The sequence below is a fragment of the Helianthus annuus genome, chromosome 7, assembly GCF_002127325.2.
Source record: "Helianthus annuus cultivar XRQ/B chromosome 7, HanXRQr2.0-SUNRISE, whole genome shotgun sequence".
Classification (NCBI taxonomy): Eukaryota; Viridiplantae; Streptophyta; class Magnoliopsida; order Asterales; family Asteraceae; genus Helianthus; species Helianthus annuus.
The window spans coordinates 146,732,335-146,804,423 of NC_035439.2; the positions used below are offsets into that span (position 1 = coordinate 146,732,335).

The window sequence follows — 72,089 nt, forward strand, 5'->3', positions numbered from 1 at the left end:
AGGATCATATACGCCATGTACCTCGACGTTTTGGAATATTACTACAAGTTCAAGTCAGTCCAGGAGGAAGTCCATGTAAAGGAAATGATGAACGATGAAACAGAAATCAATGGGGGTCATCACCGGAGAACAAAAAGTGCAGAAGTTGCAGCAGTTCATGATCAAAGAAATGGTGATGTAACACATTTTGCACTATTCACTCGGAAGGGCAGCGAAGATGATTGGAATGTACACAAGAAAAGGAAACGTTTCAATTTTGAACACGCAAAGAAGGCTGTGGATGATGCAAATCGCAGTGTTATGCAGCATAATTTCAACATAACCAAAGTTTAAGGGGGTTGTGTTAGAAATATTATTATTATCATTGTTAAACTTTAGTTATGTAATTTAATTATTAGAACCGATAAGTTATGTACTCGTATTAGAATTGTTAAGATAGGTTGATATGCGGATCGATGATAAGCGGGTGTTCAAACCTTCATGGCAGTTACCCGCCCAAAAGAAACCGCCAAAATTGTATGTTTAAATAATGTCTTGCCGGGAATTATTTCGGTTATCAAGACAATTTGTATCTAACAAACTTGTCCGCTCAATCCTTCGTCTCTCTATACTCTGCAAGTTCAATACTTGTTTGTTGTTTAGATATTTCAATATGTCTGTTTTCCGTTCATGTTCTTCCGCTGTTAATAATGTTGTTGATCCGATTAGTCATCATCTTCAAGATGTTAATCCGGATTTCCAACAGTTGTTAAAAAGATATAGCTCTTGTAAGCTAAAGAGACGTCCGATTTCGGGTGGAATCCCGCCTTGTAGAATGTTGCTGGGAAGGGCGAGGATGCTTAGCATGGACAATGAACCAATCGCATCTGGGATCTTACCAACCAGATTATTGTTACCCAAGTTAAGGACTTGGAGGTTGGAGCAATTCATTATGGTGGCTGGAATGTTTCCCGTGAAAGAGTTGTAAGCGAGACGTAGTTGTCGTAATCTAAAGAGACGCCCAATTTCAGGTGGAATTTCACTTGAAAATGAGTTGTTAAAAAGCTGAATGACCCTGAGAAAGCTTAGATTTCCGACGGAAGGAGACAGCGTACCAATTAGGCCTCCAGATGAGAGGTTCAAGTCGGTGACTCTTTGGTGGCGAGGGCTGCATGTAACGCCCTGCCATTGGCAGAAATCAGTGCTGGAATGATTCCATGAGGTCAAGATACCTTGTGGGTCACCTTTAATCATGGATTTAATAGCAAGCAATGCTAGACGATCAACGTTGGTGCCGTTCAGTGCTGGTGCCTTGTGAATGGGTGTGGAAAATGCTGCAAGGTGTGTCAGGAAGAGAAATGATCGAAAGAAAAGCAACCATTTGGCACTCATTTTGGTAATGAATTTTGTGGTATCTTTATAAGTTTTTGCGACCATATACTTATACAGAAGAGGAGTGTCAATAGTTAACTTGACCAAGAAAAAGGCTGGAACTTTCTTTTCAGAGGGTTAACAAAGTTCAGTGCGCCATAAAGGAACTTTGTCTGTAACTTTTTCAATGGGTTAACAATTTCCATGTGTCTCACACGATAAAGGTAATAACCAAAGACTTGTTGACTTGGCTTTTCCTGGGGAATAGTAGCACTCAAATTATGCGTCTCACGCGATAAAGGTAAATATTATTCACAACGCCAAACCCGAAAAGGGAGGCTGAAACAGAAAACTACATCAAATCAAATTTACACCAAATTTCCCAACTTAACGACCTATTTATAGACCGGTTCCTATACCATAAAACTCGAGAGACTTAATATTTTGAATAATCACCTCCGGACAAACATTGAGATTCGAGAAGTGCTTGTTATTCCTAGCAAGCCATATGCACCAACTAGTGACAACTATAACACCTTGAATAACCTCCTTGCACATAGTTTAAAGATGACTAATACCATTCACAATCAATTATTTATCCTTATCCATCCATGTAATTACAATAAAAATCACTATTTTTTCTCTATCATTTTCAATTAAATAATATTTTTATACCTATATCATTTTCAATTAAAAAAATATTAAAAAACAATAGGGGGGGGGGTGTTCCCGTATATTTATAGATAAAGAGTAACATTTTCTCTGTTTCACTCACAAGCACTCAAAACTACTCACAACCATTCCTTATAACATAACTAACTCACTCACTCACATAAATTTAACAACTTTTGTTAAAATAAGTAGGGGTGTTCAAGGTCTAGTTTTAACGGTTATCAAACCTTTAGTAACGATTTTTTGTTATCGAAAATAGAAACTGGACCGTTGAGACTTAAAACTGAACCAATCCAAAAAAGTTACTAACATTGAAAATGAAAAATAAATGGGAACATTGTATAAAAAATTATATACAAGATAAAATGAAAAATAAAATTACTAAACAATGTATAGATTTTCCTTACCCTCTCAATTTCAGAAATTAGAAAACTCATCTAATAGTTAGCAATGCAAAAAAGGTAAAATAGGTGTGTAATTGGGATTTAGTTATTAAACCAAGATATATTAATAACTAGAAGTACTAATTTATTCTAAAGTTTTCAATCAACATAAAGGGAGAGGATCAAATAAGAAGATTAGTTTGGATATGAAATGTGAGAAACAATAATAGAAGGACATGTGACAAATAATAAAAAATACAGGGAGGGACATTTTAGTCAATCTCAGCTCATCTTCTATCTTTCTTTTTCTCTATATATTCAAAACCCACAATCTTCAAAAATCCATCATCTTCAAGCTTTTCTTTACTTTCTCTCTCTATAAGCGATTTTCTTCATCAATCAATGATTTAAACACTAAATCAACGTGTTCTTCAACTTTTTTTTAAGAAAACCTAATTCAATTGCACACAATTTTCTCATTTTTTCCTCGTGTTTTTTAAATGAATCAATCAACTCATTCGATCGTTAGTGTTTCTAGCATTCAAATTTCATCAATCGTTGATGAAATCATAAGAAATAGGCTTCAAGATGTGTAAGAAATCTGAAGAATTTCGCCAATCATTGCGTTTTACGATCTGGGTTTTTGAATTGCGCTTCACGTTCTGGGTTTTCAAATTACGTTTTACAATATGGGTTTTTGAAAACCACATCAAATCAAATTTACACCAACTTTCCCAACTTAACGACCTATTTATAGACCGGTTCCTATACCATAAAACTCGAGAGACTTAATATTTTGAATAATCACCTCCAGACAAATATCGTGATTCGAGAAGTACTTGTTATTCCTAGCAAGCCATATGCACCAACTAGTGACAACCATAACACCTTGAATAACCTCCTTGCACATAGTTTAAAGATGACTAATACCATTCACAATCAATTCTTTATCCTCATCCATCCATGTAATTACAATAAAAATCACTATTTTTCTCTGTCATTTTCAATTAAATAATATTTTTAAACATTTATCGTTACATTTTCTCTCTCATTAACTCACAATCACTTTAAAAAAATATTAAAAAAACTATAAGGGGGTGGGCGGTGTTCCCATATATTTACAGATAAACAGTAACATTTTCTTGCACTTACAAGCACTCAAAACTACTCACAACCATTCCTTATAACATAACTAACTCACTCACATAAATTTAACAACTTTTGTTAAAATAAGTAGGGGTGTTCAAGGTCTAGTTTTAACGGTTATCAAACCGTTAGTAACGATTTTTTGTTATCAAAAATAGAAACTAGACCGTTGAGACTTAAAACCGAACCAAGCCAAAAAAGTTACTAACATTGAAAATGAAAAATAAATGGGAACATTGTATAAAAAATTATATACAAGATAAAATGAAAAATAAAATTACTAAACAATGTATAATTTGATTTTCCATACCCTCTCAATTTCATAAATTAGAAAACTAATCTAATAGTTAGCAATGCAAAAAATGTAAAATAGGTGTGTAATCGGGATTTAGTTATTAAACCAATATATATATATATATATATATATATATATATATATATATATATATATATATATATATATATATATATATATATATATATATATAGGGGATGGTTTAAATGAAAAGCACTTTTACTGTGAAAACTCGAAAACTACCAAAAAAAGCCTAAAAAACACACAATTTTTTTTTTCAATTTTTTTTATAAAAATCGCTAGTTTTTATATATAAAAAAAACTTTTTTTCAAAAAAAAAAAAAAAAAATTTGTGTAGTGCACATGTGTAATAATACACATGTGTAGTACACATACACATGTGCAGTATTACACATGTGCACTACACAAATTTTTTTTTTTTTTTGAAATTTTTTTTATATTAAAAAACCTGCGAAAATTTGTTTGCAAAAAAAAAATTAAAAAAAAAAATTTGTATGTTTTTTTTTTTTTGGCTTTTTTTAATTAGTTTTCGAGTTTTCACAATAACTAGTGGTTTTCATTTGAACCTTCCCCTATATATATATATATATATGTATATATATATATATATATATATATATATATATTAATAACTAGAAGTACTAAACTTATTCTAAAGTTTTCAATCAACATAAAGGGAGAGGATCAAATAAGAAGATTAGTTGGGTAAGAAATGTAGGAAACAATAATAGAAGGACATGTGACAAATAATAAAAACTTCAAGGAGGGACATTTTAGTCAATCTCAGCTCATCTTCTGTCTTTCTTTTTCTCTACATATTCAAAACCCACAATCTTCAAAAATCCATCATCTTGAACCTTTTTCTCTACGTAAATAAATAAAATTTATAAAATTAAAAAGTACAACCAACTTATAATCAATAATCTCCAAACCAAATGACCCAAGGTAAAAAAATGACGATGAAAACAAATAGCTTCATGGTTATATAATAATACAAGTAGTAGTTATAAATAATTAAATTTAAATAAAGTAGGTCCGCTAAGTAAATTACTATGATATTACTATCATTAGAACGACAAATGAAACCAAATATGATACTTGGAGACTATATCAATAAATTTAAAGCGTAGGAACTAAATCCATAATTTGACCACTTGCACTCTCTTTTTAATTATATAAGCCATTCATCCTTTAAAAAGTAATCATGCAACCAACCCATATGAGACTATGAGATGTGAAGGGGCTTGAGTTGAGGGTATTGCTTGACACATGTCAGGTGTGGGCTTCATCAGGTCACATCCGAAAAAGTGAGGTATGGAAGGGGCGTGGCTAGGTGGCGTTAGGGGTGCCATATAACACCTAAATTTCTTTTTTTTTTATATATATTAATCATAGACTTAGTATTATGTTAAATAACTACATTAAAAAAATACATTACATGACCAAAAAAAATCAATCATCTTCATCTTTTTGGAGTCGAATCTAGGAAGTGTCAAAACATGTTTTACCATCGGCACTGCTGATAATAATAATTCTGCCCTGTCGTCGGATGAGGATGACAAAACAAATTTATCATACGAATCGCTTGAACTTGAAGAATCCATTTTATATATTTTTTTGAAGTTTGATAATGGTTTTTGAATTTATAGATGGCAAAAATTAGTAAGAAATGTTTGGTTTAACAGCAAGCAATGTCAGACTCAATCCCCACGCCAGCGGGGTAACGCCATGGCCAACGCTAGCCGGGTGTGGTCTAGCCAGCGTTAAATGCATTCCGCCGCCCAACCCACGCCACACACCCCGTGGTCTACAAAAGTTTCAATTATACTGTGTTGATGAAATAACTTAGAAATATTCAAAACATGAATTACCACATATTTGCAAAAAAATACTATCATAAAAGAAACTTTTGACTGGTCAAAATATACTATCACAAAAGAAACTTTTGACTTTGAGAAAGTTGACTTGAGAGGGCCAAAAGCCCAAAATAAACTACCACAAAAGAAACTTTTGACTTGAGAGGGCCAAGATAGACTATCACAAAAGAAAAAATAACCACAATGTTTTTCTTCTCAAAGATGCTCAGGTTCGAATCCTCTTCAGGAACTTTATTTACTTTTCTTTTCTTTTTCATCTTCAACTCAAACCCTACCTCTTCTCCGACCGTCGACTAATTTCTCACATTCTTTCATCATTCAGTATTTTACAGCCAAAATTCACCCCCAAACCACCAGTTCAGAGGAGACGAACTCTTGTCTTGCCTAAAAGGTACGTTTGCCTAAAAGATCTGTATTTGTTTGTGATTTTCATTTTGTACAGTCACAGTACTGATGTTGATTCTGCAATCGAGCAGGAATTACTCCGCACAGTCGTTGTAAATATTTCTCTCTTTTTTTTGTGGTGTTATGATTACAATTTTTGTGATATCTATACATATAATAAAGTAAAATGCGTGACACGTGTCATTCATTGGATGCACCTATTTTTTGGTTTTCCCGCCTTTCTTTCATATTTATTTTCTAATAATTTATCTTCTAATTTGTAGATAATATTAAATAGAAAAATATTTATCTAATAATTATAACCCTTTTATTGAAATTTGAAAAGGGTTTCACGCTTTTTTTGATTTTATTAAAATTCATGACTACATTATATAATTATAAGTTTGAATATATATGTCAAAATTAAAAATTATTCTTCAAAAATTCAGTAACATCCATACTCTATATATACATTTAGAAAAATGTTAATAATTGCAAATAATACTAAATAGAAAAATGTTAATTGAATACCAAAAAAATATAGGATATCATCAAATGTATATCGGTACTTAAATGAGTATACACATGCATGGGCGGTGATAAGGGTGTGCGGGGAGGACCACCACACAGGGTCTGTGATTTCGAGGGGCACGTGTTTTTTATAAAAAAAAAAATAAAACCCGATATCAATGTTAATTTTTTTTAAAATAGCATACCAAACATGCTCTTAGTGAGCCCAATACCCATTGGCATTAGCTTTAGGGCATGTTTGGCTAAGCTTTCTGAAAATATTTATTGACTTATTGAAAGCTTTTTGAAAAGTCATAATCTACAAAATGATGTTTGACAATATGGGTGTATGTGAGAGGAAAAAACCAATAAGTCAATAAGACACCCCATACTTACTTTTCCAAAACCCCAATAAGTCTATAAGTTGTTTCAAAAAACATAACCAAACATGCTCTTACCAAGCCCAATACCCATTTTATTTTAAAATTAAATAGTAATATTAAAACAATACGAAAGAACATATTTTTTCGAGCTCAAACAGGGTACATGAATTCTTACAGACGACTCTGTATACATGTATGAGATTTTTTTACTACTATTATTATTAGTTTCATTATTTATCAAATATATATAAATGTCTCCGTCTTTGATTTGCATTTACAAGAAATATTTATTATATAGTTTAAATTGTTCAATCCGTGTAACACACGGGGAACTAACCTAGTTTTATAATATATTGATAGATCTGTCGCTTGATTGCCTAAATTTTAACAAATTTCTTGTTTCTGACTATAATTTTTGATGAAATATAACCATGTCTTAAGACTGGTGTCTCTTAAGACTGGTGTCTCTGAATACATACGGTTTAGGTTAACCGGGCGGTTTTCATGGTTTTACTATTCGGATTTCTGAAAAAAAAAGTTAATTTTTAAAGAGTAAATTACGTTTTTGGCCTCTGTGGTTATGCCGGTTTTACTATATTAGCCCAACATAAGAATTTTTAACGTATCTGCCCCCATGGTCCCTATATCTAACCATTTTGGCCCCTAATTCTAACTAAACCCTAACTCTGGTTAATTTCTTGGTCACATGGGTTGCACATGATGGGTAAAATTGTAATTTCCCATCCCCTTTACTTTTAATGACTTTATAAAAAATAAAGAAACAATAATTATCATCTGCACATTGGATCTTCAAACCACTTTCAAACCCAGAACTTCAAACCCTGATCTTCAAACCCACTTTCCGATCTTCAAACCCAGAACTGCAATTGAAAGCTACCGATTCAGCAACTTTTGAAGTATTTAAACGAAAACTCTGGACCATAATCACTAGCCTTATCAAGAATTCAAGAAATGCAATCAAAAGTTATTCAAAATTGCTTTTAACATCCAAAAAAACCACAATTTTCTATACATCTCACAAAAGAAATTCAATCTTTATATTTCGATACCAGTGTACCACCCCATTATTCCTGAAAAAATCTGAGTTATTTCCCTTTTAATTTAATATATATATATATATATATATATATATATATATATATAGGAGAATGCTATGCAAAAAACCCCATTTACTTAGAAAACTTAGGAAACCTTACTTGTGGCCTATATTAATCCACGTTGCCATAGTCCCTTGTTAATCCTTTTTGCTCTCAAGGTTATATCAGTAATTTCCCAACCCAAGTTATTTTCCCAATTTATCTGACATGATCATTTAATGCCAATCAACTCATGTGTTCAAATCAGCCACCCCATATTTCTTTTACCCTATTTCATTTTATTTTAATTTATATCTTCTTTTAACAGAAAGAGAAAGTGCATATTTCATCTTCTCCTCCAAATTATCATTTCTCCATTAATGGTCATGGAGACAAATCCACCAACCTCCGAGTTAATGTCACCGGTCCATAGTTTCCCCAACAGGTTCATTGACAACGATGAAGAACGAAGTGAAGAACGAAAATCAGATCGATCAATCCCTGATGAAGAACGTGGTTTTGTGATGAAGATGTTATATATGAAGTCAGATCCACGTGGAAACCCCTTCCAGATCTTGTTCCGTTCCTTTTAGATCTCCTTTGTCCACATGTTTCATAATGTTGTTACAGATTTGGATATTTGTGAGTTTTTTACACTTTTTTTGTTTATATAAAATATGATTTGTATATGTTGTTTCAGATCTTGATATTTGTGAGTTTTTTACACTCTTTTAGTTTTATGCAACATATGTTTTCATATATGTTTGATTCTGGGTATCTCGTATGGATTTTTCTGATTTTGTGGAGTTTATGTTAGTTGATAACTTGAGCATGTTGGTATGAACTTTGAAAGATGATTATAATTTACGGTTCTACTATTTTACACTTAAATATTGAACCAATAAAATATTGAATTTAAAATTGATATTGGTATGGACTTTATAAGATGATATTCAACGTCTGGCTCCATTTTTTACACTTAAAATATCAAAAATTATTCATAAAACCTGGTTGTTAATAGGTTTTTGTGTAATGGCTGTTTTAGAGATGAAACATGATTTTTTTTTTGTTAAAATGGTTCTTAAAAGGGGTAAATGTTTATGTAATTTACAGGTTTTTATTTTTGTGTTACAGCACAACACAAATAACACGTGTTATAGCAAACGTTGGTTTCGTCAAACGTGGATCAGATGCTCAAGGATCATGACCATGTTTATGTTACAGCACAACACAACTAACACGTGTTATAGTTTGAACTTCTCGGACATGCATGTGTTACAAGTGACATGGAACCCATGTACAACATAACACGTGTTACGTGAGACATGAAAACACATTTTTTAACTTCCATGGCATACGCACACCCACATGTTTACAAACCGTTTCAAGACCGACCCAAACAATAAAGCAAGGGTAGTCGCTGAAAAGCTAAGGCAGCAAAGGTAGCCGCTGAAAAGCTAAGGCAGACTGTCAAAGGAAACTCCACCATTTTTCTTAGTGCTATGTATTTTCGTTTACTAGTAATATGTATTTTGAGACTCTTATTGTTTTGTCTAGTACATGATGTTAAAACGGTATGGACTTAACACATTATGGAAGCCTTAACACACGTTATAAAAGAGACTTAACATACGTTATATGAGGTATACTATGTTGTTATTAAGTTACTATTGGAGTTTATGCATCGATTCTAGAAGTTTTAACACATATTACTATTGGAGTTTACTATTGGACTTAACACATTCTGGAAGTCTTAACACACTATTGGAGTTTATGCATCCATTCCGGAAGTCTTAAAACATGTTATAATAGAGGCTTAACACACGTTATATCAGGTTTACTCTGTTGTTATTAAGTTACTATTGGAGTTTATGCATCTATTATGGAAGTCTTAACACATGTTATAATAGATGCTTAACACATGTTATATATTTCAGTCGCTTAATACATGTTACAGTATGTATATACACATCATGGTGTTTTGGAAACCACTAGCTTATACATGACACCATGTTAGGTTAAACCAAGATTATAACAGAGGCTTAACACATTTTATCCCAGGTATACATGACACCATGTTAGGTTAAACCAAGATTATAACAGAGGCTTAACACATTGTAAACCACTAGCTTATACATGAATACATGTCAGGTTACAAAAAGATTATAACAGTGGCTTAACACATATTATACATTCCAAAATGTGCAAAACAAATGACCCGTTTCATATTATACCGTTACATGTGTTACCATAAATGGCTCGTTTCATATTACACGTTACATACTAACTTGTACATTTGTTACTTGTACAAGTTTTACGCTCAGTATCCACATTATCGGATATTTTAAACATCAACAAAAATAAAATAGATATTACTTTTTTTTAATTAACAAAAGGTTAATACATGTTATGTATCATTCTAACAGGCGCTTAACACATGTTATACATGAACACATGTCAGGTTTACATCATGGTGTTCTGTTACAGCATGAACCACTAACACATGTTATAAATGAACGAAGACTTCTTTCCCAAAGGATGTGACTTATTCAATGTCCCCGCCATTAACGTCGCCTACATCCATCCAGCTTGTCAATTGAATATCTTTTATGGATCTGTTTCTGTAAACCAACACACGTTATATATCATTCTAACAGGTGCTTAACACATGTTACAGGTCTGTCTCTATAAATCAAGCAACCCAACAAAAAAAAAATATTGTTAAGATCAAAAGCCCCAAACAAAGCAACCAAACCAACAAAAAAAAAAAAACCCGTTCAAAATCTTATCCTAAAGTTTTGGATTTATTTAAAATACATTAACATTAACCATTACTAGAACACACATTAACTTCTCCTACATCCATCCAGCTTCTCAATTGAATATCTTTATGGGTTTGTTTCTGTAAATCAAAACACGTTATATAACAATATAACAGGGGGGCTTAACACGTGTTATGGGCCTGAGTCTGTGAATCAAGTAACCAAACAAAAAAAACACTTACTGTTCAGATCAAAAACCCAAACAAGCAACTCAAACCAACAAAAAAACAGCTATTTTTAAGATCAAAAGCCCCTAACAAGCAACTAAACCAACAAAAAAAACCCGTTCAAAATCTCATCCTAAAGTTTTTGATTTATTTAAAATACATTAACATTAACCATGGATACCCCATTAACCAATACTAAAACACTTTCAGCACACAAAAACATATTAACAACCATTTCAACAAAAAATCAAGTGTGAAATGATATTTCAAGAACACTTACCGGATCTATACCCGTCCGATGAACACGAAGAAGATCTTCAAACCTTCTTCTCACACACACACACTCGTGCGTGTGTCTTTGTAATAAAGATTGTTGTTTCTCTATCTAAAACATCAACTTTCTCTCTCTAAAAACATTCATCTTGTCATCGCTCTTCTCACACACACACTCGTGCGTGTGTCTTTGTGATTTTTTCAGACCACATGACGCTAAAATTATCTTCAAATGAAGATCACCATTGAAGGATCACCATTGAAGACCATGAAGCTTTCTTCTTTTCAATGATGAAGAAAGAGGAGAGAGATAATAGTTAATTGAAAGATTTGACTAGAAGAAAGAGGAGAGAGATGATGACACAAGTGAGTTTTGTCATTTTCAATGCTAAAAGGTGGGTTTTGTTCTACCGAAAATGCCCTCACAGACTTTCAAATGTGCATTATACTATTTCTTTTAATTATAATTGTTACTAAAATGATGAGAGCCATTGATCAAGTTGGATGAAAGAGAATCAATGGATGAGGTTGGGTTTCCAAGGTTTTTTAAAAAAGATGGGGTTTCTTATAGAGCCCAACCCTATATATATATATATATATATATTGATCATCTATTCATCTTCTTCATACTGTGCACTCTCTCATCTTCATAATTTTCTGCAAATTTTTATTTCAGAAACAGTCTTGTTCTTACCTCTTTGATCTCTCTTCCATGAAAAATTTCCCAGATTTTTGTTTGGTCTAAAAATCTTTTCAGTTTTCAACTTTTCCAATAATTGAGCCCAGCACCACAAGATCTATCCATAGCATCATCTCCTGCGTACACGGCGGCCGGAGTAACACCGATGACAGAAAAGAAAAAAAGAGGCAGACCCAGAAAGTACGGTAAAGATTAGTCAACTGTTGTCAGAAAGGCTTTATCTCCAAAACCCATCTCACCGAATCCGTGTCAATCTGCGACTGTTGATTTGTTAAGCTCGATAGGGTGAACGGTGGAGGAGAAACCAGCAGTAGATGTTGTTGATGGGGGTTTCAGGTGAACGGTGGTGGTGAATCAGAGGGAGGTGACGAATAGTGGTGGTTGATGGTGGTGTTGTGCGATGATGGTAGGTGAAAATCGAAGGTGGAGGATGGTTGTCGGTGGTGTGCGACAGAGGTTTATGGTGTAATGGCGTCAGAGGAGGTGATGAATAGTGGCGGAATCGGAGAGAGGTGATTGGAGGACTCAGACGGCAGTTGTTGAAGGTGTCTGGGTAGAAAGGGGGTGATCGGAGTAGTGCACATATGGCTAGGTTTTTTTCTTTATAAACTAATTAAAATAGGATGAGAAATTACAATTTTACCCGTCATGTGCAACCCATGTGACCAAGAAATCAACCAGAGTTGGGGTTTGGTTAGAATTAGGGGCCAAAATGGTTAGATATAGGGACCATGGGGGCAGATACGTTAAAAATTCTTATTTTGGGCTAATATAGTAAAACTGACATAACCACAGGGGCCAAAAACGTAATTTATATTTCTAAAATAAAAAAATATAAATAATAAATGCAAGAATTTTGTATTAAATTCTTTAAACAAATGATAAGATTGTTAAAAATTCTTATTTTGGGCTAATAGAGCAGAATTTTGTATTAAATTCTTTAAACAAATGATAAGATTGTTGATGAGTATGATATAGGTAGATAACTTTATATTTCTAAAATAAAAAATTTAAATAATAAATGCAAAATTGTATGTTCAGCTTAGACAACCGGTTTCAACTTTCAAACGATAAACCGAACCGTAAACTAGCAATTCGTTAGAACTATATCGTGAACCGGACCGTACATACTTCAAACTGGTTGACTATCTTCGGTTTCGGCAGTTTGGTGGTTTGGGATGTTTATGAACATGTGATACGATTCTCGAAACGATATGTGATGTTGATACATAAAGTATGATTTGCAGGGACAGAGGCAGCAGTTGTGGTGACAGCCATTGGGACAGGGGTGTGTGATTTGAAAATTGGGGATGTTGTTTATCATCATTTCGGGAGTGCCATGGGAACCTATACAGCAGGTTGTTTTGGGCTTTTGGCAGACAAAGCAATGTTTCTTCCTCTTATCAATCATTTGGTAGTTGCTTCGGTCATGGTAATTTGCACTTTCGCTTAGAAAACGATAATGACCTTCACGGGTTTATGTGTCTTGCAAATGATAGTTAAAATACAATACACTTTCTAGAGAGAAAAATGATAATTCTAATGATATCCTGGCCATTGATCCTTGTAGGGGATGGTGTTTAGTGTATTTGGAAACTTGGCAGGTTGACCAGGTCAGGTATCTGGCCAACACGGGTTCGGTTTATGTCATTTTAGTATGTGTCAGGTTGCCTTTACTGTGAGAAAGTGTTTTGTTAATTTTTAATGCATTTGTTAAGTATGATCTGGAAACAATTGTAGGCAGTAACCTAAAGCTTTAAATAACAGTGATTTAAGGAGGTTGTATGCGTTAAATATAGACTTTGGGCGGCTTTCTACCCGTTTGACTCGTTATGTTTTAACTAAGTTTGTTTTGTTTGACATGTTGTCCTGCTTTAGTTGTTGTGTCTAAAATATGCGTAGAGGGAAAATTGGTTTCCTCTGTTCTACAAATATACTATCAATTGTTTTATCTATTTCGTATTACAACTAATATAAGAACATTTACATGGGTCAGCTAATGTAAACCATCTTCATACATCAGAAGAGCACTTTATCCAACCGAATCGCAGTGTAATAACTGTGGGTCTGTATTTAATTTACCTGAAAGCAGCAAGTGTTAATACAGGTAGAACAAGGACACAAGGTGTTGGTTCATGCAGCAGCAGGCGGGGTTGGTTCTGTGTTTTGCCAGTGGTCAAATATGCTTGGTGCCACTGTCATTGGAACTGTATCAACCAAATAGAAGGCTTTGCAAGCAAATGAAGATGGATGTCATCATGTTATTATCTACAAAGAAGAGGATATTATTACCCGTGTTGCTGAGATGGTGAAGGAGTTGATGTTGTGTTCGATTCTGTGGGAAAAGACACCTTTCAGGTAACTGTGAATTTGTGATCCCCTTTTCCATCCACCTATTTCGCATGTTCACAAAACTTTTAATGTTTTATAATCTGAACAATGGTAATAGGCATTAGGGTTTATGAGCTTGAGGTTTTTTCATCCTCACCACATGTTTCTTCTATGTTTTTGTTAGATGATATTAAACATATTCCTACTTGTACATGCTGCTGAAGAATATGTATTTTTTTTAAAGGTGCTGAAATGGGAGGAGGTTGAAATTGGGGATCCGAAAGGATAGATAAGAGTGAAGAACAAGGCTATCTGTAGGTGTTAATTTCATATTTCATAGATAGATATATACTTCCGTACGGGAGTTTATAATGTCCCTCAACTCAAATTCTTTTTACTTATACACCAGGCTTCTAAGAAGGGCCACTGGTCACTCGTGATTTGGATCTTACTAAGAGAAGTGGGGGCGCATCGTTATTTTCCCGTGATAAAAGTCCACAACGCGTTATACAATGAATTATGCCACCGCCACTCTTTGTTCAACGCGTGATACAATAACGTAAACCCGATTCCGTTATTTTCTTCACGGCGTGATGTTTTTTTTTTTTTTTTTTTTTTTTTTTTTTTTTTTTTTGTGAGGGTAATTGTTAGTTTGGGGGAAATTGTTGGGTGTGGTGGTGAGTGATGACCACCGCCACTAAAAAAGGTTGTGAGTGATCGAAAAATGGTTGCTGACATGGCGGAACATGATTGGATATTGTGAGTGATGAAATTCTATCACTAATGACAAACGTCTTTTAATTTTGTGATTTGGATGTTACTTAATGAATAATGACTTTTAGTTTTGCAACTAAACATAGTCATTGTTCTGAAATCCCACTAATATGATTACACTTTTACAAATCCTATTTAGAATCATTATGCTTAAGAAATTTGTTAACTTCGAGCAAGACAATATTGAATACTCATCTTGAATACAAGTTTATAATTTTATTTAATACAATATGTTTAGTTTTCAAAGAAATAAGTGAAACCTACTAACAACCTTATTTTCATCATCACATCATACAAATAGCTATACCTTGATCCATTTTCCCCAGAGACGGAAATATACAATCCTCCATGATTTGTTCACGATCAGTGAAGCCACAACGATCCAAAATCCAGTAATAAATCCAAGCACTATGCTAATAATTAACTCCCAATCTTCTCCATGTGATCCATCTTCTTTTTCTTGGTCTCCCGCTATAACAGGTACATCAACCGGTACACAATCACTAGTTAGCGGAGCTCCACAAAGTTTGTTACCAAAGAAGTTGGACTCGTCTAAGCTTTGAATTTGAGTACTTGTTGGAATTCTTCCTTTAAAATTGTTGTAAGACACATTGAAGATACTAATGAAGTTCAACTTTGACAAGCTCATGGGAAGTTCCCCAGAAAGCTTGTTTAGCGATAAATCAAAAGATTCAAGTGCTTTCATGTCTCCTATCTTATCTGGAATATTCCCTGTCAACTGATTTCTTGATAAATTTAGTGATATTAACTCCCGAAGGGCCATAAGCTCATTGGGAATTTGACCAGAAAAATTGTTGCTCGAAAGGTCCAATAGCATAACCAGCTCTAGAAAAACTGTATAGGTGTCCTCTCGTCCCTTCATCACCAATGAATCACTGACAATAGATGATAAGACTCCCAAAGAGAATGAAAACTGAAACTCTAAGCTAGTTTCTATGCCAGAAAGGACACTAAAGTTGTTGAAGCATCTTGGAATATTTCCAGACAGGTTATTATGAGCCAGATCCAAGATTTGAGCATGTGAAATAAAACAGAGTTGGTGAGGAATACTTCCGTAAAAATTGTTGGATCTAAGGTTGAGAATTCTCAAGAAAGTGAGTTTTGTTCCAATCCATGTAGGAATATTTCCGACAAGTTCATTTCTCCCAAGTTGAAGGATCTTTAAGTTTGACAAATTCATAAGGGAAGAAGGTATTGTTCCTAAGATCTTGTTTCCATGAATGTTCAGTAATTGTAAGGAACGCATAAAACCCAATGTTCTTGGAATCTTACCGCAAAAATTATTGTTTTGCAAGTTTAAGAATACCAAGTTCGGCCACTTCTCCCAACAATCTGGAATAACACCCGACAACAGATTATATCCCAAACCAACATATTTGATCTTGTTCACACTGTTGGAACAAACCAAATTATGTAATGATCCCACAAAATTATTATTTGATAGTTCCAATAATATTGAAGATGAACCGTTTGTGAGAGAAGGTAAATTTCCCCAAAAATTATTGAAACGCAAATCAACGAATTGGAGGTTGGAACAATTGGTTATGGTGGTCGGAATGTTTCCGGTGAAAGAGTTGTTATAAAGATTTAGAACTTGTAATCTAAAGAGACGCCCGATTTCATGTGGAATTCCGCCTTGTAGAATGTTATCTTCAAGGGCGAGGAGCGTTAGCATAGACAATGAACCAATCCCATCTGGGATCGTACCGACCAGATTATTGTTACCCAACACAAGGATCTGGAGGTTAGAGCAATTCGTTATGGTGGCCGGAATGTTTCCAGTGAAAGAGTTGTTATAAAGCCATAGTTCTTGTAATCTAAAGAGACGCCCGATTTCATTTGGAACTCCGCCTTGTAGAATGTTATCTTGAAGGGCGAGGAAGCTTAGCATGGACAATGAACCAATCCCATCAGGGATCTTGCCGACCAGATTATTGCTACCCAAGCTAAGGACTTGGAGGTTGGAGCAATTCGTTATGGTGGCCGGAATGTTTCCGGTGAAAGAGTTGTTATAAAGCCATAGTCCTTGTAATCTAAAGAGGCGCCCGATTTCAGGTGGAATCCCGCCCTGTAGAATGTTGTCGTAAAGGTCGAGGATGCTTAGCATGGACAATGAACCGATCCCATCGGGGATCTTGCCGACCAGATTATTGCTAGCCAAGCTAAGGACTTGGAGGTTGGAGCAATTCGTTATGGTGGCCGGAATGTTTCCGGTGAAAGAGTTGTTATAAAGCCATAGTCCTTGTAATCTAAAGAGGCGCCCGATTTCAGGTGGAATCCCGCCCTGTAGAATGTTGTCGGCAAGGGCGAGGTGGCTTAGCATGGACAATGAACCAATCCCATCTGGGATCTTGCCGACCAGATTATTGCTACCCAAGCTAAGGACTTGGAGGTTGGAGCAATTCGTTATGGTGGCCGGAATGTTTCCCGTGAAAGAGTTGTTATAAAGCCATAGTCCTTGTAATCTAAAAAGACTCCCAATTTCTGAAGGAATATCGCCTTGTAGAATGTTGTCATGAAGGGCGAGTTCGTTTAGCATGGATAATGATCCAATCCCATCTGGGATCTTGCCGACTAGATTATTGTTACCCAAGGTAAGGAGTTGGAGATTGGAGCAATTCATTATGGTGGCTGGAATGTTTCTGGTGAAAGAGTTGTTGCGAAGATGTAGTTCTCGTAATCTTAAGAGACGCCCAATTTCAGGTGGAATTTCACCAGAAAACGAGTTGTTAGAAAACCAAATGACCCTTAGAAAGCTTAGATTTCCGATGGAGGGAGACAACGTACCAATCAAGCCTCCGTTTGAGAGGTTCAAGTGGGTGACTCTTTGGTGGTGAAGGCTACATGTAACACCTTGCCATTGGCAGAAATTAGTGCTGGAATGGTTCCATGAGGTCAAGAGACCTTGTGGGTCACCTTTAATCATGGATTTGATGGCAAGCAGTGCCAGACGATCACCGGTGGTGCCGCTCTGTACTGCAGACGTGTGGATGAGTTTGGAAAACATTGCGAAGTGCATGAGGATGACGAAGAGAAATGACTGACAGAAAAGTAAACTCTTGGCGCTCATTTTTTTTTTGTAGTGGATTGTATGGTATTTTTCTATTATTTTGCCACTATATATAACTTGTATTTTTTGTATTTTTACTAAATATCTTTTGTAATTTTGTACTAAATATAGATAAGAAATACATGGATGGAATTGGCTCAACTATTTCCATGCGTCTAACATACGACGATGAAGGTGATAAAGAATCCGAAAGTAGATGACAATATATCAAAATCATTCAACGACAACCTAAGATGGTGTTAAAGACTTATTGACTTGGCTTTTATTAGACTATTCAAGACCGGACCTATAGTACAAGTAATCTATACTTGGGCCTAGGGCCTCCAAAAAAATAGGGCCCTCACTTAAAATAAAATTAATATCCTAACTATTAATATTAGTGTAAACTTATTGTTTTAGATTTATTTGAGGTGCTATACAAGTAAACCACTCTCTCTTGTAGTTGCGTTAGATTTTTGTTTGGTTCCAAACATGGATAAAGGAGCATCAAACATGAATAAAGGAGCATCAAACATGAATAAAGGAGCATCATTTATAACTATCAGACGTGGGGAGGAAATCACACCGTGGGCTGGGTTAATGACATGGAATACCATGTCGGAGGTGGCATAATCATGGTGTGGCTGGTTAGGCGTGTCGATTTCCATGCGTGGATCTGATTTTAACTGCTATTTTGTATAACCATTGATCTGCAACGGTCACGTATTAAAATTAAATCATTAAATTTTTAACACATCTCGATTGTTTCATCTATTTGAGCACAATTTATTTTTATAATATGAACACCCTAAATTTGCTCTTTTCATCATTGGAAAATATAATCTTGGCGTCCCTTGATGCGGTTAGTACCGTGTTAGTAGAAATACAAGAAGATGATGCCAAAAGCACGGTGAGGCGAACAGGATGACCCACTTTGAATATAGATCGTGAGGCGAGCCTTAATGGCAGAGAATATTCGTTGTTTTAATAGAAAATATTCAAATGTTTTGTCCACATGAAGGTGATAATAAATATGTGGATGAAATTGGCTTCACTGTATTTATGCCGTCTCACATACGATGATGAAGGGAATAAGAAATACCAAAGTAGAAAGTAGATGACAATAAATCAAAATCATTTAAAGACTAAAAACATGAGTTTGAACCTAAGAAGAGGTTAAAGACTTATTTTTATGGCTTTGCTTTGGGACGGTAGGTGACTCAAGCCATCGTCTCCACTTTTTTTCTTAATAAGAGTAAATAACTTTATTGGAGTCAAAACAAATCTTCATAAAAATGTGATTCATGTGAGCCCAAGCACCATTAAATGATGAACATTCGTTGGATTACTATTGACGTAGCTTAAAGATTACTTTTAACGTTAGTCTACAATATAATTGTTGTCGTATTAGATTAAACTCTGCACCTTACTATATATATACTAATGTTCTTCTTAAAGTCAAAGGGATCCTATATTGGGGTTGTAATCGAGTCAAGCTAAGTTGAGCTCAAGCTCGAACTTAAACGAATCAGCTCGGCTTGGCTTTGGCTCGTTTATTTTATGGATTGATAACATAAAAAGACAAATAAGAATTAAAAATAAAAACTGCACATGTAACTATATGTATTATTTTCATTTTTTATGATATTTTAAAGACCAAAAGGCATGTTAAAAGTATTATATGTATATTTTTTTTATTTTCCCATTATATGAATACATATGTTCACATGAGTGATTCTTAGATGCCCCCTCCCCTGGATTAGTCTACGTCAAGAAGATAAGAAAGAGGTGGATGGAATTGGGTTAACTAATTCCATGCTTGAATGTGATAATGAATACCAAAGTATATGACAATAAATCAAAATCATTGGACGACTAAAAACATGAGCTTGAACGCTAGAAGGGGTTAAAGACTATTGACTTGGCTTTTATTTCAAATCAATAGCTTTCAGTTCATCACCTCCACTTCTTTTATTAGACTATCGATTGTGGGGAGGAAATCACGGTGTGGACTGATGTGTCACAAGTTAACAAAGTGGAATACCATGCCGAAGGTGGCGTTGTTATGGTGTGGCTGGATTGGCATAGAGACTTCGACGCGCGTAAATCTGATTTCAACAGCTAACTTTTATAACCGTTGGTTTGCAACGATCACATATTTAAATTAAATCATTAAATTGTTAGTATAAATAACAGTCCAACTCATTAATTTTAAACACATCTCAACTATTTCATCTATTCAAACACAACTAATTTTTAAGAAATGGGCACTCTAAATTCGCTCTCTTCATCATCAGAAAATATAATCCCGGCGGAACTTGATACGGTCAGGACTGTGTTAGTAGAAATACTAGAGGACAGGGGCGGACCCACATAGAGTTGGTCGGGGTCCCCGGACCCCAATGTTTTTAAAAAAATTAGTAGATTCAGTATATTAAATTGTATAATGACCCTATAAATACAATTAGATAGACACTATAGAAAGAAAAAGAAACCTGGCATAGTGATAAATCCCTCTCTTTACCAACAAGAGGTCATGGGTTCAATCCTTGTATAGCTCGTTTTTCCTGTTTTTTTTTAATATAGTTCAAACCTCGTTATGACCCAACCTGAACGAGGATCGACCCGAAAATTTTAACGTTTTGTTATGAAAATTTTGAACACCGAAAAAATGGACCCCACTGAAAAAAATCTTGGGTCCGCCACTGCCAGAAGATGGTGCTCGGTGAGGCAAACAGGATGACCCACTTTGAATTGAAAAACTCGTCATTGCAGGATAATAGTATTAACTTTGAGCTGGAAAAATTGAGAGTTGAACTCAAGCACATTTGCGGGATGTATGCAATTTCGCAAAGCGAGACCCATGATGCATCTAGAAATGTAACTGCCAGTTTTTCCTACTTTTGAAGTCAAACACTGAATTCAAACTATATACGTTTATCTGCGCTTATAATCTCGCATGTTACACGGGTTTACGTAAGATATTGTCGTTATTCAATCCGTATGGTACGCGGGTCTATAACCTAAGTAAAAGAAATATAATGTTAAAACAAAAGAATAAAAGTTAATTCTCTCCTTGGAGGACCCACCATTATCTTCATTTGTTCGCACATCGCTTCTTCAGAATAAAATTTCATCTTCGGTGCAATTTTTGAGATGGTCATTGCTCAGCCCAAATAGAAGGCAAATGTATTGCATTGGGTTTGGGCTTATTTGAAGTCCACACAGCCCACCTGAAGCAGCCCATATGCAAAAGACTAGCCCAACATTAGAAGCCCATATGCTAACAAAAAAAGAAAAGAATTAGGATGAAAACAATAAATAGAATAGTTTGGATTATAAATTAGAGTATATCTTAACATATACCATACCAGAGGCGGACCTAGCATGTTACTAGGGGCAAACCCCGCTATCTCTCAACACACAGACGGTAATGTATATTTTGGAAACATTTAATATTTTTTACATTGATATGCATGAACGTTTTCATCACCAACTCTTACTACCTAAGTACCTACTGACTAATCCTAATAGAAACCTACTAATTAAAAGACTATTATCGTGAAGAATGACATGTAAATAGGTAAGAGTAAATTACAAAAATCGTCCTTTATGTTTGTATCAAATTTCAAAGTGTGTTCTTTATCTTTAAGGTTGACGAAAATCATACTTTATGTATGCAAAACCTAACATGTTATGTCCTTTACCCTAAACTCAGTTAAATTTAAACGTTAAATTAGAGTATATTAGTAATTTTACTAATTTATTTATAATATCTCTAATAAATAAAACAAAAAGAATTTTAAAAAGTTAAAAACATAAAAGAGAATGAATCAGCCCCTCAGTCATAAACCTAATTATCTTTCTCTCTCTCTAACTTGCTGTTCCCACCACTAGTTCACCACCACCCAGCCAACACCATCACTCAACCACCACAACTGCCACCACGCAGCCTCTGCCCACCCCAAACAACGACCGTTACGATTTCAACGCCCTCTAACTCTCTACCTCCCTCCCTTCCTCCCTCTACCTGATTACCACCGCCACAACCAGCCCCCACCTTGCCATCGACGGACTCGGCAACAATTGCTAAAGATGGCCCAAAGTTGCTGAAGACGACCACTGCCACAACCAGAACGACTCTCTGGCGAGGTTCAGAGCGACAGCGGCCAGTAGCGTCTAGGGTTTCAAGTGACGGCGGCCGGTAGCGTATAGGGTTTCAGATTCGCACAATCTCGCAACGGATCGACAGCGTTGTTACCAGAGATTGGCGGTGAACGGCGGTTGTATCATCGTCGGAAGGAACGATTTTGCCGTAGCTTTTAAAGAAGTTGACATATTCTTCCATGAGTGAGATTTGGTGAGAGTGTCGTGTAGCAGAAGAAAAGAGAAGAGATATAAAGAGTGGTGCAACACTGGTGGTGTACGTGGTGGCAGGTGGCCGGAGATGGTGGTGGCGATTGTAACGGTGATGGTTGAGGTGATAGTGGCCACTAATAACCTTCACTGTTGGGGCTGGAGAGTCTTGTAAATTGCAGAGGGGGAAATAATCTGAGAGTTTATAATTTATTCTTTTTTATATTTTTTAAATTCTTTTTTGTTTTATTTATTAGAGATATTTAAATAAATTACTAAAATTACCAATATACCCTAAATTAACATTAAAATTTAACTGAGTTTGAGGTAAAGGACATAGCATGTTAGGTTTTGCATACATAAAGTATGATTTTCGTCAAACTTAAAGATAAAGGACACACTTTGCAATCTGATACAAACATAAAGGACAATTTTTTGTAATTTACTCAAATAAGTAATTTAACTTATTTACCACATGTTTATGACACTAATACAAATGCATTAAATCACTTAAAAAATTTACTATAGATTTTCAATAAACTCTCATATGAACGTAGTAGGGCTGTAAACAAACCGAACGAATACAAACAAGGTCTTGTTCGTATTCGTTCGTTAAGGAATGAGCATATTCATGAACTGTTCACGAACGATTAGCGAACGAGATTTCTTGTTCGTGTTCTTTCATAAAGGAAATGAACGTTTTCATGAACTGTTCACGGCCATTAACCAAACACAAATGAACATAAACTTTTTATAGTTGACCCGTTTTGAGATAAAAACTCCCAAATTGACCCATTCATAAGTAAATGTTCTCAAGGGGTACCAAATTTTGTCTACGCCTTTTTTTTCCTTCATATGTGTACTTGTTAATCTTATAGTTGTTTCTTGGTGTTCTACTAAGAAACAGGATTTGTCGTCAAGAATCTGTGAAGCATTCGGAGCTTTTGTATGGTTTATGTTATTTCAAAACTGAATTATCTTCACTCAGGGCTTCTGATTCTGAGACAATTGATAGTGATTCAAGTTCTATCACCAATCCTTCAAGTCTTGCCCCAAGCTCCCAAACAGGTACCCTTTGACTTTTCAAGAAAGATTGATGGCCCATTAAAGACCGGCACAAGTATCACGAACAGAAAAGTTCTGTGAAAGCACCGGATCGATGACGAACATCAAACATTGCACTTGATTCAAGACATGAAAAACAAAATATGAAGAACAAGATAGAAATATGTAGAAGATGAATCTCTTTATTGATGAATCAGTCATCACAGATTACACAAACCAAAGGAGTATACATCATCTACAAGCTGGTTTAGATCACAAAGATCTAAACTCTAGCTTTCTCTCACTAACACATAGTCTCTCTCTCTCTCTAGAATTCACACCAGGAGGATGAACGAGTGGGAGAGGTGCACAAAGCTTCAAGAGTTCCCTAATCTACACAATACACACATATATATAGGCTAGGGACTAAACCTCGGACAAACCAATTCTACACCAAAAACTCTGACTTTTGCCCTAAACATAAAACTCAGACAAAAGTTCTCCTAAAACTTGGACAAGTTGTCCAAGGATAAACCTTGGACTAACTTTCAAGACATGTACAATAAAGACCCTAACAATTGGAAGGCATGCACTTTTCACCCAAAGTGCATTAACAACTCCCCCTTGATCAATGCATGGTCTTCATGTGGTCTTGAATTCTTCGTTATGGTTGACTTTAACTTGGACTTCTGCTTTGGTTGACAGTTACCCGGCAGGAACTGCACTTACAGTCTCCCCCTTAACAGTTGCATCAGTTCTGTGTGGCATCGATAATCTTCAATCACCTGATACTACACTTACAGACTCCCCCTTGACTGATGATATCATGCATGCTTTCAACTTAAGCTGAGACTTGATCTTTTAGGTAGAGCACAGCGATCTTTAACCCTTCTAATTAAAGACTTGCTGACGATCACTTAAGGCCGCTTTGAGAAACCCGAAGAATCCAACATCAAACACTGTAGATCCTCCCCCTCAAACTACTCCCGAATCAAGTTAACGCGAACCAACCTACAACCACATGTAAGAATATCGCTCGATACATTAATCTTCAAACCTAACCGGTAGCAGAAAGAAACATTGGATTTCCAATGCCCAACCTTGAACACTTCAAATTTCACAAAGACGTGAAGCTCAGTTCGATAAGTTTATAACAAACTGAACTTTGTAAAAGTACATCCACCATCTTGATCAGAGTCTTCAACCGAGTGTCTGAAATCATTTCATCTCGAATCTTCAAGATCCAATCTCGTATCTTCACAAATTCCACCAATTACCCATTGACTTTCGTCTCTGATCTCCCCCTCAATGTAAGAACCCCTATTTCGAGAATCCGATCAGTCACCCACTTGGAAGAGGTACCAAGAAAACTAATCTTCTCTACTCTAACCGGCATACGATAAAGGCATGACCTTCAACTAGTTGCCAAACGAACAATTTGCTTCATCACGTCAACACTTGATTGAACCTCGAACAAAACTTGACAAAACTCAATCATACACTAGCTCTAACTTGCTTCATGTTATAAACACTTCGCCACCGGTAAGATTAACACTAAGTTAATCTCAAAGATAGTAAACATGAACTTGTTTCGATGTAGCACCACGAGCTTTTGGTTTACAAAGAAAATAAGAATTTCAAAATTTTTACACCCCCTTTTTCTTTGTAAACTATACAAAAATCCAAGCAAGTCTTATTCTCTTCATCATTGCTTAATCACTGTAATCCATAATAATCATGCGGCCCAATCATTAATAAGCCCATGCACTCATTTCCTTTGACAAACCCTATCCGCAATTGATTATCCCAGCCAACACGTATCACCGGAGATACATCGGAACAAATCCGGCCATCTACCGACCGACACGAACACCATAAAAATCGATGGGATAGAATAATCATCATGCAATCATTGGGCTCAACACACAACCAAAGCCTCATGCAAGACAAGCAAACCCTAGCTGACAAAACATCCAAAGTCAGCCGCCACCATCTTCTGCCATCCCACCTTGCGTCACCTTCCATGGCAACCGGTGACCTCCCTGTCCGGAAACCGTATTCCAGCAACTCCCGTCACTGGTTGTAACAAGCCGACGCAATAGAATCTTGAATCTCGACATCCTAAATTCGTCATAAACATGAGCCGGTTGGCTGATTAACCCATCGTCGTTCACCATCTTTACAACACTAAACCACCATCACTATCTCATTGTTCACACTGTGCGCCACCGAAAACCCGGAAATAATAATAAAATTCGAACATGGTTGAAACTCGGACTTAACTAAAGAGAAAAAAACCACTTCGCCCCTGTTGCACCAATACCAAAAAGCTTGTAGTGTTTCAACAAACTTAGCGATCTGGTGTCGTGCAAAATCATTAGACGAATTAGCGACAGTTTTCATGGCCTATTCACAGGGGGAAATCAAGACGATAGACAATCTGCTTGCTTCCGTGTCACCATTACTATGCAATGAGTGGCTACCGAAGCACTCGGCACTAGCATTCGGGCATCTGCTTAAGCTTCTAGAACGCGGAAGTAAAACTCAGAACATTTAAAATTCGGACAAGGAAGTAAGACTCAAAACACGGAACATCAAAGAACCAATATTAAACTTCGGAACATCTGTTCATAAAAACTCAGACACTTCAAAAGTCGGAAAATAGCTCGGAATTAAAATTTTGAGTAAAACTCTGAGCCCTGGTTATTCGGGGTGATGAATTGTATGTAAAACTCGGAACATATGATGAATTGTATGTAAAACTCGGACAAAGCAGAGCCCACATACATAAAACTCGGACAAAGAATATTTCCAAACGACTGAAAAACTCGGACAATACATCAATACTCGGAGCATATACTTGCAATAAAAAAAATTGGAACAGACATCCACATAAAAAACTCGGAACAATAGAGTTTATGTCAAAACTCGGACCCTATTAAAAATCGGATAGAGGTTTCACAGATCAGATCCTGTTCTTCTTCTTCACTTTTTAAACCTCGGAACAGCTGTAACCTTCTTCACTTTAGAAAACTCGGACCAGCTGTAACCTTTAAAAACCTCGGAACCCATTTAAAAACTCAGACAAAAGAAACTCAGACACAATGAAACTCAGACCCATTAAAATTCGGACAAAAGAATCAAAGAAACTCAGAACTGGCTAAAACTCAGACCTTCAAAAATTGAAAACTCTGAATATAAGAAACTCTGAATATAAGAAACTCTGACCAATTAAATGGTTACTGGATCTGAGTTTCGCACATGAAGAAAAAACTCGGACCTTTTGTAAACCTTCTAAAACTCGGACAAAGCTGAACTAGTTAAAATTCGGATAAAAGTCCGACTTTTTACTCTAAATCCTATAAAACTCAGACAAAAAAACCGAGTTTTATAGGTTGGACAATCAGGAACTCGGACCTCAGATAACCTAGGGCATAAAGTTCGGACAATATAAGGAGTTTAAACATCGGACATGGAGATTTGAAACTCAGAACAAAGAACAAGTAAGAGTTTCTCAAAACTCAGAAGAAAACTCAGACAAGTTTCAATAACCAATCTCCGGACTATCTCCCCAATGTGACTTCACACTGGTTCACCAAAAACCCCGGAAACACAAACACAGATTTTAAAACTCAGACAAACCTTTTTGGATCAAAACCCAAGATCTGCAACAAGAAAAACCATCAGTTCTCTCCAACACAGCTCGAATATCTTCATATCTGGACCAAAATCTTCACATCTTCAAGATGTTTGGCGGAAACAAACATCAAATCAAGAGCAATGGTGATTCAGAAGGCGGTTAGACCATTCTGAATCGGTAACCATGCTCTGATACCACTGTGAAAGCACCGGATCGATGACGAACATCAAACATTGCACTTGATTCAAGACATGAAGAACAAAATATGAAGAACAAGATAGAAATATGTAGAAGATGAATCTCTTTATTGATGAATCAGTCGTCACAGATTACACAAACCAAAGGAGTATACATCATCTACAAGCTGGTTTAGATCACAAAGATCTAAACCCTAGCTTTCTCTCACTAACACATAGTCTCCCTCTCTCTAGAATTCACACCAGGAGGATGAACGAGTGGGAGAGGTGCACAAAACTTCAGGAGTTCCCTAATCTACACAATACACACATATATATAGGCTAGGGACTAAACCTCGGACAAACCAATTCTACACCAAAAACTCTGACTTTTGCCCTAAACATAAAACTCAGACAAAAGTTCTCCTAAAACTTGGACAAGTTGTCCAAGGATAAACCTTGGACTAACTTTCAAGACATGTACAATAAAGACCCTAACAATTGGAAGGCATGCACTTTTCACCCAAAGTGCATTAACAACTCCCCCTTGATCAATGCATGGTCTTCATGTGGTCTTGAATTCTTCGTTATGGTTGACTTTAACTTGGACTTCTGCTTTGGTTGACAGTTACCCGGCAGGAACTGCACTTACAGTCTCCCCCTTAACAGTTGCATCAGTTCTGTGTGGCATCGATAATCTTCAATAACCGGATACTGCACTTACAAGTTCCGTATGAACCAAACTCCATATCAATATTAGTTTCAAAGATTTCTAGGTTTGACGTCCAAAGTCAAAATTGAAATTTGTTTTGATAATTTGATGGTGCTATTGTTATGTATGACAGAGTGGACAGAGCAAGGCTCTGCTACTTCTTTGCAGGATAATAGTATTAACTTTGAGCTGGAGAAACTGAGAGTTAAACGCAGGCACATTCGCGGGGTGATGCAATTGCATAAAGCAAGACACTTGATGCATCTAGAAAGGTAACTACAATTTTCTTTTTTCCTCTTGACTTTTGAAGTCAAACTATATACTGTATAAGTGGTTATCTGCGAAATCATCACAAATTCAAGTCTTTTTATATTTCTTAGTTTTTGAATGTTCATTTGGTTATCACAAGATTTTTAGTTTTTGAAAATGAAATCTAGCCCATTTGACTAACAGAGTAACAGTCAAGTCAATCTTGAACTAAAGCATACTGCTTTTGTGTCAGCTGACTTAAAAGATTAAAACATAAAAGTTGGAACCAGATGGAATGGAACCGTATATAAATCGAGCTTTCATCAAACGGTTGCTGTTGATATATTCAAAATGATTAAACATGCACATTGCGGCCCTTTTAGGGGAGGAGGGGTGGTCACTAGTGATAGAATTCTATCACTCCCAATATCCAATCAACTCATGCCATGTCATCGCCCATTATTCTATCACTAGTGATAGAAATGTAGTGGGGGTGGTCACTAGTGATAGAATTCCATCACTCACAATTTTTTTAATTTTTATTTTAAATTAGAAATTAACAATAAAACATTAAAATTATAAATTTCATTAAAATTAAAACAGAAATATTTTATGCTACAATTTAAAAAAAAAAATACTAAAAAACCCTGCAAAACATTTAAAGCCCAGCCCAGTTGATCAACCCAACACACACGAAACCCTAACCTATCAAAACCTCATCTTTCTTTATTATAAACAGAAAAAACTCTTTTCACCACCGCCGTCTGCACACCTTCTTCAATCTCATGCTTACAACAATGGTGATAGTAAATTATTTTAGTCATGGGTCAATCCAACCAGCCACAATGGCAGTGTGGCCAAGCCCAAACATACCAATAACCTCAACTCTAAACGGGCTTCAGGGCTCAAAAACCCTGCAAAACATGGCAACATTCGATTTTCAAAACAATTCAACGCGTGATGCTTTCAACGCGTTTCAAATTTAACGCGTTATTTTTTATGGTGGCGGCGGTGTTCGTTTTGTTTTCACGCGTGATGGGGTGGCCATCACGGGCCACCCCGCCTCCCCTTATAGGGAAATGCATTGTTAAAATTTGGAAATTACAAGTCATCAAAAAAATACGGAAGTTAAAGACATAAATAGATGCGCAAATCAAGTCAAAGACATAAATATACGCATAAGTCGAGTCAATTAGTGATTTACAAGTTCCACCAAAAATTATAGAATTCAAAAGGCTTAAAGATAGGGAAAGTCTTTAGCGACAAAATCAGAATCCTAATCTATGGAATTCGGGTACGAGAGTCTTCTAGATTTTCTAACAGCTCCTTATCATTTCCTAATAATAAAATTTGATTTTGCAGCTTCAAGTATTGAGCCGAATCCGGCATCCTCATCTGCTGATTCTAATCGGTGTGTGCGTATCGATCATGGTTATTTGGTTTACAAGTAGATGGAAAACGGGAGTTCGGACAAGAGAGTATTTTGCAAAAATGACACACCTTTGATCCTGTCACACCCCGAATTTCCACGTGTCACCGGTGGGCCCGGTGGGGGATTAACATGACGTAGTTGATATCATCATAGTCAAACAACACAAATTATAATGCACAGCGGAAGCAAAAGAAATAGATTTATTTCAACCATCGAATGTAATATTTAAGTATCACAAGTAGTCGAAATAGATCCACAGGCGGATTGGAATAAAAGGAGAAAATTGTTCAACAGATAAATGCATCCCAAAGCTTGCGAGACTCTATGATGCTAAGGAGAGACCAGCCTATTACGTATAGCACCTGCACTTAATCTTTTTGGGGAAAATACGTCAGTTTACACTGGTAAGTACAATTTAACTGACTCATTTTGAAAAGGTTTTAAAAATTGATTTAAATGCTCAAGGCACAAAACATTTTATAACTTGGGAATAATTAATCAAAGTTAAACTTGTAAAAGATTTACATGTTTGTTGTGCGTTCAGTCGCCCGAGTCGTGTCGGGTTTAAGGTTAATTGACACACCACTTAGTATAAGTTCGCGGCGGGAAGCCAACGTTTATACCTTAATAATGGACATAATACCGGGTGTACGCCTACACCCGGGTGTCAAGGTCGTGCCAAAAATGATGCCAAGGATATCCGGGACATGGTCAATAAGCTCCCAAAGGCGTAAAAACAAACAAAACCAAGTTTTCAAACGGGTCACATTGATAATACCCAACTACTAATGAGTTGGGGTCAATTGCCCGACCAAGCGGTATTTTATATACCGTACCCCCAAGCCCGTATAGGGAAAATAAGTTAAAAGTATTTACCTGAGCAAGTATAAACCACAAAAGCAAAAATGCAAGTGTCTTTTACTGGGCTCCTATTCTGGAACGAAGGTTTAATATAACCTATTAGAATCCTAACGGGTCTTTTAACATAGCCTAAGCTTAGACCGGTTAGTTTCGAAGAATAAATATGGTTTAATCGCGAGGAAGGCGAAAAACCGAAAAGGAATGTGACTTGGACCCTACAAGCTTGGATACTTGTATTACATGGGTAAACTAAACACATTCTGGATTTAGAGACTAAGATGTTACGGTTTGACCCGTTTCGGCTAACGTGCGTAGACTAGTCACATAAGCCGATCCGAACGCGAAAGTGCGTAACGGGTAACCATATAAATCATATACATGTTTCCTGAGATTATATGCACCAAAAATGTTGTAATATCAGTATGGTATGTCCCATTATGCCCCGAGTGATTTTAAACTCCAATTACGCCTCATAAGGGTATTTTGGTAATTTTACATAGGCTTAAAAGGTCAAAACGGGAAACCTGAGTCCTCAACCTTAGTTTACTGTTATAACATGAAATTTTACTAAATATATCAGTAGGTATTAGACCTTTAGTATAAAAACTAGTTTTGACATATACTATGTCGTAAAAATGCCAAAAAGGCGATTTGGAGCCATTTCCGGGTTTTAAAGGAAAAGCTGATATTTCTATAATTCCAGAAGGCTCAAAATATTATATTTAACATAATAAATCAGTAGGAAAAGGTTTGGGGTCAAAAGGTTTTGTAAAACTCATTTTATGGCCGAAAAGGGCAAAACCGTCATAAGCCGATTTAAGCTTAAAACCTCTAGTTATGCTCATTCTCAAAATAAATAAAAATCTTTAAAATTCCCAAAATATTATTATATAACAGTGGGTATAAAGTTTTTGTATAAAATCTAAGTTTAAATAGGCTATGCGTTAATTACGCTAATTATTCACTAAGAAGGTTTCTAATTACGCTAATGAGCATAACTCTTAATCTAGACCTCAAACTGATGTCAAATTTTGGGAACAAGTTTATATTTCAGTAACTAACATGTCTACCCTTTTATTTTTCAAAAATCATGATTTTTAGACCTTTGGGCATAATGGTCAACATATGTGTATTTAACGGAATCATGCATATGAACAAGATATCTAATGAACCGAGTTGTATAATCACTGGAGGATATACAAACATGTTATTAGGTTCAAAAGAAGCTCTAAGGCAATCTTAATCTTGACTAAAACGGGCCAGAACTGAAAGTCAAAGCGAAAGTCAAACTATGCGACTTTCGGTTCCGAACCGGGTCTAAATAGAAAATTGTCGAGTTGAACATGTTGGAACATGTTCTTATACTTATTACCAAGTTATATTAATGTTCAAACAGGTTACATGCAACCTACATTGCTAATTATGTATTAATTTGAAATTAAGCATCCTGTTGACTTTTTATAGTTAGCTTTGACTCGACAATTGACATGCTTAGAGTGGGAATCTGGAAGTACCCTTTTAAGGATTTGTTACCCACTTAATTACCTACTTAGAGGTATCTTTAATTCGTGATTTGACAGAGCACATTATGATTAATCACGAAGTCAAACCTTAATTACGACGGTTTGACTTTTGCTTAATTAACTAAGCTAGAATGGATTAAGGGAGGTTAAGGACACTTACAAGAGTCCTAAGAAGGATTATGGAGCCTAAGAAAACTTGGTGATATCTAGAGAAGCTCCAAGAGTGCCCTTGAGTGAAGTGTGAATGAGCAAGTCCTAAATGGTCACCACTCAAGTCCCTTTTATAGTGAACTAAGAGGCTTTAGATCATGCCAAGATAGTCTAGGATAGTTAGGAGATGATCCCAGGTGTCCCTAGAGAGCTATTTACTGCCTAGCAAGCCCATGGTTTCAAAATTTTACGTTTTAAGTCGGTTAACAGGCTGAACAGGCAGCTGTCCATTTTCTGCTGCCAGCGACCTCCTTACGGACCGTAAGCACAAGGTCTTGCGGTCCGTATGCTCCTCTTACGGACCGTAAGCTTAAGCCTTTACGGTTCGTAACCGACCCTTGCGGAACATGCCCAGGTACCCTGCTTACGGACCGTAAGCCAAAGGCCTTGCGGTCCGTATCCGATGACCAGAGACAAAAGTTTGAAAACTTTTAAGTCTTGACCATGCAACCAATAATATCCGAAACATGCTATCTCTGTTCAGTTTGTGGGACCTCTTGCACAGCCATTGCATGGAAGAAGGGCTCTTACATGTCCCCTTTCTCATAGTGGATTCTTGTGGGAGTAATTTGACGGAAAAACCAAGGAAGTTTGAATTGAACAAGATTAATCAATATCTCCCAAATAGATTAGGATTACAATTAGATTTTCTTGTAGTAACATTATCAATAGTCCATTTTCCATATAAAGATGGAAATTTTATTTATTCGGAAATCAACCGGTTAGAACATAAGATGTTTATCAAATGATTTATGGATCTTGGGATTTATAATTCGGGTCGCTCAGAGGTGCTTTAATAACATGTCACCCTTGGGTCATTCAGAGGTATTTTAATAACATGACGCCCTCTTTAAAATCCTACCATACATCTTTTTATTTGATCCGGGTTCCTGACAGTGTCCTCCATGACACGTGTCTTTATTCTATTGGACAGGAATTTTCGAGGTGTTACAGATCCTGTGGTTCAACCGGATACGTGGGAAGTAGCATAAGCTCTAAACTTCGTTCTTAACGCGAAACCGAGATCAATCGTTCATCGTGACCAAAAACAAGCAAATATACTGCTTGATAAAAATCATGTGAGCAAAATCGGGGATGTTGGTCTCTCAACAATGCTGCAATCGGACTTCTCCTCCACATCCACCATTTACAAATACACAAGTCCAGTGAGTATCAACAAACAGGATTAGTACTCCAAAATCCTGAGTATTTCCCAAGCTTCATGTGAGAATTTTTGGATAGGATTGTTTTATGTACATTTGTTTGATTAATGTATATGTTATTTGGACCTGTCATTGTAACACCACGTACAAACGTGTCCAATTATGCATAGACACGTGTCCTAAACTCTGATTATGCGAAAGATTGAGTTTAAGGGACAAAAGTTGACAACGAGTGAAAATATGCAAACGAAAGGACTAAAAGTGTCAACATGCCAAACTCGAGCCTCTGAATGACCACATGTGAGAATTTCTCTTTCATCGTGGATTCTAATTCCCACGTATAATCAGGACCTCTGCGGCCCTCCCATTTGACCTTGACAATGGGTACATACTTCCTTCGAAGCTTCTTTACCTGTCGGTCCTCAATCGACATAGGTTTTTCTATAAACTTTAAGCTTTCGTCTATATGCACATCCGTATGCGGTATGACTAGCGATTCATCAGCTAGACATTTCTTCAGATTGCAGATGTGGAACACGTTATGAATACCACTAAGCTCCTCTGGTAAGTTCAACTTGTAAGCCACCGATCCTACACATTCGATGATCTCGAATGGTCCGATATACCTCGGGCTTAACTTACCTTTCTTGCCAAATCTCATTACCCCTTTCCATGGTGATACCTTGAGCAAAACTTTATCGCCAACCTCGAACTTGAGGGATTTTCGCTTACCATCAGCATAGCTCTTTTGCCTATCACGGGCAACTTTTAGGTGCTCACTAATCTGGGTAATCTTGTCCGTTGTCTCCAGGACTAATTCTGGTCCTGATAACTGAACGTCTCCTACCTCTGCCCAACAAATGGGTGTTCTGGACTTTCTACCATATAATGCCTCAAAAGGCGCAGCCTTAATGCTGGTGTGGTAGCTATTATTGTAGGAAAATTCGATCAGAGGTAAGTGTCTATCCCAACTTCCTCCTAGGTCAATCACGCATGCACGAAGCATGTCCTCCAAGGTTTGATTAGTACGCTCACTTTGCCCATCCGTCTGGGGATGATAAGCTGTACTAAAATTCAATTGCGTACCCAGGGACTTTTGGAAACTCTTCCAGAAATGAGATGTGTATCTGGTATCCCTATCGGAGATGATAGATACTGGTACGCCATGCAGGGATACAATCTTATCCACGTACAGTTGGGCTAGCATGTCGGAACTGAAAGTTTCTCTAATGGGTAGGAAATGTGCTGACTTGGTCAGTCGATCAACTATCACCCAAATAGTGTCATTTCCTTTCTGCGTCTTAGGCAACTTGGTGATGAAATCCATTGTTACCATTTCCCATTTCCAAGTGGGAATTTCAGGCTGTTGTAGCAAACCTAACGGTTTCTGATGCTCGGCCTTAACTTGAGCGCACGTCAGACATTTAGCCACATGGGTGGCTATAGACTTTTTCAAGCCTATCCACCAATAATTTGCCTTTACATCCTGGTACATCTTATCCGCTCCAGGATGGACGGAATATCTGGAACTATGGGCTTCCTTAAGGATGACGTCTCGAAGTCCTCCATAAATAGGAACCCATATTCTTCCATTTAGTCTCAGGATTCCGTCCTTGCCATAGGATAACTGCTCTTCAGTTACTCCTAGCTTTTCATTAGGGTAGTTAGCTTCTAATACTGCCTCTTTGTGTGCGGCTAACAACCTTTCATTTAGACTGTTCCTGACCTCAATGCTTTTGGCATTGATCCTGATTGGTTTTACCCTCTCCTTTCTGCTCAAGGCATCTGCGACTACATTAGCCTTGCCTGGATGGTATCTGATTTCACAATCATAATCATTCAGAGTTTCCATCCAACATCGCTGTCTCATGTTCAATTCTTTCTGGTTGAACAGGTGTTGGAGGCTTTTGTGATCGGAATAGATCACACATTTGGTACCATACAAATAGTGTCTCCACAACTTTAGTGCAAATACAACGGCACCCAATTCCAAGTCATGGGTGGTGTAATTCTTTTCGTGCACTTTTAATTGTCGTGAAGCGTAGGCAATGACCTTGCCTTTCTGCATTAACACACAACCCATCCCGGTGTGTGATGCATCACAGTAGACTACAAATTCATCAATCCCATCAGGTAACGTCAACACGGGAGCGTTACTCAATTTCTGCTTCAAAATGTCGAATGACTCTTGCTGCTTAGGTCCCCAATTGAACTTGCTATTCTTGCGAGTCAGCAAAGTTAGGGGTGCTGCAATTCTTGAGAAATTCTCGATGAATCTCCTGTAGTAGCCTGCTAAACCTAGGAAACTGCGGATTTTCGTAGGCGTCTTTGGCTCCTGCCAATTCATGATAGCCTCAACTTTAGCGGGATCCACTTGAATACCGTGCTCACTGACCACATGTCCAAGAAATTGGACTTCTCTCAACCAAAATTCACATTTTGAAAATTTTGCATATAGCTTTTCTTGATGAAGCAGTTTCAGAATACAACGGAGGTGTTTTTCGTGGTCAGCTTGATTTTTGGAATAGATGAGGATGTCATCAATGAAGACAATAACAAATTTGTCCAAATATGGCTTGCAAACACGATTCATGAGATCCATGAATGCGGCAGGCGCGTTAGTGAGCCCGAAAGGCATCACTAGGAACTCGTAGTGACCATAACGAGTCCTAAACGTAGTCTTGTGCACATCTCCATCCTTAACCTTCAACTGATGATATCCCGACCTCAGATCTATCTTGGAGAAATAGCTTGCCCCTTGAAGTTGATCAAACAAATCGTCGATCCTGGGCAAAGGATACCTATTCTTGATAGTAACCTTGTTAAGTTCTCGGTAATCGATACATAATCGCATCGAACCGTCTTTCTTCTTGACAAATAAGATTGGCGCTCCCCAAGGAGACGAACTAGGTCTAATGAAACCCTTGGCTAGCAAATCGTCTAGCTGTGTTCTTAATTCCTTCATCTCCGTAGGTGCTAGTCTATAAGGTGCTTTAGCGATAGGTGCAGCTCCAGGAATGATATCGATCCTGAATTCCACTTGCCTGTCTGGTGGCAAACCAGGCAGTTCTTCTGGAAAAACTTCAGGGTACTCCGAGATAACGGGAATGTCCTCAATCTTGGGCTTTTGTTCATCAATGGTCACTTGTGCCATATAGATAACACAACCATTCTTCAAACATTTGGATGGTTTGAGCATAGACACTTGCTCAGGCAATCCATGATGTGTATCTCCCTGAATGGTATCGCATCGAACCGTCTTTCTTCTTGACAAATAAGATTGGCGCTCCCCAAGGAGACGAACTAGGTCTAATGAAACCCTTGGCTAGCAAATCGTCTAGCTGTGTTCTTAATTCCTTCATCTCCGTAGGTGCTAGTCTATAAGGTGCTTTAGCGATAGGTGCAGCTCCAGGAATGATATCGATCCTGAATTCCACTTGCCTGTCTGGTGGCAAACCAGGCAGTTCTTCTGGAAAAACTTCAGGGTACTCCGAGATAACGGGAATGTCCTCAATCTTGGGCTTTTGTTCATCAATGGTCACTTGTGCCATATAGATAACACAACCATTCTTCAAACATTTGGATGCTTTGAGCATAGACACTTGCTCAGGCAATCCATGATGTGTATCTCCCTGAATGGTGAGAGGCTCACCGGATGGAGTCTTGATTACTACTTGCTTCCTATTGCATACAATCTGGGCTTGGTTATGCGATAACCAATCCATGCCCAATACTACATCGAAACCGGCTAACTTAAAGGGTAGCAGGGAAAGAGGAAAAGAGTGGTTCCTAATGGATATAGCACATCCATCTAACACAGTCGAGACGGTTTCTAAAGTTCCATCTGCCAACTCTACCTCATAATTTGCACTTAAGGCTTTAACAAGCAATCCTAACAGCTCACAGAATTTACTATCCACAAAAGATTTATCTGCTCCAGAATCAAACAATACTCTTGCGTAAACGTCATTAATGAGAAACGTACCAGTTATGACGTTATCGTTTTCGATGGCCTCCTGCACATTCATCTGGAAGACCCTGGCATTGGTCTTCTTCCCATCTTCAGTCTTCTTGACATTCTTTGGGCAGTTGGTCTTGATGTGCCCCTTTTCATTGCAACTGTAACAAGTTGCATCTTTCAACTTCTTGCACTCAAGAGTTCTGTGCTCAGAAGACTTACATATCCCACACATCTTGGGTTGGGATTTCTGTTCGAACCTGCACCTCCCAAAATGGTGCTTCCTACAAACCTTGCACTTGGGCCTATCGCCCGACTGTTGCTCGCTCCTCCTGGCCTCAGATCCCTTCTTACTGTTACGGTTTCCCCTATGTTTCTTGCTCGATCGACGTGAATTATCATCTTCACGTTTCCTCTTGTCAGAATCCGCATTCTTCAAGGTTCTTAGTCTCACTGCATCTTGAGTGAGTGACAGAGATAAATCGGTTACAGATCTGAATGTGATAGGTCTAGAGGCCTTCACACTAGCCTTGATTTCTGAGGCTAAACCCCCAATAAAACGCGCGATTCTCTTGGGTTCAGGGGTTACCAGGTAAGGAACCATTCTGGACAAGGTGTTGAAACTGGTGAGGTATGCCTGGCAGTCTAGGTTTTTCATAACCAGAGATAGGAATTCAGATTCTATTCGTTCAACCTCATGCTGAGGGCAGTAGTTATCCTTGACAAGAGCAACAAATTGCTTCCAAGACATATTGTACAAGGCAACTTTTCCAGAAGCCTGGATCGACGCTCCCCACCAAGCTAGAGCCTCCCCCTTGAAAGACTGGGATGCAAACTTAACCATATCCCTCTCAGCACAACCACTGATGTCTACCACTGTCTCTATCTCGTCAAGCCATGTCATACAGTCTACTGCCCCTTTTTCTCCAGTAAACTCTCGAGGTTTACAAGATACAAACTATTTATACGTGCAACCCTTAGCACGTGGGGCTTCATCAAACACGATCTTCTTGGGGTGAACACTGTTTTCATTCGAGGAGTGTCGGTCATCATCTTACTTAGATTTGGGTGGAGTAGGTGGTGGTTTGTTGTGAGCCTCAGAATGATTCTTTGGTTTAGCCTGCGGTGTAGGTAAGGTTCTACTACGGGTCTCACTGTACTCACTGTACTGTCGTTCTAAGGCTTTTGCAACCGCATCATTCACAATTGCTTTTAACTCAGCACCAGTTACTAGGAATTTTGCATCATCATGGTTCCCTACCGGATGGCTATTGACTTCCTCTGATCCAGCCATGTAGCTTCAATTGCTACATATAAATGATGGACAAGGTTTTAACTCAAAGGCTCTTATAGTATTTTATGTTTTATTAACCAAGGTTTTAAATTGCCATTTTAGGTTAATTCGTTAAAACGTTAGGATTTTACTATTATCCTATGATACTTTATTATTGGCACATAAGGCCTAGTCACAAGGACAGTTAAAATAAATAATTAAGATTTTATAGTATCTAGGTGTGTTAGGTTGAATCATAGTTCATTTCCATTTAATAACAGGGAGTCATAAGCTACCACTGTCCTTAGTCACGGAGGACATTTAATTATTGCCTACAGGCACTTCACTTCAAAGAAGTAGTTAAATAATTAAGGGAATTTAAAATTAACCCTTTATGAGAGATGGCCTGTGTGACTTTACTGATTCACAGTTTGCCAAAATCATTAACATACTAACAGATGTTAATAATTGGAATCTATTGTGTGGGTTGTACCATCTTGGCCAGGTTTGCAATAACACAAAGGCTAGGTTTTACCTCCAAGATTCTTTAATAATCAACGCAGAATAGTCCTAAATTGAGATGTTAATTATGGATCTTAACCTAATTATGGAACTACCATCTTGGCCTTGTTTTATAAACCAAAAGGCTAGGTCTTGGTTCTCTTTAGATTTTTACCAAATTTAATATAATGACAGATCTTTTTAAATTTTCATTAATTTTCATATTTCATGCAGATAATTAATCAAAATGAAAACTTAATTAAACCATCCCATAAATTGTCTTAAACAAGTACAACATTTGCCCAAAACGGGACTTCTACAAAAACAAATGCCCACGTAGGGGTGGAATTCAAGAACAAACACACGCAGGGGTTAACTAACCAAACATGCCCACGCAGGAGCAGAGTACTAAAAGACAAGCTCATGCAGGAGCTGAATACTGAAGCAAAAAGTCCACGCAGGGACTGAATTACAACTAAATAAAAAATAACAAGGATCTTCAATAGTCCCTCCTTTGGACTTTCCCTTGATCAGATCTAATAGTCCTTTGAAGAATCCTTTGTTGTGTCTGCGCTCAGTCTGAATCTCCCGTTCACAACGGTCTAGCCTCTCAAGGACTTCTTGCTGGCGTTCTGGAGGAATTATCTGTGGCTGTGGCGGCTGGTACACCGGTGGAGGAGGCGGCGGATGCTGGTACCCAAAAGTCGGGTAGCCAGTAGTCCATAGGCCACCATAAGGCCCCTCTGGGTGACTAGTGTTGTAATCCCATGCTTCCTGATATGGATCCACACTAGCGTAGTTGTAGTGGGTATGCGTCGGTTGCTCAAAAGGATTATACGCCGCTGAACCGGCGTAAGCAGGGATTGGGTTATCGAAACCCAACGGTGGTGCCACAGGTACTGAGTTGATTTCTGGAATGGGGCTTGATGGACCCCCCAATTGTGGTTCTTCTTCTTCCTCCTGAAGTGGCGGATAATGGTTGCCACTTGATGGTTGGGGTGTGCTGATGCGGACACCCCCTCGCACGGACATCCGTGCGTTCGACCTCCTCCGCCTCGGTGGCTCCGGAGGCGGCTGCTGTTCCACTGGTGGTGGTGGTGGTGGCGGGGTAACTGCCACGAAACGAGAATCCTGAGAAGGATCCTGTTGCTGTTGCTGCTGCTGCTGCTGGTATGGGGACGAGTGGTGTAAGGGGGTAAAATACCAGGCGGTGTTTCGGAACCTCTCCTCGTAGCTGTCTGGACCGCGATAAGGCGATCCGTGGAAAGATGATCCGTCAGAGATCTCTATCGGGTGGTTGGGCGTCCCCGTAGCAGGCTCCATAGGGTCAGTATCCTCGTCCATATCGTTATCCCCAGAGAAGTGGTCTTCCGGTCCAAGTGGGTTAAAACCCACGGGTTCTGGAAAAACGTTGGCCGGGTTGAACCGGCTCTGGAAGGTTGGGGTTGGGTCACCAAAGGAGTGGTGAGAGTTGGATCTCTGCAGAGGTATAAAGGCTGGTGGTTGGTCGTTGGGCTCGTTTTCTGATTGGGGCCCAAAGGAGTGCTGGTAAGAAGGTGAAGAGCTGAGGGAAACTGACCGTCTCCCGGATTCAACATAGAGCCTCCATGGCTCTTGCGGGCTGGTGCTCATAGTAATGGATGGGGTTCGTCGGTGCGAAGGCCCGGCTTCGTGATCATGACCCGTGACGGGTCCCTTGCCTCGACCGCGGAGAAATCTTGGTGGCATGATGACCTGCATACATGATTTAAATAACAACCACAATATAATTATAAAAGACTCAAAATAAAACAAAATAGAGTTGGTCCTATGTTCAATGTCTAGACTTGGAGCTCGAAGAATGTGCAATTTGTGCACTGAGATTAAACACAAAAGGCTAGTGTTTAATTCACTCAGTGTTGGCTCTGATACCAACCTGTCACACCCCGAATTTCCACGTGTCACCGGTGGGCCCGGTGGGGGATTAACGTGACGTAGTTGATATCATCATAGTCAAACAACACAAATTATAATGCACAGCGGAAGCAAAAGAAATAGATTTATTTCAACCATCGAATGTAATATTTAAGTATCACAAGTAGTCGAAATAGATCCACAGGCGGATCGGAATAAAAGGAGAAAATTGTTCAACAGATAAATGCATCCCAAAGCTTGCGAGACTCTATGATGCTAAGGAGAGACCAGCCTATTACGTATAGCACCTGCACTTAATCTTTTTGGGGAAAATACGTCAGTTTACACTGGTAAGTACAATTTAACTGACTCATTTTGAAAAGGTTTTAAAAATTGATTTAAATGCTCAAGGCACAAAACATTTTATAACTTGGGAATAATTAATCAAAGTTAAACTTGTAAAAGATTTACATGTTTGTTGTGCGTTCAGTCGCCCGAGTCGTGTCGGGTTTAAGGTTAATTGACACACCACTTAGTATAAGTTCGCGGCGGGAAGCCAACGTTTATACCTTAATAATGGACATAATACCGGGTGTACGCCTACACCCGGGTGTCAAGGTCGTGGCCAAAAATGATGCCAAGGATATCCGGGACATGGTCAATAAGCTCCCAAAGGCGTAAAAACAAACAAAACCAAGTTTTCAAACGGGTCACATTGATAATACCCAACTACTAATGAGTTGGGGTCAATTGCCCGACCAAGCGGTATTTTATATACCGTACCCCCAAGCCCGTATAGGGAAAATAAGTTAAAAGTATTTACCTGAGCAAGTATAAACCACAAAAGCAAAAATGCAAGTGTCTTTTACTGGGCTCCTATTCTAGAACGAAAGTTTAATAACCTATTAGAATCCTAACGGGTCTTTTAACATAGCCTAAGCTTAGACCGGTTAGTTTCGAAGAATAAATATGGTTTAATCGCGAGGAAGGCGAAAAACCGAAAAGGAATGTGACCTGGACCCTACAAGCTTGGATACTTGTATTACATGGGTAAACTAAACACATTCTGGATTTAGAGACTAAGATGTTACGGTTTGACCCGTTTCGGCTAACGTGCGTAGACTAGTCACATAAGCCGATCCGAACGCGAAAGTGCGTAACGGGTAACCATATAAATCATATACATGTTTCCTGAGATTATATGCACCAAAAATGTTGTAATATCAGTATGGTATGTCCCATTATGCCCCGAGTGATTTTAAACTCCAATTACGCCTCATAAGGGTATTTTGGTAATTTTACATAGGCTAAAAGGTCAAAACGGGAAACCTGAGTCCTCAACCTTAGTTTACTGTTATAACATGAAATTTTACTAAATATATCAGTAGGTATTAGACCTTTAGTATAAAAACTAGTTTTGACATATACTATGTCGTAAAAATGCCAAAAAGACGATTTGGAGCCATTTCCGGGTTTTAAAGGAAAAGCTGATATTTCTATAATTCCAGAAGGCTCAAAATATTATATTTAACATAATAAATCAGTAGGAAAAGGTTTGGGGTCAAAAGGTTTTGTAAAACTCATTTTATGGCCGAAAAGGGCAAAACCGTCATAAGCCGATTTAAGCTTAAAACCTCTAGTTATGCTCATTCTCAAAATAAATAAAAATCTTTAAAATTCCCAAAATATTATTATATAACAGTGGGTATAAAGTTTTTGTATAAAATCTAATTTTAAATAGGCTATGCGTTAATTACGCTAATTATTCACTAAGAAGGCTTCTAATTACGCTAATGAGCATAACTCTTAATCTAGACCTCAAACTGATGTCAAATTTTGGGAACAAGTTTATATTTCAGTAACTAACATGTCTACCCTTTTATTTTTCAAAAATCATGATTTTTAGACCTTTGGGCATAATGGTCAACATATGTGCATTTAACGGAATCATGCATATGAACAAGATATCTAATGAACCGAGTTGTATAATCACTGGAGGATATACTAACATGTTATTAGGTTCAAAATAAGCTCTAAGGCAATCTTAATCTTGACTAAAACGGGTCAGAACTGAAAGTCAAAGCGAAAGTCAAACTATGCGACTTTCGGTTCCGAACCGGGTCTAAATAGAAAATTGTCGAGTTGAACATGTTGGAACATGTTCTTATACTTATTACCAAGTTATATTAATGTTCAAACAGGTTACATGCAACCTACATTGCTAATTATGTATTAATTTGAAATTAAGCATCCTGTTGACTTTTTATAGTTAGCTTTGACTCGACAATTGACATGCTTAGAGTGGGAATCTGGAAGTACCCTTCTAAGGATTTGTTACCCACTTCATTACCTACTTAGAGGTATCTTTAATTCGTGATTTGACAGAGCATATTATGATTAATCACGAAGTCAAACCTTAATTACGACGGTTTGACTTTTGCTTAATTAACTAAGCTAGAATGGATTAAGGGAGGTTAAGGACACTTACAAGAGTCCTAAGAAGGATTATGGAGCCTAAGAAAACTTGGTGATATCCAGAGAAGCTCCAAGAGTGCCCTTGAGTGAAGTGTGAATGAGCAAGTCCTAAATGGTCACCACTCAAGTCCCTTTTATAGTGAACTAAGAGGCTTTAGATCATGCCAAGATAGTCTTGGATAGTTAGGAGATGATCCCAGGTGTCCCTAGAGAGCTATTTACTGCCTAGCAAGCCCATGGTTTCAAAATTTTACGTTTTAAGTCGGTTAACAGGCTGAACAGGCAGCTGTCCATTTTCTGCTGCCAGCGACCTCCTTACGGACCGTAAGCACAAGGTCTTGCGGTCTGTATGCTCCTCTTACGGACCGTAAGCTTAAGCCTTTACGGTTCGTAACCGACCCTTGCGCAACATGCCCAGGTACCCTGCTTACGGACCGTAAGCCAAAGGCCTTGCGGTCCGTATCCGATGACCAGAGACAAAAGTTTGAAAACTTTTAAGTCTTAACCATGCAACCAATAATATCCGAAACATGCTATCTCTTTTCAGTTTGTGGGACCTCTTGCACAGCCATTGCATGGAAGAAGGGCTCTTACATGTCCCCTTTCTCATAGTGGATTCTTGTGGGAGTAATTTGACGGAAAAACCAAGGAAGTTTGAATTGAACAAGATTAATCAATATCTCCCAAATAGATTAGGATTACAATTAGATTTTCTTGTAGTAACATTATCAATAGTCCATTTTCCATATAAAGATGGAAATTTTATTTATTCGGAAATCAACCGGTTAGAACATAAGATGTTTATCAAATGATTTATGGATCTTGGGATTTATAATTCGGGTCGCTCAGAGGTGCTTTAATAACATGTCACCCTTGGGTCATTCAGAGGTATTTTAATAACATGACGCCCTCTTTAAAATCCTACCATACATCTTTTTATTTGATCCGGGTTCCTGACACGTGTCCTCCATGACACGTGTCTTTATTCTATTGGACAGGAATTTTCGAGGTGTTATAGATCCTGTGGTTCAACCGGATACGTGGGAAGTTGCATAAGCTCTAAACTTCGTTCTTAACGCGAAACCGAGATCAATCGTTCATCGTGACCAAAAACAAGCAAATATACTGCTTGATAAAAATCATGTGAGCAAAATCGGGGATGTTGGTCTCTCAACAATGCTGCAATTGGACTTCTCCTCCACATCCACCATTTACGAAGACACAAGTCCAGTGAGTATCAACAAACAGGATTAGTACTCCAAAATCCTTAGTATTTCCCAAGCTTCATGTGAGAATTTTTGGATAGGATTGTTTTATGTACATTTGTTTGATTTATCTATATGTTATTTGGACCTGTCATTGTAACACCACGTACAAACGTGTCCAATTATGCATAGACACGTGTCCTAAACTCTGATTATGCGAAAGATTGTGTTTAAGGGACTAAAGTTGACAACGAGTGAAAATATGCAAACGAAAGGACTAAAAGTGTCAACATGCCAAACTCGAGCCTCTGAATGACCACACGTGAAGAAAATATTCTTAAATGGGTGATTGATTGGGTTTACGAAGCCGTTTGTGAAAATAATCGGAAGATTATACATTTCAAGGGTTAAAAGTGTCAATATGTCAATTCTGACCTCTGAATGGCCTTTTAACGAAACCGAGGCTTCGTAATATTCAAATATACTCCCGAGAATATGTGATAAAAATTTCATGTGATTCCGAGATCGTTAAGCATGTCCTCTAAACTTTGGGCTAAAAGCGTCAACTTGATGAAACTTGCATTATTGAAGGAATTTAACGAACCCGAGCCTAACGAAGTTTGCATATACCTCCTTGGGCCTCAAGAAATTAACTACAAGGACCTTGTTTGCCAAAATGAAGTTAAAAAGGATTTAAACGCTCAGGGACTGAAACTGCCAAGTTTAAAACTTGTTTTACTAGTTAATCCGGTCCAGGCGGCCCGCGTAAGACCTCCCTTAAGTCTTACACGGCCCGCGTCAGACTGCCAGATACAGAATGTTGCTGCCAGGTGCGGGTTAAGGCTGTTCCACCGCCTTACTTTGTTTGTAACGATCCCTGAAGCCTTATGTCGGTTTATAAAACATGCTAGGACACATGGAGTGATCCTAGGGCCCCCAAATCCACCTGGAAGTGATCTAAATCCATGAGAATTGCTATATAAGTGCACCTCCTCTTGTGTTCTTGGCACATCATTTGCAACACTTCTCTTGTGGGACTTGCTCTGGAGCTCTCAGCAGTAACAAGTGGATTACTAGTGTAGAAAAGATTGCTAGGACCATTAGTAAGCTTCTAATTACTTGTTTAATTGTTTAATTTAGCTTAATTACTTAAAAGTCAAACTTAGTGTTTAATCAGTTTGACTTTCGTTTTAATTACATGTGGCTTAACCACTGATTCAATTGAAGGTGGTTATAAAACCACATTAGTATAGGTGATTAACCCCTGAAAAGGTGTCTCCTAATTATCTCTCGTTTGACTGATTAAATGTCGGGTCAAAGTAGTTTGACAAAAAGTCAAACTGGACAAAAATGACAAAAATGATTCTAATTAATAAACCAGAGATTCTAAATTATATTTTACATTCTAATGACTTGGTAATGACTATCTAAACATGTTTTATCAGTCCTAATCCGACAATTAATCATCTAAGGGCAGATTATAACCAAAAGTCGCAAAAGCTTGACTTTTGCTTTGACTTTCAGTTCTGACCCATTCAAGCTTAATTCTCCCATGTTTTAAGCTTCCATTAGGACCATATTACATTGTAGTATAACCCTCTGAAGTTATATTGCATGGTGCCTAATCGTTTGTAATCTATGCTCTTGATCGTAATTATGCTCATTAATGCCTAAAACGCTCTTTTTACATAAAACCGAGATTTTTAGCAATGTGAATGAACTAAAACCTTTGCTACTGATATTTAGACATGTCCCGAAAATTTGACATCAGTTTGAGGTCTAGAATGAGAGTTATGCTCAATAGCGTAATTAAGAGACTTTTTAGTAATTAAAAGGCGTAATTAGCATAAGACCTATCTAAACCCGATTTTTTGACACCAAACTTTTTACCTACTGATGTTAAATGATATTTTGGGATTTTAAAGATTTTTATTTATTTTTAGGATGAGCATAACATTGGATTATAGCTTAATTTCGGTAATTACCGGTTTTACCCTTTTCATGCATAAAATAAGTTTTACATAACATATTGATGCCAAACTTTTTGCTACTAATTCCATAAGATAAATATAATATTTTGAACCCTATAAACTGACCAAAATATCAGATTTCCTATTTATACTATATTAGCCCTTTAAATCGCATTTTAAGCATTTTTAGCACCTAGTATGGGTCAAAACTATATTTGCCATATAAAACTCATAACCTACTGATGTTTTAAGATAATTTACATAATATTACAGTAAGCTAAAGTTTTAAACTCAAAAACCTATTTTAGCCTTTAAAAACCTATGTAAAATTACCAAAATAACCCTACGGTGCATAATTGGTTATAAAAAGTATATTTTTCATATTTTAAGTATCCTACTGATATAACTCATTTAAAATATATGTTTTTACTAATCTAATCCGACCTGGAACCCAGTTTTTATAAATAAACTCTTTTATGAGCATCAAAATTACCAAAATGCCCTTATGGGACTTATTTTGGTTTAAATTGCTTTTTGGGCATAAATGTTAATATGCTGCTGATATATTAACATATTTTGAGCATAATAATGATTAAGACCTGTTTATAGTTCTTTCGATTACCCGTTACGCATTTACGCGTTCGGATCGGCTTACGTGACTAGTTTACGTAAAATAGCCGAAACGGGCTTAACTTTGTCATTAAAACTCATTTTCCAGAATGCGTTTAGTTTACCCATATTATACAAGTATCCAAGCTTGTCGGGTCTAAATCACATCCTATTACGGTCTCCGCTTAATCTACCGGTTAGGTCCGTAAGGTTTCTTTCTAGCTAGCTGGTCTAAGTCCTTGACTTAAGTAAAAGACCCGTTAGCATCCTAATAGATAAATTAAACCTTCTATACAGATTAATAGCTTCCGATATAAAGTGCCTTTCAAGAATCTTAGGAATATTACTGCTACCACCAGGTAAATACTTTTAACTTATTTTCCCTATACGGGCTTGGGATACGGTATATTAATACCGCTTGGTCGGATATGGGATTATTTTGTCGGATTGTGATTTAATAAATCCGTATAACCCGTTTTAATCTGTTTTGTTTGATACATAAGCATTGGGGGTTAATACGACTGTGTCCTGGATATCCTCGGCTCATTTCATTTGAAAATGGCCACGACCTATGCACGAGGTGTAGGCATACCGGCCCCTCATATGTGACAAACATGTAAAACTGTATACAGGATCTTAATAAAGATTGTCCCAAGTTATAAAGGATTTGTGCCATGTGCATCTAAATCAATTTTCTTAAATGTTTTCAAAACGAGTCAGTTAAATTGTATTTACCAGTATATTGACGTATTTTGCTAAAGATTGAATTGACAGGTACTTATCCAAATAGGCTGGAGCTATAGGGTGTTGTAGAGGATCTTGCAAATCCCATAGATACCCGGAGTCTGTAGTTTATGTTTCTTTGTACTTTATGATCCGCCTGTGGATCTTATTACATTCCAGTTTGTATTATTCATGTACTCGAACATCGACAGACAGTATGGTTTGTAATAGTTTATTTACCCAGCCTTCCGCTGTGCTATATTATTGTGTGTGTTGACAATGATGATATCCACTACGTCACGATACTCCCTGCCGGGCCCACCGGTAACACGTGGAATATTGAGGTGTGACAGTCATGAACTTTGAGTACGTAAATTTATAAAGTGTAAATACTTTTTTTTTGGGGGGGGGGGGGTGACGACAATATGTTAATAGAGAAAAGGCCAGTGAGAGGCTGGTTTTACAATCACAATGAATTACATAACAAAACAACCCTACCAAAACTGAATAAAAACACAACGGCAATGAACATAAGTATTATGAAAAGCAGACTCCCAGGGGAACTACAGGAGCTGCTTTTTAACGGTCACTTAGAAAACATATCACAATAATACTAAAGCATAATATCATAAACCTTTTACCTTGATCAATTTCCTCAAGAGACGGAAATATGTTATCCTCCATGATCGATTGAGCATTAATGAAACCACAATGACCCAAAACCCAGTAATAAATCCAAGCACTATGCTAATAATCAACCCCCAATCTACTTTGTGTGATCCACCGTCTTTTTTTTGGTCGCTTGTTGTATCAGGTTTGTCAACATGTACACAATTAGTTAGTGGAGCTCCACAAAGTTTGTTTCCAAAGAAGCTGGACTCACTAAAGCTCTGAATCTGAGTACCTGTTGGAACTCTTCCTATCAAATGGTTGTAGGACACGTTAAGGGTACCCAAGAAATTCAACTCTGACAAACTCATAGGAAGTTCGCCAGAAAGATTGTTTACTGATAAATCCAAAGATTCAAGTGATTTCATGTCTCCTATCTTATTCGGGATCTCTCCTGTCAATTGATTTCTTGATAAATTCAATGATTTTAACTTGTGGAGGGTCGTAAGCTCACTAGGGATCTGCCCTGAAAACTTGTTGCTCGAAAGGTCCAAAAGCATGACTAGCCCTAGAAAAGATCCATAAGTGGCTTCTTGTCCCTTCATCACCAATAAATCATAAATCGTAACCAAAAAATCATCAACGTAGAATGATACATGAACGTCTAAATTAGTTTCTATGCCGGAAAGCACACTAAAATTGTTGAAGCATCTTGGAATATTTCCTGAGAGGTTATTATGAGCGAGATCCAACACTTGAACTTGTGAAAGATAACAGAGCTGGTCAGGAGTATTTCCATAAAAATTGTTGGATCTAAGATTTAGAATTTTCAACATAGTGAGTTTTATACCAAGCCATGGTGGAATGATTCCAGCAAGATTATTTCTTCCAAGGTCAAGGACCTTTAAGTATGACAAATTCAATAGGGAAGAAGGTAATCCTCCTGAAATCTTGTTCCGACTTATGGCTAAAAATTGCAACAAAGGTATAGACCCCAATGTTCTTGGAATCTCACCTGACAAATAATTATCACTTAACCATAAGAGTACCAAGCTCGACCACTTCTCCCAACACTCTGGAATAACACCCGATAACTGATTATATCCCAAACTAAAATATTCGGTCTTCTTCACACCATTGGAACAAACCAAATTATGTAATGATCACACAAAATAGTTATGTGATAGGTCCAAATATATTAAAGACGAACTGTTTGTGAGAGAAGGTAATTTCCCCCCAAAATTATTACCAGCTAAGTCGAGCCAATGAACTGTAGGAGGGATGGACAATACATTTCCAACCAGATTATTAAATTCCAAACAAAGAAATTGGAGGTTGGATAAATTTGTTATGGTGGCCGGAACGATTCCCGTGAAAGAGTTATCGTTAAGGTAGAGGAAGCTTAGCATGGACAATGAACCAATCCAATCTGGGATCTTGCCGACCAGATTAATGTTACCTAAGTCAAGGACTTGGAGGTTGGAGCAATTTGTTATGGTGGCCGGAATGTTTCCGGTGAAAGAGTTGTTATAAAGAATTAGTTCTTGTAATCTAAAGAGGTGCCCGATTTCAGGTGGTATTCCGCCTTGTAAAATGTTATCGTTAAGGTAGAGGAAGCTTAGCATGGACAATGAACCAATCCCATCTGGGATCTTGCCGACCAGATTATTGAGACTCAACTCAAGGAGTTGGAGGTTGGAGCAATTCGTTATGGTGAATGGAATGTTTCCCGTGAAAGAGTTGTTACGAAGATCTAGTGTTTGTAATCTAAAAAGACGCCCGATTTCATTTGGGATCTTGCCGACCAGATTATTTCCACCCAACTTAAGGAATTGGAGGTTGGAGCAATTCATTATGGTGGCTGGAATGTTTCCCGTGAAAGAGTTGGAAGCGAGACGTAGTTGTCGTAGTCTAAAGAGACGCCCAATTTCAGGTGGAGTTTCACTTGAAAATGAGTTGTTAAAAAGCTGAATGACCCTGATAAAGCTTAGATTTCCGATGGAAGGAGACAACGTACCGATTAAGCCTCCATCTGAGAGGTTCAAGTGGGTGACTCTTTGGTGGCGAGGGCTACATGTAACGCCTTGCCATTGGCAAAAATCAGTGCTGGAATGGTTCCATGAGGTCAAGAGACCTTGTGGGTCACCTTTAATCATGGATTTAATAGCAAGCAATGCTAGACGATCAACGTTGGTGCCGTTCAGTGCTGGTGCCTTGTGAATGGGTCCGGAAGATGCTGCAAGGTGTGTCAGGATGGCGAAGAGAAATGATCTAAAGAAAAGCAACCATTTGGCACTCATATTTGGTAGTTGATTATGTGGTACTATTCTAATCTTTTTGTGACTATATATAGGAACATATTTTGTGTTTTTTATTCGTTCTATTTCTTAATGATAAATTGATAATAAAATAACTAACATATATGTCCCCTTCTATTGTTTATTCAATGAATAAATAGAAAATAGTCAGTAACGTTGTCTACGTTACCCATGGCATTATAGCTTAGTGGTATCTTGGTGGTGGGATAAGGCTTATGACCATTAGGTCATGAGTTCAATTCTCACAAAGGGGGTTTTCCTAGATTTATTGGGTTTCCTCCTGAATTGGTGTATAGGCATTATTGCCTAGTGGAGATGGATATGATCGGGTGGTTCTGCTGGTGGCACGATGATACTCCAGTGGTCCGTCAGTGATCCAAATTTGCCGTTCAAAAAAAAAAAACGTTGTCTACGTTAAGGTGATAAGAAACAAGTGATTGTAATTGGTTTCACAATTTCCATGTGTCTCACGCGATAAAGGTAACAACCAAAGACTTGTTGACTTGGCTTTTTTCCTGGTGAATAGTATGTCTACACCTGTTCACTTGGCATTCATTGCACATAGTTTATAAATAACATTCACACTTAATTCTTTATCTTCATTCATTCGTATAATTACAATAAAAATCAATATTTTTTCTCTCTTATTTCAATTAAATAATATTTCTTTTATATCTTTATCATTACATTTTCTCTCTCATCCACCCACAACCACTCTAAAAAATATTAAAAAAATTATAAAGGATGCACAGTGTTCCATATATTTACAGATGAACAATAACATTTTCTCTCTCCTCCACTCACAAGCACTCAAAACCACTCACAACCATTACTTATAACATAACTAACTCACTCACATAAATTTAAGAAATCCATTGTGAATGCCCTAACAACTTTTGTTAAAATGAGTAGGGGTGTTCATGGTCTGGTTTTAACGGTTTTTAAGTTATATCATGAATCAAACCGTCAGTAACGATTTTTAATTATCAAAAACAGAAACTGGGCGGTTGAGACTTAAAACCGAACCAAGCCGAAAATTTACTAGCATTGAAAAATGAAAAAATAAATGGGAACACTGAATAAAATTTTTTTTATAATCTAATACTAATAAAAGGGTCTACTTAATGCCACATGGCATTCTCATACTAATAAAAGAGTTTACATAATGTCACATGACATTATTATATCCTTCAATTCACTAATATTATTATTATTAATATTAATTAATTAATACAAAACAATGAAAAATTCCTTAACAACTTAATACTAATAAATGCTTTTATTGTCTACTTAAATATTGATCATCTACTAAATATATAATTAGTTATTAGTAACAATTCTACTTATAATAAACAATTTCAAATAAGAGAAAAATGTCCGGATAGTCCCTGTGGTTTCGCCTTTTTTCACCTATAGTCCCCAAGTTTCTAAAATTACCTGAATAGTCCCCAACTTTTCATTTTTTGTTCCCGAATAGTCCCTGGGTCTAACTTCAGTTTGTTTTCTCTGTTAAGTGGGTGTGAAATTACAAAAATACCCTTAATAATTAATAAAAAAACCTAACCTTTTACCCACCCCCACCCCCACCCCTTTCCCTTTCCCCTTTTCTTCTCTCCGACCGATGACCAAATCACCATCCGTTTTTCCTTTCTAAAATTACCTGCACATCACTCCAATTTTCTTCCCTATTTTATTCACATCTTCATATGGAACCCCACTAACATAAAAAATATTCTTTTATCACAAAAGCAACATCATTAAACCATGAAGCTGGAATACTATACATCCAAACACCATTAATTACTTTACTTACCACTTACCAACACAAAAACCCTAGAACAAATTCATTCAAATCATTTAACTTAATTGGTTAATTCTCACTTTAATCTTGATCTCACCTTCATTTAATGCTTCATTTGTGGATCATCACAGGGTTTGTTCAGATCAGCTTGAACAACTGAATCAGCGTCATTCCAGCTCCAATAATTTTGTTCCAAGAAATTGCTTGTGGTTGGGACATGCATCCATAGTTGTGTAACATTCGAAGAATCCGGCGCCATCATTCGTGTGGTTGCGAGTGTTGAATCGTCTTTGAAACCGGATAACAAAGGTGAAAAAGAAGTTGGAATGATTGGTGACATTCCGATCTACCTTTTTCGAAAAACGATTGGAATGTCACCGCAGACGACGGTGTTGCTGCCGGATCTCCCTCTCTATGTCTTCGATCTCCGCCGCTCACTCTCTCCTTCGAACAGTCTCTCTCTACAATCAGAGGTGTGTGTGAACTGGTACATAAAGGTGATGAAGATTGCGGGGGTGGTGATGATGGCAGAAGTGGTGGTTGTGGCAGGGGTAGTTGTGACGATGGTAGTGGTCGGTGATGATGGCTGCGGTGGAGGTGATGGTGGTACTAGGGAGAAAGATCAGGTAGAGAGAGAGAGGGAAAACTGGTGATGGTGATTTGGTCATCGGTCAGAGAGAAGAAAAGAGGAAAGGGAAAGGGGTGGGGGTGGGTAAAAGGTTAGGTTTTTTTTTATTAATTATTAAGGGTATTTTTGTAATTTCACACCCACTTAACAGAGAAAACAAACTGAAGTTAGACCTAGGGACTATCCGGGAACAAAAAAAAAAAAAAAGAAAAGTTGGGGACTATTCAGGTAATTTTAGAAACTTGGGGACTATAGATGAAAAAAGGCGAAACCACAGGGACTATCCGGGCATTTTTCTCTTCAAATAATGTTAATGTGACAACACATTCTTATTCTTTAAAATGATTTTTTACTATATGTTTAAAACATCTATTAAATAAATTATTATTTTATTTTATAATAATAAAAATGGTAAAGAATAGGTTAGTCCGATACTTGAAAACCGGTTTACTTCCATGCTTTAAAAACACTTTTAATGTTATTAGACTCGTGTAATACACGGGTTTAAGGATAGAGTATCTTCATAATAATTTTGATGCAAGTCTATACTCACCGGATCTCATAAATAGAGTTATATTGATCGAAAGAATAGTTTATGTAATGGAACTCTACTACAGGTCCTATCATTGGGTGATCAGGTTATTGAGGCACTCATATTATCCGGAAGTAATACTGGCACTTAAATGTTTATCCCTAGATTTCGTTTAATACTACCAAACAGAAGGATACGTATTGAAAAGAAGACAGTTTCCTATCGCCCTATGTTTTGCCATGACGATAAATAAAAGTACAAGACAATTCTATGTAAAGTTGGTTTGTTTCTAAAAGAATCGGTTTTTACGCATGACCAACTCGTGCGTCATCTATGGTAAAAAAATCCACTTATATAATTTTTTTAAGACACCATAAAATTAAATAAGTTATAATTTTATATCCTTAAACTCGTATAGTACACGGGTCTAATAATCTAGTCTATACATATAATAAAAGAAACTATGTTTGAGACACTTGTCATCATATTAGGCTATGTACTATGTAGATAATTATCATTTAGTTTAATATCTTCTAATTAATTATAGACAATCTCCTATGAAATATTATTTAGTTTAAGACTTTAATCTCTTTTACCTAATTATAGATAATTGAGAGAGATAAAAGAGATATCCTTTTAATTTTAAATGGTTGATAAATATGATTATGAAACATAAACGTTATTGATGATAAAAAGAGTCATAATAGATTATATAAACGTTACTGATGATAAAAAGAGTCATACTAGATTATATTATTATTTAAGATATAGATACTATTAAATGATTTATTTAGAAAATATACCATTAAATATTAATCAAAATCTAAAATTACTCAGAAGTTAACCCGTGTAATACACCGGGTTTTTTTAAGATATAGTTTTTTTGATTATTTACTATACAAAATTACATTTATTGAAGATATAACTTTTTGATTATTTACTATACCAAATTACATTTTTTCAACCCGTATAATATACGTGATTTTTAAAAGATATAATTTTTTATATTTGGTATATAAAATTAGATTTATTCAACCCGTACAATACATGGGGTTTTTCAAGATATAATTTTATTATTATTTGCTAATTTTTATTATTATTTTAGGTATAAAATTATATTTATTCAATCAGTACAACAACATACGAGGTTCTTAAAGACATAACTTTTTTATTATTTAATATATAAAATTATATTTATTTAATCCGTTTGTCTAATAAATGAGGTTTCTAAATATACATTGTTTTATTATTTAGTATATGAATTTACATTTATTTAGCCCGTGTAAAACACGGGGTTCTCACCTAGTATATAGATAAAATGAAAAATATACCTACTAAACAATGAATATTTTGATTTTCCTTACCCTCTCAGTTTCTCAGGAATTAGAAAACTACTCCAAGAGTTAGCAATGCAAAAAAAAGGTAAAATATTGTGCAATCAGTATTTAGTTATTAAACCAAGATATATTAATAACTAGAAGTATTAATTTATTCTAAAGTTTTCAATCAAGATAAAACGGAGAGGATCAAAAAAGAAGATTGGTTGGGGTAAGAAGTGTAGGAAACAATAATAGAAGGACATGTGACAAATAACAAAAAAAAACATAGGTTTTAGTTAATTTTAGCTCATCTTCTGTCTTTCTCTTGCTCTGCATATTCAAAACCCACCATCTTCAAAAATCCATCGTCTTCAACCTTTTCTTTACTTTCTCTCTCTATAATCACTACATTATATTGCTATTTTCTTCATCAATCAATGATTTAAACGCTAAATCAACGTGTTCTTCAACTTTTTTTTTGAAGAAACCTAGTTCAATTTCACACAATTTTCTCATTTTTTCTCGTGTTTTTTAAGCGAATCAATCAATTCATTCGATCGGTAGTGTTTAGCATTCAAATTTCGCCAATCATTGAAAAAATTCTAAGAAATCGGCTTCAATCTGTGTACAAAATCTGAAGAACTTCATCAATCATTGCGTTTTACGATCTTGGTTTTTGAATTGCGTTTCATGTTCTGGGTTTTCGAATTACGTTTTACGAACAACCTGGGTTTTTGAATTGCGTTTTATGATTTGGGTTTTACCACTTTGAATTGTGTTTTACGACATGGGTTCAACAATTGCGTTTTTACGATATGAGGTTTTATCATTGTGAATTGCGTTTTACGACCTGTGTTTTAACATTGCGTTTTACGATCATTATTGTGAATTGCGTTTTACGATCTGGGTTTTTCCATTGTGAATTGCGTTTTACGACCTGTGTTTTGAATTGCGTTTTATGATCTGGGTTTTACTATTGTGAATTGCGTTTTAAAACCTGAGTTTTTGAATCGCACTTTACGATCTGGGTGATCCAATTAGCAATAGTATAGTGGTTTTAAAGATAAAAAACGCTTGTTTTTATAGTGAAATTTTATAAAAACGTCATATAAAAGAGTTATTAACGTTTTAAAAACGACTCACCTTTAATCATTGATTTGATGGCAAGCAACGCTAGACGATCACCGGCGGTGCCGTTCTGTGCCGTAGACGTGTGGATGACTGCGGAAAACATTGCAAAAATGCATGAGGATGACGAAGGGAGATGGCCGAGAGAAAAGTAACCATTTGTCACTCGTTTTTTTTTTTTGTAGTGAATTATATAGTATTTTTCTATTAATTTGCCACTATATATACTTGTATATTTGTTTTTACTAAATATTTTCGGTATTATTTTATTAATATTTTAGGTATTAAATATGAATAAGAAATACGTGGATGGAATTGGCTTAACTATTTCCATGCCTTCGCCTTCTGACATAAAGATAAAGGTGATAAGGGATACCAAAGTATATGACAGTATATCAAAATAATTCGACGACTAAAAACATACACTTGATTTTATACTAAAAAATCTGTAGAAAGTAGACTAAGGGGCTTTCAAACTATATAAAATACACCCCAAACAGACACTTGATTTTATACGATTTTAGAAAACATGTCAACAACTAGATTTCCTTTCCATCAGCTTTACTATTTTATAACTAATTTTCACATCCAACGATCATCCCATAACTGAAACCAAGTTCTTTTAATCATATTGAGCACCACCTTAGAGCCCACGGGGCGGTACGTGATAATATCACGGAATCGATTTTTCAACGCGTTATTCCACCCCCACAAGAAAGTTCAACGCGTTATTTTATCACGGAATCGATTTTTCGTTGTTTTTATCAAGCGTTATTCTTTTGTTTTGTGAGGGTAGTTGTTTCTGATAGATTTTTTGTTATTTATGATAGATTTGTGATGCAACTGTTAGTTAATTAGGGTTTTCTTATTTTTCGTCACAAATGTGTAGGAAACGATATTATTTTCCCTTATTTATTTGGATTACATAAATATTTAATCGGTAAAGAATTATAATTAATCTTTTGTAGGTTATTTTTGACGGATTTGTGACGCAACTGTCAATTAATTAGGGTTTTCTTGTTTTTCGTCATGGATGCATCGAAAATTTGTAACAAAATCATGAAATTTTTTTTTGTAGGAAATTCATCATAAAGGTGTTGTAATCTGTGACGAAAAAAATTGTGTAGAAAATTTCTGTAGGAAATTGTCCCCTTTTCTAGTAGTGGTTCTTTTAATCATATTGAGCACCACCTTAGAGCTCACGGGGCGGTACGTGATAATATCACGGAATCGATTTTTCAACGCGTTATTCCACCCCCACAAGAAAGTTCAATGCGTTATTTTATCACGGAATCGATTTTTCGTTATTTTTATCAAGCGTTATTCTTTTGTTTTGTGAGGGTAGTTGTTGGTTTGGGGGAAATTGTTGGGTGTGGTGGTGAGTGATGACCACCCCCACTAAAAAAGGTTGTGAGTGATGAAAAAATGGTTGATGACATGGCGGAACTTGATTGGTGCTTGTGAGTGATAGAATTTTATCACTAGTGACCACCCCCTCCCCTTATAAAGACAAACTTGAGCTTTCTACTAAGTTAAGCACGAATCACATTAAATTATAAAGTTTCAACATACATCTTAGTAGTTACTACTGAACTTTACTACTTGTTTGATTCAGGCATTTTAACAACCATAGAGATTCTAAGGAACCCCTTTTCTTCCAACATATCTTTGCAATAAATATAGAAATATTTCTACCTCAAATTTATACTACCGTATATGGTTCAACATAAAGTCATACAATCCTACAGAGATTTCACACACAATCTGTTAACATTATAAAACAACTAGTAATTCCATAGTTTCATCGTAATTTGGACTTTCCTATTTATCCATACGACTGATCAACGGTTAGGGTTTTATAAATCATAACTCACATACATGTACATCTAATTGGGGCTGATAATCAACATGCAACTAACAAAATCACTGGAATTTTCCTCTTGTTGTTCCATACCAATCTTTTTACGCCTACCTTTTGTTATATACCATAAAACTGCATTATATGAAAGTCAAAAAGTGATGAAACTTCTATGCAAAACAAAACGAGAAACAAAGAAGACTCAAAACCAGTTTCAAACCGTCTGTCCCAAATCAAACATATAAATTCATTAACGAATAGTCGTAAACTTGCAATGTCATAAACATATAAATACATCTTAAGAGCAGCTTTATGCAACAAAACATAATGAATTCTACATCACAAGTATTAAGCTGAATACAAAGCATTTCATCAAACAGCAAACTGGCTTAAGAAGCGATTAGGTGAAATCAGTTCTTAGTCCACCAGTAGTCGGGCCTGATGTGGTGCCCCCTCACCACATAGCGCCCTATGGCGCCTTTGTACACCGCCCCGAGGGGCGCATACCCCTCCAACTTGCTTCCCCTGCAAAAATTTTCACAGCGCCATACCCCTAAAACCATTTGCTTTTCTCTCACACAGATATATATACATACACATTATATGTATAATTGAAGGGTATAACACACCCATGTGATATAACCCCATCTCTTACACAAACGCCACGTGTCGCATAACCCCACACCATGGGAGGTGATGGGGGGTGACCACTACACATGGTCTAGAGTAACAAGACCATGTCAAGTCACAAACAAACATAACACAAATACGATATCTAAAATAAAACATACAAAAAACGTCAAGTTTAAAACATAACAAGTTTCTTTGTCAAACTATGTTATAAGTCTAAAACATAATGTACAAGGCAATATCATCATTCATCCCCCTCATCGATGTCGTCTTCATTACATATATATCCAATGTACCTGAAAAGCATGATTCATCAATACGTAAGATGTCACAGCCCCCGATCCCTAGTTTCCGGGGAACGGGCGGCCGTGAGCCAGTTTCGGTGGTATCACGTTTATTTATTCAATTTGGCAGCGGAAATTTTCATCAGGATCGTAGTTAGGAAATGTTAAATCAGAGTAAACCACCTCCTTTAATAATATTAAACATATGGGTAAAACCCAAGTTTTCAATACACACGTTTAATAGGAATAAATCCTATTTATTTATTAAAAACATCTCTTTTATTCTTAGGTAACTTTATTGCCACTTTTCCAAGCCTTCAGTGCTGTCCAGCTGGCTTCTATTTGGCTTTCACATATTGTTACCTGAAACGCGTTTTAAAAACATTTTGTCAGTGGGAAATACTGGTGAGTGAATCCCAGTTTAATCAAGTTTATATAAAAACAATTTCACAGTGAACAGTATTGAGGGCGCATCCGCAATTACATTTGTTTCCAAGTTATATCAATTACCACCACACGGTAATGTCGTTTCGATTTATGGTCATGTTACTCCTTTACCAGGTGGTAACAAATTTTGTATACAAAAGCCCAAATTTACCGACTGTAATTGTATTCTTATAAATACTCAATAACTGTCATTCGTATGGAAAGATATTTAAGATTTTGTAAAAACATTTAACAAAAAGAGGATTACTCACATTGCTGTCTTAGGTTATTCTTTAGGGTTTCCTGGTGAATATCTATAAATTACACAAATGCACGTGTGTTAGTATAATAACCCTTTTTAACATTAGTAATACCCTCCCCGAGACGGCATTCCAACGACTACGTCGGGCAGAACCACGACAGCCGTTACGGAACCCTAGATCAATCGGGCAGCGTATCTAATACGTCTCCAGGGGTTATAATACTTACATCGTAGCAGAACCTCGCTATTTTAGGGGGTATAATGCCCGGGTATAATAACGCCACTATAGAAATTTAGAAAGAAAGAAAGAAAGTTGAACGACAGACTGAAGGCTCGTTGCCTTCTATTTATAGGGCTGAAATCGCACTTCCTCGCGGCCCGCGTGGGATATGGGCAGGGCTTACGTGGCCTGCATTGACTCCGGTCAACTGCGTAGCTTGGCCCGGTCATCGTATAGCTCCGCCGTGTGTTGGGCCACGTGGCGGCCCAGGGCTGCGCCACCATTCAGGACACTCGCGGCCCGCATGGACTTAAGCGATCTTGTAGGCGGCCCGCATCAACTAACGTTTTAAACGGAGTCCAATTACATCCTAATGCGGCCCGCATGAGCTTGAGGTGAGGTCCTACGCGGCCCGCCTCAGCTTATCTTTTAGGGTTTTTAATTTATTTTATATGTTATTTTGTATTTTGGGTTCGGTTTTCACATACGGGGCACATATAAAGACATTTTGGGATATTTTAAGATATATTAGGGTGTCAGAAATATTATGAGGGTGTCGGTTTTACCGAGGGTTGTTATATCCTCCCCACCTTGTTTCAGAGCTCATCCTCGAGATCTATTGGAACAAGTGTGGATATTTCTTTTGCATTTCTGATTCAAGCTCCCATGAGTATTCAGGTCCTATTTTGGAGTCCCACTTCACTTTGACCAGTACTAATCTCTTATGCTTGAGATTCTTAATTTTCCTATCTTCAATCTGTAGAGGCCTCTCTACAAATTTGAGTTGTTCATTAACCTCTATATTCTTGAGAGGTACTACAAGTGATTCATCAGCTAGACACTTTTTGAGATTAGATACATGAAATACATCATGTATTCCTGCCATTTCCTCTGGCAGTTGTAGCTGATAGGCTACAGGTCCTATTCTTTTAAGAATTTTGAAAGGTCCAATATACCTGGGACTAAGCTTTCCTCTTTTAATGAATCTTACCACTCCTTTCCAAGGAGAGAATTTTAATAATACTCTATCTCCTACTTGAAATTCTAATGATTTGCGTCTGTTATCAGCGTAGCTCTTTTGTCGATCACGTGCTGCTTTCAGTCGTTCCTTGACTTGAATGATTTTGTCAGTTGTTTCTTGTACTATCTCAGGTCCAGATAATTGTTTTTCCCCAATTTCTGCCCAACAGACTGGGGTTCTGCACTTTCGTCCATAAAGTGCTTCGAATGGTGCAACCATTATACTTGTGTGATAACTGTTATTATAAGAAAATTCTATTAAAGGTAAGTGTTCGTCCCAATTACCTCTGAAATCAAGTACACAAGCTCTAAGCATGTCTTCCATTGTCTGGATTGTCCTTTCGCTTTGCCCGTCTGTTTGAGGATGATAAGCTGTGCTTAAATTCAACTTGGTTCCCATTGCTTTTTGGAAACTTGACCAAAAATGAGAAGTAAAACGGCTATCTCTATCGGAAACAATTGATAAAGGAATGCCATGTAAAGAAACGATTTCTTGTACATACAATTTGGCTAATTGTTCCATACTAAAGGTTTCCTTCATTGGTAAGAAATGAGCTGATTTGGTTAGCCTATCTACAATCACCCAGATTGTATCATTACCTTTTCTTGTTTTGGGTAATTTGGTAACAAAATCCATTGTTATCAATTCCCATTTCCAGACTGGCATTTCTGGTTGTTGTAACAATCCTGAGGGTTTTTGATGTTCAGCTTTAACTTGTGAGCAAGTTAAACATTTAGAAACATAGGCTGCTACATCCTTTTTCATTCTATCCACCAGAAATTTTTCCTTAAATCCTGGTACATTTTATCACTTCCTGGATGCATCGTATATTTAGACTTATGGGCTTCTTCTAATATACGGTGACGTAAATTTCCTAATTTAGGTATCCACATTCTCTTTTTATGGAACCTCCAAATTCCATCTGTTCATTGTTCTAATTCTTTAATCATTCATTTTAATTTTTCAGTATCTTCCTTGATTACTGATTCTTGAACTTTCCTAATCTGATCATTTAAATCTACTTGAAGATTTAATTTAAGAGAACGTACCCTTTTTGGCTTTTCATGATACTTTCGACTTAAAGCATCTGCCACTACATTTGCTTTTCCTGCATGATACTGGATATCACAATCATAATCACTAAGTAATTCCATCCAGCGTCTTTGTCTCATATTCAACTCTTTTTGCCCGAAGACATATCTTAAACTTTTATGATCTGTGAAAATAGTAAACTTACTACCATAAAGATAATGTCTCCAAATCTTAAGGGCAAAAACTATAGCTCCTAGTTCCAAATCATGGGTTGAATAATTTTCTTCATGATTCTTAAGCTGTCTAGAGGCGTAAGCTATAACCTTTTGACGTTGCATTAATACACATCCATATCCTAACTTTGAAGCGTCACAAAAGACTACAAAGTCTTCAGTTCCTTCTGGTAACGCTAGTATGGGTGTATGGGTTAATCTTTGCTTAAGGATTCTAAAGGCTTCTTCTTGTTTTGGTCCCGATTCAAATTTAACAGATTTACAGGTTAACTTTGTTAAAGGAATGGCTATTCTAGAAAAATCTCGGATAAATCTTCTATAATCACCGGCCAATCCTAAGAAACTTCTAACCTCAGTTGGTGACTCTGGGTTTTCCATTTAGTAATTGCCTCGATTTTTGTCGGATCTACATGAATTCCTTCATGGTTAACTAAATGTCCGAGGAATTGCACCTGTTCTAACCAAAATTCACACTTTGGAAACTTAGCATAAAGCTTTTCTCTTCTCAATAAACTTAAAAGTAATTGCAAATGCTTTGCATGCTCCTCTTTACTTTTAGAGTAAATTAGAATATCATCTATGAAGACAATTATGAATTTATCCAAATATGGCTTACATATTCGGTTCATCATGTCCATAAATGCGGCTGGGGCATTGGTTAAACCAAATGGCATGACAGTAAATTCATAATGACCATACCTGGTTCTGAATGCGGTTTTAGGAATATCCTCTTCCTATACCTTTAATTGATGATATCCTGATCTTAAATCAATTTTAGAGAAAAATCGAGCTCCTTGAAGTTGATCAAACAAATCATCGATTCTTGGTAATGGATACCGATTCTTAATCATGACTTTGTTCAATTCACGGTAGTCAATGCACATACACATTGATCCGTCCTTCTTTTTAACGAATAAAATCGGTGCTCCCCATGGTGATGAGCTTGGCTGTATAAATCCCTTCTCCAACAATTCGTCTAATTGTTTCTTCAGTTCTTGCATTTCAGCGGGTGCCAAATGATAAGGTGCTTTGGCAATTGGTGCTGTTCCTGGTAGCAGGTGAATTCTGAATTCAACTTCCCTGTCAGGTGGTAGTCCTGACAATTCTTCTGGAAAGACATCTGAAAACTGGGACACTACTGGAATGTCTTTTAATTCTTTTCCTTTCGTGTTAGTGATTATAGAAATCAAATACATTATAGATCCTTTCCTTATATAACTTGCAGTTTTCATCACAGAGATGAATTTAGTGGATCTAGATGGTTTATCTCCTTTAATTGTGATCTTTTCACCTCTTGGTGATTTTATCTGTATTGACTTTTGATCACATAAGATATTTGCTTTATTGGCTATTAACCAATCCATTCCTAACACGATATCAAATCCTACTAGATTCATTGGGTAAAGATTTGCAATAAATTTTTGATTAAAAATTTCTATTCTTGCTCCTTGCAAGACTTCAGAAATCTTAACGGTTTCTCCATTTGCTGTTTCTACTAGACATTCTTGTGGTAGTTTAGTTAATGATTGATTTAGGAGTTTGCAAAATGAAGTATTAATAAAACTTTGGTTGGCACCAGAGTCAAATAATACTTTAGCAAAAATATCATTAACTAAAAACGTACCAGCAATGACGTCCGGAATTAGTCTAGCTTCGTCTGCAGTTAGAACGAATGCTCTAGCATTTTTAGTGTTCTTGTTGTTTGCAGTTGGGGCTAACTTTGGACAGTTTGGCTTGATATGACCTTTTTCTCCACAATTGAAGCACATTCCATTAGTTGGTTTTCTTCTGCATGTCTCTTCCTTATGTCCTGGTGCTTTGCAGAAATTGCAGTAAGTAGAGCATCTTCCAGAATGCTTCTTTTTGCAGGCTTTGCAGTATGGTGCAGAGGTAGAACCTATATTCCTACGGTTGGAATTCCCAGAACGGAATTCTTGAGTAAGCCTTTGGGTTAGGTTTCTCCTCTGATCTTCTTCTCTAGTTCTTACTAGTTCATCAGTCAAGGTATTGGCTAGTTCTACAGCTTCCTCTATGGTTTGGGGTCTAGCTGCCTTGACTACATGTCTAATCTCTCCAATTAATCCCCAGATGTAACGGGAGATTAACACTGGTTCAGGTGATGCAAGGGTAGGTACTATCCTAGCATATTCAAAGAATGTGGTAGTGTAACCCTTACTGTCTACCCCGACCATTCTAAGATTCAGAAATTTATTTGCTATTTGTTCCTTTTCATTAGGAGGGCAGAATTTCCTTTCTACCATATTTTTGAATTCCTCCCATTCCATGCTATAAATTCTATCACTTCCTCTTGACTGGAGGATAGTGTTCCACCATTCTAAGGCTGCGTTTTTAAACAGATTTGAAGCAAACATTATCTTATCTTCTTCAGCACACTTGCTTATTTTCAGAACGGCCTCAGTTTTCTCTATCCAGCGTAGGGCTGCAATGGGTCCTTCATTGCCCGAGAATTCTATTGGTTTACAGGACCAGAATTCTTTGTAAGAACAACCATATGGCATGGTTCTTCTTCTTTTGGGAATGGGCGCTTGAAGTACGGGTCCATTATTCACGCTGTTTTCCAGTTCACTGGGTCGTTTACTGCTATGCTTACTTTTATTATTCGCTTCTTGAACTGTTTGAATAATAAATGACATTGCATCTATAATTCCTTGTGCCACTATATGTTGAACGACACTATTATCCATTTGGTTTCCATTGTTGTTTGGATTCTCATTAACCACGTTATTGTTACTCTGGTTATCGTTATTCAGATTATCTTGATTTTCCTCGTCGGCCATCTGAATTTTAAACAATTACCAAATATTAATATCACAATTAATATTTGAATATAGCTAATCACATGACACGCACTTTTAACCAAAAGCGTCGAGCATTGCGACTTTTACTCTATTTATATAGTATGCATCATTACACACAAGTACTAAAATTTATATTACAATATCGACTGAAATGTAAAGCTACAATACTAATAGTAGGCACCCGTAGTTTTTTTTTTCTAACACATACACACATATATTATTTTATTATTATTATTATTACTACTACCGTTCCTGTCATCACATTCACTGATATGGATTCATCCAAAAATCCATATTACGCTCATCGTATTTCCATACGAGGCGTTCTCCCACCTGTCGCATTCTATCACTGCTTTCTAAAATTTCCTTCCCAAAAGTCCTAAGTTCTTGGACATTTTCTGCACTCATTGGGGGTGCAGGTTCTAGGACTGGGTTTGGGAACTGGGTACGGGTTCCTGATTCTCTAAAATTTCCCTAACATATGCATCACTAATGTTGTAGGGATCTTGAGGATCTAACCCTGGGTAAGCTCCTAAGTTGGGCATTGGCATATTTTCCTGTATTGGGTTTTGTTGCACGTAGTCCCTAACATCGTCACACCAGGGGTCGTAGTTGTTTGGGTCTAGGGGATCTGGTGCAGGTACCCTAGGTATCTCCTCCGGGTTGTAATCAGGCATTTCTATCTGATTTTCTACTTCCATGGGTTGGTCAGGATTTTGTGGTTGGGGTGCTAGCATTTGTTCCAGGTTTGGGTCAGCAGTAGTGGTTGCTAAAATATGGATATTAGCGATACCCCTATTGAGCATATCCTGATTATAAGCATCAGTCTCTCTTTTTGCTGCGGCTAACACTCGCTGCTCCTGCAACATTTTCATTCTTTTCCTACGCTCGTGCGCTCCCCTACTGAACCATCCCCTCTTTTTCTGAGGAAATGGCTCTTCAGACTGAGCCTTAAACACAAAGATTCCTTCTTCTATGTCTGCAGAATACCCTGAGAGGGCAGGCTGAGAAGAGGAGGTGCCTTCGCTCCTAGGCGAACCAGACAGTTGACGATAGGTGTCAGAAGGTCCTTGGTCGCTCATACTGTAAACTAACAAATAGTCAGATAACACATAACAAGAAATACAATTATACACGTATTTCCATAATTTATTTCCTAACACTTTGAATTTTGATGTCAGCAGAACACTTCTGTGGCTGAATCAGTGGCATAGCTCTGATACCACCTTCTGTGACAGCCCCCGATCCCTAGTTTCCGGGGAACGGGCGGCCGTGAGCCAGTTTCGGTGGTATCACGTTTATTTATTCAATTTGGCAGCGGAAATTTTCATTAGGATCGTAGTTAGGAAATGTTAAATCAGAGTAAACCACCTCGTTTAATAATATTAAACATATGGGTAAAACCCAAGTTTTCAATACACACGTTTCATAGGAATAAATCCTATTTATTTATTAAAAACATCTCTTTTATTCTTAGGTAACTTTATTGCCACTTTTCCAAGCCTTCAGTGCTGTCCAGCTGGCTTCTATTTGGCATTCACATATTGTTACCTGAAACGCGTTTTAAAAACATTTTGTCAGTGGGAAATACTGGTGAGTGAATCCCAGTTTAATCAAGTTTATATAAAAACAATTTCACAGTGAACAGTATTGAGGGCGCATCCGCAATTACATTTGTTTCCAAGTTATATCAATTACCACCACACGGTAATGTCGTTCCGACTTATGGTCATGTTACTCCTTTACCAGGTGGTAACAAATTTTGTATACAAAACCCCAAATTCACCGACTGTAATTGTATTCTTACAAATACTCAATAACTGTCATTCGCATGGAAAGATATTTAAGGTTTTGTAAAAACATTTAACAAAAAGAGGATTACTCACATTGCTGTCTTAGGTTATTCTTTAGGGTTTCCTGGTGAATATCTATAAATTACACAAATGCACGTTTGTTAGTATAATAACCCTTTTTAACATTAGTAATACCCTCCCCGAGACGGCATTCCAACGACTACGTCGGGCAGAACCACGACAGCCGTTACGGAACCCTAGATCAATCGGGCAGCGTATCTAATACGTCTCCAGGGGTTATAATACTTACATCGTAGCAGAACCTCGCTATTTTAGGGGGTATAATGCCCGGGTATAATAACGCCACTATAGAAATTTAGAAAGAAAGAAAGAAAGTTGAACGACAGACTGAAGGCTCGTTGCCTTCTATTTATAGGGCTGAAATCGCACTTCCTCGTGGCCCGCGTGGGATATGGGCAGGGCTTACGCGGCCCGCATTGACTCCGGTCAACTGCGTAGCTTGGCCCGGTCATCGTATAGCTTCGCCGTGTGTTGGGCCACGTGGCGGCCCAGGGCTGCGCCACCATTCAGGACACTCGCGGCCCGCATGGACTTAAGCGATCTTGTACGCGGCCCACATCAACTAACGTTTTAAACGAAGTCCAATTACATCCTAATGCGGCCCGCATGAGCTTGAGGTGAGGTCCTACGCGGCCCGCCTCATCTTATCTTTTAGGGTTTTTAATTTATTTTATATGTTATTTTGTATTTTGGGTTCGGTTTTCACATACGGGGCACATATAAAGACATATTGGGATATTTTAAGATATATTAGGGTGTCAGAAATATTATGAGGGTGTCGGTTTTACCGAGGGTTGTTATATAAGAAGCTCTTTCGCTTTGGTAATCTCAAGTAGTGAATATTATCATACTTCATCTCATGACCATGTGGTAGCAGTTCCCACGACTCTTTTACAATGTACTCCTTCATCAACGATATGCCAAGATTTAAAGAATACTCATCTCGTTCATACACAGATAAACATCCTTTGATAATTCCTAGACGCGTACTATAAGTACATTCATATCTTTCATCATAAGGTTGGGGGATTTCTTTAAATTCCTCTTGAGATATATTATAAGAAATAATCAATATCTTCCGATTTCATTAATAATTAATATAAATAACGGGCTCTAGCTCGTGTCTCATATGGGTGATAACTTAGTTCATTAATAAATAATAACGAGCCTAGCTTTAGCTTAAACGAATTACTGATAAGCGCAACCGGAGTTAAGAAAAAAAAATAGAAAAGTAAAATGCCATTTTCGACCCTGAGTTTGCCCAGTTTTGGACTTTCGTCCCAAGGTTTGTTTTTATGCATCTAGATTCAAAAGGTTTAAAATCTTGCCATTTTCATCCGGCTCGTTAACTCCATTCCATTTTCACTGTTAAGTCAGTCAGTCAGGCATATTTTCATCTTTTTTGTTAACTTAAAGGGCAATTCGGTCTTTTTCACTTTATGTACAAACATTTAGCATGATGTACAAGTATTCAAACGACTGAATTGCCCTTTAACTTAACAAGAAGACGAAAATACCCCTGACCTTAACGAAAAAACAAACCTTTGGACGAAAGTCGCAAAACTGGCCAAATCATAGGGACGAAAATGACAATTTACTCAATATAGAAAAAATAAAATTAAACTCTAAACAACAGGTATCCCGACCTCCTTTTATGGAACAAATTTGACTTCAATTCACCGTATCCAATTGACCATCCTCATTGATGCGTAAAAGATAATCAATTTCAGTTCAATCGTTAAGGTTCGTAAGGTTGGCCGGTGGTGTGGTATAAATCCCCTAGGGGCTTTATAATGCCACATCACCGCCACATAGGATCCATGTCACATAGGGGGCTTTAAATTGGATATAGCAATAAAATGGAATTTTTTTTTGAAGACAAGAAAATTTGTGGGTCGATCCGAACCTTTTTTGGTATGTAATCCGAAAAATCGGATATAGCAATAAAATGGAATTTTTTTTTATTGTTTTTTTTTTTTGACTTTTAGTGGCGACAAATGTCGCCGCTAAAGATAAAAATGTCGTCGCTAAAAGTGAACAGCCTTTAGCGGCGACAAATGACAATTAGCGACGGACCATTAGCGGCGACCCTTTAGCGACGACATGTCGCCGCTAAATCATTTAGTGACGATAAATGGGACTTTTATCGACGACAAAAGTCGCCGCTAATGCTTCGTTTTTCTGTAGTGAAAGCCCGTCCCTTTAATTTGCATTCAATGGTTTAAAGCCCCTATTATGATTATTATTTAATTAAATTTCAATTTCTTTTTTATTTTTTTAGTTGTTTGAAAACGGTCAAAAAATGGCCCCACTACTTTTCTGTCTGTTAACGCTCGCCAAGGAGTCAAGAACTTGCCCATAACGCCCCCATAGCGCCCAGGAAATGGGGGAGGGGCGCCAACGATGGTGAGGTGGCAAAGGGTGCTAAGCCACACCGCCTGGTCTAACCTCTGCAGATTCCAGCAACGTACATGACCGAAGAATGGTAAAATCCATTTGAGATGAGATGAAACACACCCAAATCGACTCATTAGTAAGTAAATGTTCTCAGGGTACCAATTTTTTTCTGCACACTTTTTTTTCTTCATATGTGTACTTGTTTATCTTATAGATGTTTCTTGGTGTTCTAAGGGACATGATTTGTCATCAAGAATCTGTGAAAGCATTCTGAGCATTCTGAGCGATTATTTCGCAAAAACAACACACCATCGATCCCGTGGTTCGATCGATTCTGTATCACGTGGGAAGTAGCATCAGCTTCAAACATCCTTCACAATGCGAAACTAAAAGCAATCGTTCATCGAGACCTAAAACCTGCAAATATATTGCTGGATCAAAAAAAACAACACACCATCGAGACCTAAAACCTGCAAATAAATCGGGGATGTTGGTCTCGCAACAATGCTTCAATCAGATTTATCTTCCACATCCACCATTTACAAAGACAGGTGTCCGGCGGGAACCCTTTGTTACATTGATCCAGAGTATCAACAAACAGGATTAGTTTCTCCAAAATCCCTTGTTTACCGTTGACGTTGACGAGTAGGTGCTTAACGCCTAATTACACGCTTCTTTCGGCAATCATGGTGTGGAAATCAACAGGATAACCATTTGAATGAGAATTTTTGGATGCAACCTGATTTTTTTAGGATTGTTTGATTTATCCATATATTATATGGACCTGTCATGAACTTTGAGTATGCAAATTTATAAAGTGTACATAGTTTTTTTTTGGGAATGATAATATATTAGAAAAAGGACCGGCAAGAAATTGGGAAAACAATCACAAAGAAAGACAGAACCAAACAAAAAACAACTGCAATAAACTTAGGGAAAATCACCAAAATGGCCACTGCAACACCGTTTTTGCAAATTTGGCCACCTGACACCCCTTGACGAGCCGTTTCAATATCCTGAAACGGCACAAGAATTTTGGTTAACGGCCAGCCAATCGTTGTTTTACACGTGTCCGACAAAGCCTGTAACGGCTTGAGAAGCAACCAGTTAACGCCACGTGTCCGACAGTGTGGAAAGATCTTAGCCAAGCCGTTACAATCGGCTCATGTAGAAAGATCTTAGCCAAGTTCCTTCCACGAGCCAAGCCGTGTTCTTAGGATTTAGCCGAGCCGTTACCGTACACGCATGGACCCCACTTCTGCCAGCCGAGCCGTTACAGCTGGCTCCGAGCCGTTTCCGTTAACTGTTTGTGCCATCTCAACTGCTCCGAGCCGTTTCAGCTGGCTCAAAGCCGGTACAACTGCTCCGGGCCGTTTCAACACATGGTTCGAGCCGTTTCAGCTTGGCTCCAAGCCGTTTCAATCCTTTACTTTATATTTAGTGAGTGACCCTTATATATTTTTTGTATTTGTTTGTGCAACAGATTTATTTAAAGTTATAAAAACATTTAGCTTTTTGTAGAAGGAAGTTTCCAACTTAAAATTATGAAGATTCGTTTGGTTGTATACAATGGCGGAAAGTGGGAAATCGTTAACGGAAAGTTGGAGTATGTTGCTGATGCTGATTCAAGTAGACGTGGTTTAGAAATTGAACCCAACCTTTCATACACTGCTCTTCTAAGTAAAGTGTCAAACATGTGTAGTTCTACAAACATTACGAAGTTATCGTATCGGTTGTCTTCCTTTAGTGATCCAATAGATATAATAAACGATGAAGATCTTGCAATTTTTTATAATTTTGCTATGGAAAATATTTTTGAAATTTATAAATTGTATGTGGTTGAAGGGTTTTGTGTTGGATCATCTAGTTTTTCACCTCCAAAAAAATTTTTAGTTCCTGATTTAAATTTCTGTACTGATGAAGAAAATTATGATGTTGTAAACGACTACCAACCAAATCCTGATAATTCATTTCAAAAATTGTTTGCGATCTTCATCAATTACTTTTGAACCAGGTCAAGAAGACATGAAACTTGAGTTGGAAAAAAAATGTTTGTTAGAACACTTTGAGTTTAAAGTAGATAGATCCTCTAAAAGTCGGTACCAAGTGTCATGTTTGGTGGACGGTTGCGTTTGGCGTTTTCGTGCAAGGAGTTTTGGAGATAGTGGGGTGTTTTTTGTTAAGAGTTTTAACGATAAACACACGTGCTCGAAGACGCTAACGTACCCACATGTTCGTCAGGCAAACCCAAATGTTGTTGCTCATTATTTAAAAGAACCTTTAAAAGACAGTGGTAGAATATATCGTTGTAATGAAATAGTGAAAGATTTTAGACAAAGATTCCAAGTTGAGATAACCACTAGTCAAGCTTGGCGTGGAAAAAGTCTGGCACTAGAGCTTTTACAAGGATCAAGCAGAGACTCGTTTGCAGAACTACCATTTTACTGTTACAATCTAGAGCGGGCAAATC

General features: G+C 37.1%; 2 protein-coding genes and 1 long non-coding RNA gene across 3 annotated transcripts; 1 reads left to right on the forward strand and 2 right to left on the reverse strand.

Annotated features, from left to right (window-relative positions):
* Nucleotides 1-6,036: 6,036 nt before the first annotated feature.
* LOC110869150 lies at nt 6,037-14,743 on the forward strand. The gene is made up of 3 exons (XR_004863008.1): nt 6,037-6,135; nt 14,188-14,438; nt 14,656-14,743. It is a non-coding gene; the product is annotated as an uncharacterized LOC110869150 (long non-coding RNA).
* Nucleotides 14,744-15,486: 743 nt separating this feature from the next.
* On the reverse strand, nt 15,487-18,213 carry LOC110867190 (receptor-like protein EIX2). Its single transcript, XM_022116320.1, has one exon. It carries the CDS (start codon nt 18,211-18,213, stop codon nt 15,487-15,489), a length of 2,727 nt encoding a protein of 908 aa, XP_021972012.1.
* A 30,641-nt stretch (nt 18,214-48,854) lies between these two features.
* Nucleotides 48,855-53,215, reverse strand: LOC110867189 (probable LRR receptor-like serine/threonine-protein kinase At4g36180). Its single transcript, XM_022116319.1, has 5 exons — nt 53,086-53,215; nt 52,976-52,988; nt 52,816-52,872; nt 50,087-51,108; nt 48,855-49,852 (listed from the first exon to the last, which is right to left on the reverse strand). Exons 1-5 carry the CDS (start codon nt 53,213-53,215, stop codon nt 48,855-48,857), a joined length of 2,220 nt encoding a protein of 739 aa, XP_021972011.1.
* Nucleotides 53,216-72,089: the final 18,874 nt, after the last annotated feature.

Coding starts and splice junctions, on each gene's coding strand:
- LOC110867190 (XM_022116320.1), bottom strand. CDS start 18,213: ATGTTTTCCAAACTCATCCACACGTCTGCAGTACAGAGCGGCACCACC.
- LOC110867189 (XM_022116319.1), bottom strand. CDS start 53,215: ATGGCGCCGGATTCTTCGAATGTTACACAACTATGGATGCATGTCCCA. Junction 51,109..52,815: donor AAAATTGGAGTGATGTGCAG/GTAATTTTAGAA, acceptor GCTTTTCTTTAG/ATCATTTCTCTTCGCCATCC. Junction 49,853..50,086: donor TCATTGGCTCGACTTAGCTG/GTAATAATTTTG, acceptor ATTATTTGTCAG/GTGAGATTCCAAGAACATTG.